The sequence below is a fragment of the Pangasianodon hypophthalmus genome, chromosome 7, assembly GCF_027358585.1.
Source record: "Pangasianodon hypophthalmus isolate fPanHyp1 chromosome 7, fPanHyp1.pri, whole genome shotgun sequence".
Classification (NCBI taxonomy): Eukaryota; Metazoa; Chordata; class Actinopteri; order Siluriformes; family Pangasiidae; genus Pangasianodon; species Pangasianodon hypophthalmus.
In genome coordinates, this window is record NC_069716.1 from 27604803 (window position 1) to 27672056 (window position 67254).

General features: G+C 37.8%; 1 protein-coding gene across 2 annotated transcripts; it reads right to left on the minus strand.

Annotated features, from left to right (window-relative positions):
• Window positions 1–27146: 27146 nt before the first annotated feature.
• kitlga (kit ligand a) lies at window positions 27147–51642 on the minus strand. 2 transcript variants are annotated; one of them, XM_026946608.3, is made up of 9 exons: window positions 51336–51642; window positions 38072–38179; window positions 36346–36402; window positions 35540–35695; window positions 33160–33379; window positions 29810–29910; window positions 29617–29726; window positions 28889–28943; window positions 27147–28803 (listed from the first exon to the last, which is right to left on the minus strand). In XM_026946608.3, the coding sequence occupies exons 1-8, from the start codon at window positions 51348–51350 to the stop codon at window positions 28913–28915; spliced, it is 798 nt and encodes a 265-aa protein (XP_026802409.1). In that variant the 5' UTR covers window positions 51351–51642; the 3' UTR covers window positions 27147–28803; window positions 28889–28912. The 2 variants fall into 2 exon arrangements, with proteins under 2 accessions (XP_026802409.1, XP_026802408.1); XM_026946607.3 differs by lacking the exon at window positions 51336–51642 and adding an exon at window positions 48820–49215.
• Window positions 51643–67254: the final 15612 nt, after the last annotated feature.

Here is a 67254-nt window from a genome sequence, read left to right on the forward strand (position 1 = left end):
CAGCATCACAGGGCAGTGTAACACACTCGGAGGAAAGCGCTATCCACCATCTTCCACATACATGAGCTCACAGACGCCCACGATGGGCTAGAGTTGCTGTGATTGGCATGAGAAAGCATATGTCCCTCCCACTCAGAGAGCAGTCCCTTGGACTCCTGGCCACGGATAGCTGTGGCATCATCGGGATTCGAATTCACGTATCTCTTGAATTCTCTACTTCTCTAAACACGAACCATCACGACTTCTGTAGCAGATTCAGAGCAAAGAAATGCCGCATTAAGAAACAGGTTGCTCACATGGCTGTGCATGACACATTTACAACATTCATTCATTCATCTTAAGTAACTGCTTCATCCTGGTCATGGTGGTTCAAATGACTGGTTTGTTTATACTTTGGGAAATAAAACCAACAAAATTTGCCGGGTTTTTTAAAACTTTGGAGCAGGTTTGAGTTGGATTCAAAAAACAGTCACATGCACATCTCTACTGCAGAGTCCATGACACCAGCGCAAAACAAAACACAACCATTTGAAATTGTCTTTTTTTTATTGCCATAAGCTAATTATTATTGGTAAAGCATTAACTGTTGTGGCCATTAAGTCATTATCCGGACCTTTGTAAGCAAGAAATTTTATGTTATGACCAAGTTCATCAATGTTAGTTGAACACCCCTGCCTTTTACCGTGATCCATTCTGTCTCGCCAGATGGGTGTCCTCGTATTACTAACTAGAGAACATTCCTTAATCTCATGAACCATCTGGAAGAGCTACATAAGCTGTATATCGTGCAATAAGATTGCAAACTTCAATTTTCCGGCCAGTCATGCACAGCACGGTGCCTTACACCTGCAAAAATAACACCTGCAACTGTCCATTCTGTATAGAAGCCTTTGCAGGACAGCCTGTGGATCCTTCCCATTATATAACACTGTTTTAGACAAGTCCATTATTTTGGGGTGGCTCAATGGTTAAAGCGTTGGGGTACAGATCAGAAGGATGTGAGTTTCGCCAAGCTGTCACTGTTGGGCCCTTGATCAAGACCCTTAACCCTCAACTGCTCAAATGTACCGTAACTCAACTGTAAGTCACTTTGGATAAAAGCGTCAGACAAATGTCCTTCTTGAACATCCTGCTTCAGATTTCACCATGACGTCTAAATGGAATTAGGCTCAAGACTTCAGCCCTGTTTGGACGGGATTAGATTTGCCTGGGGACCTGGAGGAATTCCATCATATTCAGGCTCTCCAGAACAGCTTGTACATCCATCCCATCATATAACTGTTGAGGCCAAAAAAAAAAAAAGGGTGAAAGAGCTGTACTGCTTTCACTTGATAAATCCTTCAGTTAGTCGGATGTTTGTGATTTCACGCTTTTTTCACATCTATATTTCTGTACAGGGGTCAAAAATTGTTGTTGATAGAAATGGGTCTAATTAAGGGAATGGCCTCATTGATAATGGGCATTACCTAGACCCCAAGTTCCCAATCCTGGTCCTGGAGATCCTGCTGTCCTGCACATTTTAGGGTTATTAATTAGCTGATTAGTTGAATTAGGTGAATCGGGAGCAGGCAAAACACCAAAATGTGAAGGACAGCTGGTGGAACCTATGTCTTAGACATGGTTCCTACAATGCTACATGTGAAAGTAAAGTGTGTGTAACTGCCACCGGATAGTCACTTGTTAGTCTAAAAAGAACCATGATCCTCATAAACCACAATTGCCTGAAATGACGATAATCTTCCCAAAAGTACACCTTGGTGCAATTCAGAGAGGGAAACATCTGTCCTGGTTCCAAGTACTATTTGTGTTGCTGTACCAAAACTTATAACTTGTCATACTAACTCCTCTCTAACAGCTTGATGGTATGGTTTTGTACTATCATGAGGATATGTCCTTGATGGACACTTCTGTAAGTCATTCCGAATAACAGCGTCTGCGTGGGTCACCACACAGCTGACCTGAAGACTTCAAGCACAGCTCCATGCATAGCCAGTGTCTGTGTTGTGAGTGTCACTTTGGCTTCGTTGCTGGTTTCACTCATGCTTGTGTCTCTTCAAAGTGAAAATCTCTAACAAACCAGCAAAAAGTGAGTGAAGTTCCAAGGTTTTGCTTCAGGCTGGATAAAGCTGAAACATCTCAGGAGTGTCCCTCCACAAATATACAGCAATGTTGGGTTGCTAGTTAATGGGAAAAAAACAAAACAAAAACTGTACTTGTTTCTTTGTCTCTGGGGTCGTTTCCAGTTTCGCTATCGTGACTCATTGTACAGTTGTGGGAAAATGTTTGTTTTTTAATTACATGGATTTTAATCACATGGATTTCTGTATGAATGACTCCTAAAATATTGCACTAACCTTTACATTTGGTAACTAAAAGTGAAATTATTAATTGGTAATTATTGGAAATGACCTCAAGATGAATGACATGATGTCTACTATATATTTTTTTTTTTAAAGTATATACTGTATAGTATACACTATATAGTATAGTAATTCATAAATGAGAATATAATAAAAAGTAGGTGATTAATAACTTCTGACACTATATACAGTACGGAAGATGTACTCTGGTCACATTTACAAGAGGTGAGTTTTTGTGCAAGTTAAGGAGGAAGAAAGTAGAGTCAATCCTGAAGGCTTATCAAAGAGGCTGTTATAATGTCAGCTAAAGCCACTTTATAATCATAATCATATAATATTTATAATAATTATTACACAATGCCATAACGCAACAATTTAATTTCCTTGAAGTAAATGAATGAACAGTACTTCTGTAACTTCCTTAATCATATAACATCTAACATTAGGTGCTGCCAAATAACAATCATATAACCCCGTCTGATGCAATTATCTGGGTCATAGACATTACAAGCTGCAAAACCTTAATTGCCGTCTGGATGCAAGAGTTTAATCATGGAGGAGACATGGAAAAAAACTATTCCAGACATAACAAAATGAAAGAAATCCCATCAGCAGTTTGTAAACACTATGGATGTTTTTTGATACTTTTTTCAGACTGATTAGGAGTATGTTTTTTGATGATATCGAAATGAGTAACCTACTTACTGTTAAACAATCAGGGACGTCAAGGGTGTAGACCCCGGTGAAAGGAAGCGCCGTGTCTCGGTGCTCAGTGCTCGCACAAGTGAAGTGCTCCCTCTCTCTCTCTCACACACACACACACACACACACACACACACAGAGTTGTCAGTTTCTCTGCATGCTCACGGCACCTTGGCACATTTTTAAAGGCCTTTCTCACCAGTACTGCTCTCTGCGCTCAGGTCAGCTGTCATCACGCTCTCTAATAAAGATACTGTTTAATCGCCATGGAGATGTTTTTATCAGGTTAACTGTATAATAAGATGCTGTGGTGTCTTCCTTTTTTTTTCACAGAGCACAATTTGCTTTAACTGCCATCATTAATCGTGTCATTTCCTGTCGTCTGTTCGTTAGCATAACAGCATACACTAGGGCTACATCATCGAGTATCAGATGTCTGCATCTGAGCATTTTGTTTTTACGAGTAAATAAGCATGATATCGGAGTGATAAATACACATTTATTTATTTATTTCGTTTGCCGAGATGCTCTGTTTCAGATTATTTGCAGCTGTGTTCTGGCTCATGGACATGCTGAATGAGCCAACCTCTTAAGTTTAGATCACAGGCAGTCTTCCAGATGTCCTGCAGAATTTCCTGATTCACTGTGGATTTCACAGGTCTCTCAGCGACTTGCGTACTGTGCAGAGCCTTGAGGGGAAAATCAGACCCGCTCTGTTGTACTCACTCAACCGTCGGGAGGAGTGACAAGGATGTGCTTTTATTTTTATGTTTTCTACCCTTTTAATAGTTTATGGCTCATCTAGCTACAGATCAGAGCAGGAGTGTTTTATATTTTATTTATTTACTTTTAAAAACCAGTGACGACTACTACTCCTGTAGCAATCGCTCATGAACACCCCTTCCTCGTTAGTGTTGTCTTAACGGTAAAGTCATGAACACTGCTGTTTTCTGTACTAGCTCTCCGGTTTTGGTTCTTTGTAACTTGCTTACAGATTCTGTGTTATGCTTTTGCACAGATGTTTGTAGGATGTCCACTCTTTGAGAGATTAACAACAGAACTGGGATTTTTTTATTTTCTTTTTTTGTCTGTTTTTACACTTTTGAAATTCTTTTATAAAATTTTGAGTGTACTTTTTTTTTTTTTAAAAAGGTTTTTGGCTTTAGCACAAGAATGTTTTACACAAACCTCATGCTTCCTTGTTTGTCATCATTTTAGATTCATTTCGGGGCTAAAATTAGTAATAAGAAGAATAAATTACAGATCATCATTAGCGCCTGATGTACTGCTAACATGGCTCACTGCGTGCTTTTTTTTATTAGCAAGAATGTGACAGTAAATGTGAAGGAGGTTTGCAGGTTTTCCAGGTTTCTGTGATTTAAGAATATTTTGATCACACACAATTTATTTCTGCACATACTGATCCAATTTTTATCTTATGTCTTATGAAAACAGAGTAAGAGAATAGCCAACTTGTGCTTCAAGGTTGTGAACTCTGTTCACGCTGAAATCTACTGCAGTTGTATTTTTTCGTATTTAGAATTCATGATTGTTTGATTTCTAGACTTTGTCTGGCGAGAACAGTAGAAAAAGTAAAAAAAAAAAAAAAAAAAGTCAGTGGTTTTTTTTTTTGTTTTTTTAAAATTTTCCCTTGTTTTTCGAAACAAACAAATGAACGCAACATCTACATGCCAAGTCTTATGAACTTTATCCTTGTGAGTTATATTCAGTTATATTAGTTCACTTTAAATTTGCTTAACCACAGCTGCGAGTTTCTGCCAGTGCACATCAGACCCTCATATAAACTGTCTTAATCTTTGTTAAGTAAAACGGTCTTTATTTCTTAATAGATGAGCTTCATGCTGATCTCCACATACTGTTCTTGTTTTTTTCACACGACCCCGCTATCTGGCAGTTCTCACACACTAATGCGTAGGAAACGGAGTTGGAGTTGGCGTCTCTTCCTCAGCTCCATACCCGCTGTTTAAAGACAGAGATGATGATGATGATCTCCAGAGTGCTGTTCACGCCCTCGCTGTTGTAAGACATCAGGGTTTTACAGACCTTATGCCTCAGAAAGCTCCTATTCTACAAAATGCCACAGACGGAGAACATAAGAAGGGTGAGCCAAAGGGAGAGAGTCCACAAGAGAGGCCCAAAAACCCTGGATCTGATGGAAGCCACTAGGTAGAAAAAAAACACATCATTTTTCCCCATTCATTTTGGCAGCAACATTATTTCACAATTTTGACCTCATCTTAAAATTCTAAATTATCCCAACATTTTGACTTGCTGTATCTCATAATTTTGACATTATCTCAATTATCCCAATTTTTTTTGACATAAATTCTGATTTTTGTCCAAATTCGGATGTACCGTAACCCAGATTTTTGAATTATCTCAGAATTTTTACTTAGTATCTCAAAATTCTGATGTATCTCAACATTTGGACTTATCGTATCTCACTTTTTTTTTTTTTTAAATATATTTACGTTTATCATCCCAAAATTCTGACTTATTTTAAAATTTAAGCAGACAGAAGCAGAATTCTAATATAATAAGTAACATGTTGAGATAAGTAAAATTTCGAGATAATTCATTTTGTGATAAGTCAAAATTCTGAGATTATTAAGTCAATAATAAGTCAAGACTTTGAGATAAGAAGTCAAAAATTTGAGATAATTCAGAATTTTGACCTAGTGCTTCTGTCCATTATGCTTTTTTTTCCTTTCTATTCTCTCTGGCAGAAATGGGCTTCCACAGGATTTGGAGGATGTGGAGAGACTCGGTAATGAGGTATGATCTCAGATCCCTTGCTCTGTTTTCTCCAGTCTCATCAAGCATTATAGACCCTTTCAAATGAATATCCATGAGCGCAGAAAGTGATGTCACTGTTCTAAGCAATATATCATGTTGATGGTAAATATCATTCAGAACACAAGCGAAGAACCGTATTTTGAATAATATTCTCCAAGCGCCTCTTTTTATGTGACTGGGAGTTTGATTTAATGACATGATATCCAAGTTAAAATGAGGACCATGTTGTTGTTCAGTTGTTGGACGTTCCCTCAGGCCAGGAACAAACTTGCTTTCAGAAATTAAAGTGTATCACTTTCCAGAACCCAAAACACAGCAAAACGATTGGATTGCTGGAGTGAAGAAAGACGGCTGGATACACACCAACTCCAGGAACTGTAGCACACATTTCATCTCAACTTCTGTGAAATGTTACACACTTAAAAGCAACATTGTTGCACCACAAACAAACCTTTAATACGAGCTGCATGCTGTGGATTAGCAGTGTGTAACGCAGTCATTTTTCCGAACAAGAAAGCTAACCAGTTGGCTAGCTAACTCACCAAGCCATACATGTGCTTGAACCATGGTTTAGACAGCGTTTAGACTTCCTCCATCTTGTTAACTTCACCATACACAATACAGATACACATCCACACTATAAGCCTAAACATCGCACACCTTTCCTCTAAGAAATTAATTGTAAGCATCCAGACTATGATCAGCATTCACCATAAACACACTCCGTTTTAACACAGGCAAAAGTTTTAAGTCTTTTTTTCGCATCCTTTTTCATAGCATCAGATAATGGCAATCATTTAGACTCAAGAAGTACGAGCTAGACATTGCTTTAAGATCAGACTTGCAAGGTAACTTTATCTTTTTTATACACTTTTTACCACAGACATATTTTCCAGAAGAAAAAAAACCCCATCTTTACTAAGGATGCCAATAATTCTGGTGCTGACCACATCAGCTAATTCTGTTTATTGACGTGATTTATTTCTCTAGTCGCAGCTCTTTGTGATAAAACGTCCTGTCTGTCTGAAACAGTAAGAAGTGTGAAAATGTACAGCATATTGGTTTGGACATAGTGGCTGCATCTTGCTTATGTTGTAATTGAAAACAACTGAAAAAATACATTAAGCGCTGAAAAACACATTTCATTTCTGGACCCAGGCCCTTGGCTTCACTGTCTTGTGCTTGCTCTTGCCTGATTTTGTGAGAAAATTTCTAAATGTCCTCTTGGGGATTAATAAAGTATGTGCATTACCCATCAAAAGTCTGCATACCCCTGCTCATAGATGGTTTTCAATTGTACTATTTAAAGGCACATTCAGGAAATTAAAGAGTGACCATCAGTGGGTAGTGACCAAAAGAAGAAGATCTTGGGTACATGCAGCAGAAATGAGGGTTGCTGGGATTACTCTCTGTGATAGGGTTGAGGAGCTTGGCAATCTGAGAGAGCCTTGGAGTAGAGCCACTGCTCCTATGAATAGAGGAACCAGCTGAAATGGTTTACAAGGACCTTACAAGGATGACCCCTGATCAGAGTTGTATTACATACTTCCCACTGGACTAGTTTGACCCCATCTGACCCCCAGGCAGATCCAGATCCCGCTGGAGAGATTATATCTTGCAGTTGGCTTGCGAATATCTGGAGATCCCCCAGGAAGAGCTGAAGTCTATGACTGAAGTAAGAGAAGTCTGGGATGATCTTCTCAGAATGTTGCCACTGAGACCCTCAACAGGAAAACTGGAAGGAAAATGAATGGAAAAACTCTCAGGATCTTCTCAACCATCTTCATGAGCAGAGTCACCCAGGAAGGAGACTTTTGCAGATAACATTGGACATCCCTGGCCTTTCCAACACTATATATATATATATATATATATATATATATATATATATATATATATATATATATATATATATATATATATATATATATATATATATATGTGTGTGTGTGTGTGCGCCTTTATTAAATGTCTTTGAGACAATGAAAAAACATATTCATTAAAATGTGTCCAAACATCTGCATCTTTTTGTGTTTCAGTGCTGGGACGAGTTAGTCAGTCAAGGGGTGCTTCTTTATGAAAAGCTAAGATTTAATTGAGCAGCTTTTCCACTACACAGGGTTGCCAGGTCTCAGCATAATTTCCATCCCAAACGAAATCTGAAAAATAACTGAAACTAACCAATTCCAAGGACAATTTTCCTTATTACTTCTTTGTAAGGTCACTGTGGTGCGCATGCATTTCTGATTCACCGTATCTTTTTGTTATTGCCTGATCTGGCTCTTACCCACTTCACCCTTTTCCCTCTCCTAATCTTTGCAAATAGTTTCTTCCATATTTAGACCATTTCTTTGGCATTCCATTCTCCACACTTTCCATTACAGTACTTGAGTATATAATTCACTGTAATGAATATAATTAAATCTCAGAATGTTTACCCAAGTGTTTTTAAAATAAACTTTGCTAACATTTATTTTGGATCATGGGTACATAGTAAAAAAAAAAAAAAATCATTTAACCCCAGAAGACATTAGTAAGCCTAGCTGAGTGAGCTAGACTAGCTCACCAGATCTTTTAATATTTTAAGGTATGAAATCTCTGGGTTCAGCTTAAGACGTCACTGCGAGGTTCAGTAGCGATTGCTTGTTGGCTATAATATACCTGCAGCCTATTGGTTAAAAACTGTGACCTTGGCAGTCCTGCTCCTAAATGATTTATGCCTTATTTAATACTTTAGAATTTGGCAGCTTCATGAGAAAATGCATTTTCTGGAATTCTCCCAAGCATGGAAAACATTTAAAGCACCCACTTTCGAGACTAGTATTTTCTTGCAGTGGGATGGAGACTTGTATTGTTTAGTGATATGGTGCTGTGTAATGGATGGCTAACAGAGACAAGGCATGTGGGTTTCTGTGACCTGATGGGTAGATGGTAATCTCCAGAATTAGGTGAGGTCAGCTGAGCTGTCAGCAAAATCCAAGGTTGAAGAGCCAAACATCGGCCCCGGTCTTCTTGAAGACAAGGCCTGATAGTCACTTGGGTGTTTTAAAAAAAGTTCCTCTGCCCCCCAGGTGGGGGAGGGGATCCACAGCTTTGAAGGGTTACTTTATCTTTGGAAGATTGATTGAGAGATTATGCAAAATGAGTGGGAGTAGATAGGGAGGCTAGGAGGACTGGAGAGTGTTTGAAGAAAGTGGAGGATTGTATGAACATAGGTTTTTACCTGGAATCGTTGTAAACGTATTTGGGACCCAAGTCTCATCTGACAGAACTTCCCTGGTGGTCCCATGATTCTTTCTATGAGGTGTTTTTACTCAGAATCCTTGTCCTTCCTTCAAGCACGGAGAGCAGCACTACTGTACAGATGCATCGAAGCCATTATTTCAAACCCTTGTCTTTGTTACTTGTCCATCCTGATACTGATACCCAAATGAGTAACCTACTTAGTAGTAATCAATCAGGGTCATCACAGAAAGTTGAGCAAGCAGCTGAAGTCATGTTGTCTCGCAGGAACAGTTCATTTTCGCTGAGTGGAGCTCCACACCCAAGCAGTTTATTTATAACATTCGGTCTGAAGATAGGAATGTCTGGACCGAGTAGACGGTGCTGGTTTTTGATAGGAAAATCAGCCCCATTTTTTTAGTTCACAATGCACATATTTGTTACACAGGCTTCTAAAAAAGAATATGTTCATTCATTCATCCTTAGTAACTGCCTGATCAGGGTCTAAATTACTTGAGACCGATTATGGTCTGGAGAGATGTAGCTGAGGTTGAGGAACTGTCAGAGCCAGAGCTCACACACCACGCTGACACTGATACTGATACCTAAATGAGTAACCTACTTAGTATTAATCAGTCGGGGTCATCACGGAACGTTGAAAAGTGCTTGCTACTCGGCTCGTTCTTTATAACATTAGCGAGTTATTATAAAATGAAGTGCAGTGAACTAGCATTGCCTAGAGAGTTTCTGGCCTAGCTAGCATTTTCTGGAGCATTGGTTGCTGCCTCATGCTGCCAGCAATGTGTTTTATTTTTAAGCTGTTTTCTCAGGTTGCTTGTATTGTAGGAAGATGCTGCTGCTTGATATTTGCATTGCTGTATTGCTCTGATTGTCATCGTTAATCATGAAATACAGTACATCCAGATCCCTGTCTGTTTATTAGCACTACAGTACAGCACAGTACACTAGGACTAATTCACATAGAATGCTGGTATCTGAGCATTTTTACAAGTACGAGGATAAACCATAACAGTATGGGTATCAACGCATCTCTGTGCGATGAATCAGACTCACATCAGTACAACATGACAAAGAAGACAAAATGGAGTCTGTTCAAAATGCTCATTCACCAAATGACAAAGTTCCTAACAGCATTTTGACGATCTGACAACTTCAGTTGGAAAGGAGATTAAAATTGACCTAATCATTCAAATTGACGTGCTTTGTGACCTATCTGTTGCACTACAAAAGAATGTTTTGAGAACAAATAAGAGATAGGTGCTTTCTCTAGGGAATCACAATGAACTGATAATTTCTGAAGAGGTGAGCAGAATGACGTCTAAACAGGGGGATGTGAAGAACGACGTGACATGAAGAACGACAGAGGAAAGAAGTAATAATCAGTTAGCTGTTTCAGCATGTCGTGGGGGACTTTCCATCGGTGGCCTTTACAAAGGAAATTCTTCTATTGTATTTGTCTTTACGTGATAACATTTTCCCCGGCTGGCTTGTGCATTCATCAGCCATGTTTTTCGATGCTTCGTTCAACCAGCACGTCTGACGCTGGTTCCTGATAATTGCTCGCCATCCGTGCTCTGGACATCTTCCTTCCTGCAAACTTTATCTGTTCCGCGATAAAATTACTCGCATTTGACCACTGGTTCAAAATAAATCCAGAAATGATGGACTCTTGATATGAACTTCATGTGATTTCTCTCTGTAGACATGCAGGCGCCATCAGTACTCCCGAGGACGCATTTGTTAATGTTCTACCTATTAACTTCCCAATTTCCTCTATGTGCTCTGCTCTGCATACTGGTACCTTTATAGTGCTGCATTATTGTGTAAGGAATAAAAAAACTCCATTTTATGCTGTTTTAGGAAAATAACCAACAAACGCGGTGGTGTGATGAAGCGAAGTGGATTATTTTCCTATAACAACACATCATGAAGTGTTTTACTCTTCTTACACCATAGCAATTGTCCAAATACTACTATTTATTTAATTAAAGAACATGGTGTACTTTTATCCATTTATAGTTACATTTAATTGGGTGGTATGTCTGCAAAACAAATTAGTTCCTGTAATTACTTTCATTACAGCAGCTATAAACAGTTGTTTCCTCACCAGTTTCTCTTTTTTTCTCTCTCTTAAAGTTAATATGACAAAAAAAAAACAATCTTGTCATGTTACCAAGAAAAAACACTTAGAAGCATAAACTCCTCTGTCCTGAAGATGGCAGAAAACATAGTTACAGCTTTACCTCTAAGTGTTACAAAGCACTGACACTGGAGGCTCCTTCTGTAAATATTAAATAAACATCTTCTTCCAGAAAACATCACTATATCATCGATTGCACACATTTTCTTTGTTAAATCGTAGCATTTGATTAGATTATGCATGTTTCTCTGTGAGTGAGCTGGTACTATAGAAATGATAAAATATTAGAATGAGCGCATTAATATAAACCTGTGCTTTGTAGCTGCACTACTGTCAGGGCTGCTGTTATAGAAAATGAATCAACACCTTCTGACCAATCAGATTCAAGAAACTCGAGAGTGTTGTATAATTTTAAAGTCATTGAGATGTTGAGATTCTGTTGTGAGATTGTGTCAGGAGGGAATGTGAGAGGCTTGAATAAATAAGCCAGCTCCTCTTCTCTAACTCCTTTGCTAGGCTTTTGTCTGTCTGCTGTCTGAGATCTCTTAAACTAAGTTTTGTTAGAAGTGCAGGGAGTGCAGCAGTCATGCCCGTGCTCAGTGCTGCTGTTTGCTTTTTAAAGCCGGCACGGCGACGGCCACCCGAGCGTCTTCATGCCGAGCTCATCCTGATGGGAGGTCGCTGTCCTTAAGTGTCTGTTGTTGTTTATTTATGCTGGGTGTTCAAGGCAGAAGAGTAAACACACTCAGCCAAGTGTCTGCATCTTAACAAGCTCCAGCTCTGCTCTGGAAAGCACTTGTTAGTTAGCACTGCTCGGAGGTGTGTGGCCTTTCTTTTCTTTCTGTCTTTTTTTTTTTTTTTTTCCCAGAAGTACACACAGACCATTGTTAGGCACATGCGCTGGACAGAGCTTGCTCACCATCCTTCATCCATTCAGAAAATTGGCAGCGTGCACCGTTATATTATATCACCAGATTCCTTTGCTGCAAATTAAGTTTGCATGTTGAACCATGATTCATTGTGATGAATTGGGAATGCTGCTGGCCGAAGAACAAGCAGCCGAAGTCATGTTGTCTCGCAGGAACAGTTCATTTTCACAGAGCAGAGCTCCACACCCGAGAAATTTATTTATAACAATTGGTCTGATGAGAGGAACGTCTGGACCGATTAGACATTTCATGTTGTTGATACGAAAATCAGCCCTATTTTGTAGCTCACAATGCACATATTTGTTACACAGGCTTCTACAAGTCTGCGTTAAATCTGCGTTGCCAGTTTATTAGGCACACTGACTGCCTACCGTGTACGTACTAGAGACGTAACCAAATACGAATACATTATCAGTAAATTTGTTTTTTCTTAAAAAGGTTCACAGGGCATCTGGTTAAGACTAGAGATGTGCATCGGGACTTGAGATCATGTGCCATGTATGTGAACAGTCACATCTGAAGCTTGCAGGACAGACAAACAAAAGAATATGTTCATTCATTCATCCTTAGTACCTGCCTGATCAGGGTCTAAATAAGTTTAGACCAGTTATGGACTGGAGTGATGTAGCTGAGGTTGAGGAACTGTTAGAGCCAGAACTCACACACCATGCTGACACTGCTGACATTTCATATTCATGGGTTCATATTTAATTAAAAAAAAAAACAAAACAAAACAACAACAACAAAAAAACCCTCTTCTGGTTGATGCCACACCCACTTCCATTGTTTATTTAAATCTGAATACAGATTTGAATATTTGGAGCATTATTCAGATACAGGTATGGACACAGATAGAAAGTGTGTGACAATGTCACAGGCCATTTTATCCAGGTGGTATATGTCTACTATATACAGTCAAATTCAGAATTATTGGCACCCTTCAAGAGTTTGGCTTAATAAATAATAGGAATCCCTAAATAATATTTTAAATAAATCCAAACCAAACCTATTGTGACCATTTCTTGTTTCCATGGGACATACAGCTTCAGACAAACCTAAAGGAAAAGCTGCCGAAACAGCTTCATTGCGCTTTGGCTCTTTGGATTCTACACATCTCTTGAACTGTACCAGAACAATGAACCCCATTATTCTGAAAGATTGTCCACTGTTTTATTCAGAATTTTAACAATTCAAGTTAGGGAATTAAAAGTGTGATTAGATAAAAAAAACATCCTGCACACCATATTTCATGTCTGCACTCCATGATTTCGTGTCCTCGATTTAGTATCTGTAGCTTTTGTGTGCTAAATTATTTGTCTGAGCACAATATTAAAAGCAAAATAAATAAATAAATAAATAAATCAAATGCAAAATAATGGGTTGTGCTGGATCAAGTGCTATTTTATAAGCTTTGGAATACTCCTATTAGATTTATTTATTTCAGTGGTCTCCATCTTCTCATTCATGTAATCATCATATTGTTTTTTTCAGCTTTCATTTTTAAACTCTCTTGATTTTATATTACATTTAAAATCAGCAAATTTTTTTTTTGATATTTTCATTTTCAGTCTGTATTTTCTATCTCTGATTTTTTTGTAGCTTGTGTTTAAAGGCAGTGGTCGAGGCGTATTGAAAACCCCCATAGTGTGTCATTTATGTTGGATTTCCCAGCACATGTGTGAAAGGCAGCATGTAATTTTTGCAAATTTTGCAATTATTTATGAATTATTTTATGGGCAAGTTTATAAGTTCTTCATATACATATTTGAGAGAAGACACTATCTCCAGTAGGTTGAATGGAAAATATCCGACAATTGTTTTTCCTGTTCTCTTGAAGGGTGAGCATCTGTTCCACGTGCAGCAATAAAGCGACAGTATGCAGTGAAACCGTCAGGCACTGAATCAAACCTGTAAACATTTTCAGTTTTATTGTGGCTTGTGAACTGTTTGCGCTGACATTTGATGCTTTTTATTGTGTTGCAAAAACGTTTCATCCTCTTGCATGTGAGAAGACGCTGAGGAAAAAAAAACAAACTAATTTACTAAAGTAAATTTAAAATTAAAGAAAGAAGAAACAAATTGTACATTAGAAAGTATAATAAAGGACTTTTCGTTATTTGCTTGTGCATATGTGGATATGATGTGGATGTTTATATATTTGTATTTTGTGTTAACGTTAACCTATACAGTATGTCTTTATCCGTATTGTAATGTTGTTATTGTTAAATATATTTATTCTGGAAGGTTTCCAGAAATGTTTAAGACTACATGGGAAGCACCTTCATTAAAATGCAGTGACGAAATGTTTCTATATTAAAATGGTGAAATTATATATTTTAGTGAATCAAATGATCAAATATCGCACTGTACATTCATTCAACTGTTTTTGGTGGACAGTGCAGCCTGCGTGAAAATCGAACTCCATGATGCTGGGCTTCTATAGGCTTCTGTGTGCTTTAATGGGTTTTTATGGGCTTCCATGGGCTTCTGTGGGCTTTTTTGGGCCTACATTGGCTTCCATGCTTAAAATGGCTTACATGGGTTTCTATAGGCTTCCAAGGGCTTCTATGGACTTCCAAGGGCTTCTATGGACTTCCAAGGGCTTTTATTGGCTTCCATGGGCTACTATGGGCTTCCATTGGATTTTATCACCGTGCATGAGCGTCTATGGACTTTTATGGGCTTCCATGGGCTTTTATGGCTGATTGAAGTACACTGTGTTTTAACGAGAAGAAAGATTATCACTCATTGGAAAACAAGCTTTTAATATGTCATTCAGGGTCCCACCCAGATGCATGGCTTCGCTGCGAGTCATAGAACGGAAGGGTGTGTTGGTTTTGCATAGAAGAAAAAATACCGCAGTGTTTACAGTACGGCCTTCGCTTGACATAGAAATGATTGGTCGATCTCACAAACCTTGTAACCAACTGCCAGTCACTGAAAAGGTAATGAACATGACTGACACCTCAAACTTTAACACATCAGAACCAGGCAGCTTCGCAGAGTGCTCAGAGCTGCAGCAGTCGATCAGTAACCGAATCCATTTCCGTCCATGCAGCAGTCGATCAGTAACCGAATCCATTACCGTTTACACAACTTTATAGCTTCTTATTAAAATCTTTGGAATTGGTAAATATTGTAACTAAAGTATACGTATAAAGTTTAATTATTTGCATTCATTTCTATTTTTTTTCCTTTATTTTTTAGGTCTAGCTATTACTACCATCTTTAGTGAAATGAGTAACAGCTAGCTAGTTAGCCGCTTAGATGCTTTTTAGCACGACATGGAAACACCATTAATTTTGTAGACCTGATTTTGGAAATGTCTCTTAATGCTCTTGCTTAGATACCTACATTGTGTTAGACGCATTAGTACTCCTCATGTAGACCAATCGTTTTTGGGGCCAACAAATTAAGCATCCAGGCTATAACAGTTTTATTGTTAATATTCTGCTGGAAAGGCTGCTGATCCCAAGTGATTTTCTTCCATCCATTGACTCTGTATAGCCCAGGATAAAACATAGCAGCAGCAAGACTAGCAATGTAACTACTAGCTGTGTTGTTTTCTTATCTCTCTTCTTTTCCCTCTGTTTTACAAAGCCATAGTTAGCTCAGGGAACTCTGAAAGAAATCTACTGCTACTGTAAATGAATATTATTGCTCCATTTTGGTAATGTATTTTACCTTTTGTGTTTTGTACTGAACTGCTTTTGTTGCAACTGATATTTTTATGATGGAAAAAATAACTAGCACTTTACACATACAGTAGATAAAATAAGGAATAAAACCCTCCGTGTCATGCTGTTATAGGAAAACAATCAAGCACAGCACAGCACAGCTGAAGCGGAGTCCACTAAAAGTATGTTTTATTCCTCTTATTCAACACATTACACTTTTTATCCGTTTATAGTTACATTAATGTTGAGGATTGTCTGTGAAACAAGTTAGTCCCTTGCATTATAGCAGCTGTAAACACTCGTTCCCTCACCAGCCTCTCTGTTATTATTTTCTTTCTTGAAGTTAATACCATGAAAAACATGCAGCTATAATAATATAAACACTTCCTGACCAATCAGAATTGAGAATTGAACAGCGCTGTTCTTAGCTGATTTTTGGATTTTTAGATGATCTATCTGTGTGGTGCCCCATAAATAGATGTACAGTGTACAGTAAATCAGTGTTCATTATGTTTTAATGCGATGGGCATTGAATATAAATAGTAAAATAATTACAGTAATACAGATTGATGGTTGATGTCAGAACCATTAAAAACAATAAGATGTTTTGTTTTTGTTCTCCGAGCCAGTTTGTAACACTATAGCCATGATTACAGTCTCAGAACCAAAAAAAAAAAAAAAAGTGAAACAGCCTGAGAACTTGGCTTAAGTGAAAGCAACAGTTCCCTTTGGTGATTGTTGCAAGTTTGAACAATGTTGTTTACAGCTTACGGTAGCTAACGTCCTCAGGGCAGAGAGAGAGAGAGAGAGAGAGAGAGAGAGAGATTGGGAAATTGGTGTAACTCTGCAGTATTTTAGCAACATCTCTGATACACGGTGTCATGCAGAGATCCAACTGTACTGTATTTTACCAAAACTGCTGTCATAACCGTACCTCATATGTCACTACGTGTCACTATTTCCTAAAAAAAAAAAAAAGAACCAGATTTCCTTGATTTCTCTCTGAAAGAGCTAGGCCAGATATCTTAATGTGAATATTTTATGTTTGTCTTAATGTGTTTATAGTGGCTGCTCCCACAGTCCACGAGCCAAGCCAACTTCTCAGCCACACCTTTTGAGATAACTACAGCATTTCTTTAATAACCTTGAGAGTTTTTTTTTCTGGACCTGTTGAATGTTTAACCATGATGAAACTCAAGCTAATGTGCTAACGTATGAGGCCGTGCGTAGATATTATTTTTTTGACGCTCTCGTTTTTTAGAGGAATGCAACTAGTGCGATGAAGCCATCTATTTACCATTGATCACATTTGTAAGAACATGATGATCATTTTTAACAATTTTTTCTCATTTTTTATTCTGATGATTTCCTCCTATGCTAGATAAACTCTCTTACTGGTTATTGTTCTTTCATGCAGCCTACTGTGTTTGGCTAAACTTTGTATTTTCGATAATCCTATTGGATTTGCTCCCTTTGATTAAACAGTTAAACTTTGACACTCTTGGCTATCCGTCATCATTTTGACGCTTGCACATTGGCGAGATGTGAACAATGCAGAGCTCGTCCTTCTGGTCTTCCTGTGTATCCGGGTGTGTTACTGACAATACTGAATGAATGCATAAATTATATTTAATGCAATTTGGAAGAGTAGTTTTGGAGGAATAAGATAATAGTGATATAGATGGAAGGCTAAAATGTAATATCTATCAATAACTAAACTATTATTGTTGAGCAATGCGTGATATAATGATGGTGTAATAAGAAAGATGTGGGGCAAACTATCACACACACACACACACACACACACATAAAGACAGATAGACAGCTGCATTCATGATTTCTACTTATTTTATGAGTTTCAGGACTGTAACGCAGTGAATCTACTGGCTTCATGCCGTGTTTCGTCCGAATACCAAACATGAGAAACAGAAAAGCTTTAAACCAAAAAAACCACTAAAAAAACCCACTAAAGTTTTGCCATCTGTCCTGTTGTGTAATTTGTACTCTGATTGCACAATGTGTGTTTAGTCTATCAACTTTGAGTTTCTATTCTCTTCCAAAGGCATTTAAAAAAAAAAAAGATGATAGAGTAAATAATCCACCTCGTCCACATTCAGCAGTTCACACGGGCCTTCTTTCTCAGTCACTGCTGACGGCAGGTTATGGACGTGGACGTATCAGGAGATCACATCTAAGGGGGCGTGTCACTCTGTGTGATCACCTGACTGTTACTTGAAAGGCTGAATGAATCTACAGTCTGAGCTAGAAAGAAATCAGCCCCTGCCTCGATTCTCGCTTCTTCATAAACTATTGTTTCCTTTTTTTTTTTTTTTGGAGCGGTGGTGGTGTTGTTGTGCTCTTTTTTTTTTTTTTGCTTTTTTTTTTGTTTTTGTTTTGTTTTGTTTTTTTTCCTCGTTACGGCCTGGTACATACTCTACGCAAGTATGCAAACATGACTGCAAGTGAGCAAGTTGAAGCAGGTCTTTTCCTTACGCATGTTTTGGTGCTCTGCTGGAGTTGTAAACAGCTAATCTGCAGAGATTTGAAATAATTTCTATTTGCAGAAATGCATTCTTCTTCAGTTTTGATGTACCTGGGGTGATGGCTGATGCTTGTATATAGCACTCCTCTACCTGCAGTGTGTAGAACAATGCGTCACGTTGCAAATTTTGGATGCATGCAAATTCTCTCTCTCTCTCTCTCTCTCTCTCTCTCTCTTTTTTTTTCTTAAATGTTTAAACTTTGGTCTTTATTATGTTTTCAACAGGGAAGAAAAAGGTTTCCATCCATTTATGAATCATGAGAATGACATCCATACTATGAGAGAGAAAAAAAATAAATAAAAAAGAGGAAGGGAGGGACAATGCTTGTGGGCTGGGCCAGTAAGACAAAGAAAAAAAAAATCCAATCACATAGACACAAATTATGCACAAAAATTAGCAAGCCATTGCACGTTTTGTTTAAATACATCACCCATTTCTCCCATTTTTCCAAAAACAAACTATCTTTCAGTCTTAAAGTATATGTTAATTTTTCCAATTTTTCCATTGGATGTGCACAAATTCTAGGCTTGCGTAGAGTATCTAGGATTAAGACATTTATTAACAGCAAATAATCAGGCCACTGCTGATAAAAGTAATTCAAACAGTTCCAAGGGCAAAGACGGAAATGTCATGCCCATAAAACATTATGTTTTAAAAACACTGCATAGTTCACATTTTTCTTAAGAAAAATTAAACAGCCTACAGCAGCGTAAAATACCTCAAATACCTTTGTAAGTGTGGTCCTAAAGTATTATTATTTTCTGATTTGGATATTTGATTAGATTACATTAAACTGAGGTCCTAATAATCAGACGTCATTTTCCAGCAGGTAGGTTTATGCAAAAAGTGAGCTGACGAATGAAACAGATGAGTTTTAATGACAGCTTAACTTAACTAAAGTGATCGTCTGAGTCACATCAAAGCTCAACCACAAGAAAACCGATCACGGTGCATAGTTTCTACCTGTCATGTGTGAAGTGTGTGTGTGAAGTGTGTGTGTGTGTGTGTGGCTGACATGACAAGACTTGAAGAAAAAAAAATCTAACGCAAACAAGCTACAAGCACGAGGTTGAGGAGCGAGAGAAGCGTTGACTGAGAATGCCGTCTTAGGAAGCCCTTTGTCAAAAAGAGAATGAGGAGTGTTTATTTCACGCGCTGTCCCCTCCCTGGGTCGAGGCTGGGAAGCTGGCGTGGTTCATAAAACCTGACTGAACTTGTTTCCAGGAATTATGCTACTCTTGCAAGTTCACATATGATGAGTGTCACTGTTAAAGATTTTATGCAACAAGACGTGGCATTTTATTTGCTCATTAGGAACCACGTTTTTGCGATTAGAATAAAATGTTACAATATACTGCTGTGGAGTTTTTCTTTTATGATCTTTTATTTATTAGTCATTTTCTATAACAGCAGCTCTGACAGTAGTGTCCTGCAAACCACAGGTTTATATTCATGTGCTGGTTTTAATATCGTTTCTATAGCAACAGCTCACTGCACATAAATGGATTTTTTTTTAAAAAAGTGTGTAATTGTTGATATGGTGAGGTTTTTTTTGTAAGGAGATGTTTAACATTTGTGGAAGTCTCAGCGCTTTGTAAGAGGTAAAGCTGTAACTAAGTTTTCTGACATCTTTAGTACAGAGGAGTTTACGCTTTGTGGTACATGACAGCAATGCAACATGACAAGCTGCATTTATAGCTGCTAGTAACTGTCCATTTATGACTCTCCTGGTGGATTTTTTTCATTTTGTTGGACTGTTTCGAAACACTGAGGTGTTAAATAAACCCCAAACACTCACACACACACACACACACCCCACCATGTCTGTGTCCCTGCTGCACTGAGAATGAACCAGTACATTGTGCAGAGCGACAGATGGGCTACAGTCAGTAATTATACACCTACAAAGTGACCTGATAATGGTCAGTGTTCTTTTGTTGTATTTCTGTAAACAAGACATTTCTGGCTATTGTGAGAAGAGAATTGAATGTCAAGTGAATTTTCGTCCTGCGAGGACACACCAAGTCAAGTCAGTGCGGCACCTCAAACTTAACTGTCAGATAGCGCACAACACCCTGGTGCAATCATGATGACCTTTTGAATCCTTTATCTCTGTCGGTCTCAAACATCGGCACTTTGATGATATCTGAGTTGACGGGCTGCGATGGCAAATATTCCTTGGGTTATCGTGACGGATGTGCTAGCCCGAGGCACCGTGCCATCTATTTGGTTTAGTCTTATTGAATAAAGGCGTGCTGACGAGAGCACCATTTAAATGTGAATGCCATTGAACTGGAGTGAACCAGGCCATCTTTATGTGGCATCTCTCCACTGAGGAAAGGCCGCGGTGCTCAGATGTCAGGCGTCCCAACCCCATCCCCCCCCACCTCTTCGTCCCTCTCCTCCTCTTGCACCCACACCCCACACCGGGGAGATGATCCTAAGCGCAGGGACCCCAGCAACAAGAGCAACAACCTTTTCTCCTCTCTCACCACTCACTCCCTCTTTAACAGCAACCCGCCTACACATGCAGAAGCACCATCTCTTTTCTCCCAGCCTCACTCGCCTATCTCTCGCATTTTCTCTCTCGCACTCTTTTTCTCTCTTTATCTCTTTTCCACCCACTCCTGAGATGTCCTTTTTCTGCGTCCTCTGCTGAGGGACCGCGGCATTCTCCATTTCAGCCTCCGCGTCCTGAGTGGTGGCTCATTGGGAGGCGCTGGAGGAGGCCTTTCACAGGAGTATTAGAGCACAGCGCCGGGCCCTCACAAGCCTCTGGTTACGGCCCCTAGGGAGCGGGCATGTCCGCCTACGCTCCCCACCTGGGGGCGAGGGCTTTCTCTGCCACTACGGGGAAGCGCTTTGTGGGGAAAAAAAATCACACAACACAAGGCAATTGGTTGGAGCTATTAGTAACCTTAAACCACATGACCTGTGACTAAGGTCCTGTGCCGATTCCCACTGACGCAGAAAAAAAAAACATGCACGCAGTTTAAATTTATAAAGACCTTTGTCGCACATTCAAAAGTGAGAGATAATGCCCTTTTTTTTGTTAATGTATGCACTGTCACAGGAGAGGCAAGGCATTCAGAGGACAGAGCTTTTAGGCTCATCTGCCTGGGCTCTCAACCAGCGAGCCTGCACCCACACACACACACACACACACACACACACACTCAACAGCACTCTGAGTAATGCTGCTACACACACAAAGTACAGTCAAGAGGTCTGAGACACAGACAGTTATGCAAGCCGCATTTCCATTTCATTTATCTGTGCGCGCATTTACGCACTGAAATTCACGAAGGTGATAGAAGTTAATGAAATCTGGGGGAGGAACAACGAAGGGCTTTATTATCATCTCTGTAATTTGAATAATTCACTATTTGAAGAGGTGCATTAAATGAAATTAAACTCATTAGGTCTGTGGGTGTGAGAGCACGAGAGAGCGAGAGAGAGAGAGAGCGAGAGAGAGATCCTTTTGTACAGAGCTCAGACTCTTGTTATATCACAGCCTTGCATAAACAAATCCCTACGTGAGACTTCTTTCCTGCTTTTCTGTGGGTTTTTTTTAAACTCCTACTGAAATCCTGTAAAAGTCATGTGTTTACAGTGAGCAGGGATAATTTTATAAACACTGTGTTTTTCACATGAAGTTTCCATTTCAGATGACAGATGTTTTCAAATGCGAACGTTTGGAGCGAGGCCCTGGGTATGCAGGTCAGATTAACGGTGATGTGATTACTGAGAGTGATTATTAAGATTGCTGATTATTGATTAAGATCCCTCAGGAGTGCAAGTGTGTGTGGTGTCATGTGATGTTCTGGTGTTCCATCCAGGGTGTCCATCGCGTCATACCAAGTGTTCCCGGGATAGACTCTGGAGCCACCGTGACCCTGACCAGGATAAAGCGCTTACTGTAGATCGATAGATAGATCGATAGATCGATAGATCGATAGATAGATGAATGAAAGAATGAAATCTTGTAGTTGCACCAATATTGGTTACAAAACATCAGTTGAACATGAACGGCGTCAGTCCATTCATCTGAATGGCTATGAGCCAAAGAAATAAATAGATCAGTGGTAAATATAAAAAGAGGGGAACACACTGTTCCTTTGTTTTTCCCATGTTGTAAAAAACAAATGCAAAGAAACAGAGAGGGGAAAATATTTTTTTTTTAATAATAAACGGAATGAAACACTTTTGCCTGATGTTTCTGGTTGTCTCGCTGGCAGGAGGCAGTTTTGTGTCACATGGACAAGAAGTCTGGATGAATGACTTCACGATAGCTCGGCTTTCACATCCGTATTTGAGGCGTCAAAGTCAATTTGCAGTAATCCCACCATAAATTTAAGAAATGTGCAAAAGTATCATGTCCGTCACAGGTTTCCTACAAACTGTGTTATCCAAAAACATTTCACTCATTTTTATTTATTTATTTTTTATTCTGGCAACATGCTTTTATATATTTGAAACAACTGGAATACCAAAGATCTGTCATTAAATAAGCATTTACAAGTGGTAGAAGCTACCAAAACATTAATCTTCTGTCTGATCAGAACTGCGTGGGTGTGTCAGATGTCATAATGATTGACAGTGGCGTGTCTCCTTACAAAACATGAAGCGCTAGTGCTAGAAAAGCGCGTAGGAATGACAGTGTTGCTTTTACAGCATGAACAAAGCGTGTTGGTTCAATTTTTAGAAGAAGAAGAAGAAGAAGAAGAAGAATGCCTTTATTGTCACATATTCTTTTTTTCTTTGCAAATCCCAGCTTGTTAGGAAGTTGGAGTCAGAGCGCAGGGTCAGCCATGGTTCCGAGACGGTTAAGGGCCTGACAGTGGCAGCTTGGAGGTGCTGGATTTGAACTTTTGTACATATTTCTAGCAGAAAGCAGTAAAGTAAGGTAAGATTGCAGTTTGTGTGCACTCCACTGCTACTTCGCCTCTCTTCAGCTAGTTTAAAACTCTACACTGATCAACAGCATGGCACTGCGGCACGCAGACGAAGTGCACATGTCGCATCTGGAATAATAAACGAGCTTTAATTTCCCTCTTATTTCACAGCAATGAGATTATTAACCATTTAGGATTGTGAGTTTGGATGGTGAAGCTCGGCAAGTTGATTGAATTAACTTTGGTGTATTTTTTCATTTATAAATTTATGAGATTTTATCATGCGAACAATAAGAACGTCGTCAGAAACTGTAGTCTCTTTCATTTCAGTGTGCTCATGTATAAATAATGAGTATGGTAAGTATTATGGGAAGTAATATATGTTACAGCTTGCATATCTTTTACCAGTACTAGGTGTAGATCACGAATATCGCGATCATAGCACAGCCACGCCGCTAATTATGGTTCCGCTAACCGTTAAGAAAACAAACAAGCAAAAAAACAGGAGATAAAACTAATCACCATTACCACATTTTAACTACTACACTAAAACAGCGTATATAAAATGGTACTAGACTGGTACCAAAATGTTCAGGTTTGTTTGCTAATAAACAATGGAAGAGGCTGAGAGCAGGAAAGAAGTCACTTTAATTTCAGTGGTTGGGGTAAAACAGGAGCGCAGGTAAGCAGATGATTCATTCCGATTGGTACTTTGGTAGCCTTGACATCATTCCGATTGGTACTTTGGTAGCCTTGACGTTCCCAAATATAATTTTTACTTGAATTGTCCAGAGGAAATTGAGAAATCTCTCAGCAGAAAAGCAGAACAACAATGTTCTTTCTTTTGCAGTGAGCGGTGCATTGACCACAGAACTCACTTTATCCTGGTCCTGGATCCGGAGCCTTTCCCGGGAACACTGAGCATGAGGCGGGAATACATGCCGGATGGGAATACAAGCCAGCACCATAATATTATTTAATAATTTATTAATTATTTGGCATACAGACTAGACATCTTGTCAAAGAGATCTGTGGATTAATGGAACACAAACAACAAAATTCACAATGGCAAATCCTCCTAATGTCTCAGATTAGCATTAAAAATATTTTCTTGTGCTTGGATTATAAATCATCTTTTATTAGATTTTATTCATTAGTTGGACTATAAACAGCAGATCCACAGCTTTCAAAACAAGACCTTTTGACTAAGCATTTTGTTATTCGCTCCCTGAACCAATCAGCAATGTGCTTGCGTGTATTAAGAGTTGTAAACCATACGGAATGCTAAAGCTAGGTTTTAAAAAATTGGCAATAGGCTTCTGAGGGTTAAGTAGTTGAACGATGAATATGCAACATGGCATCTGAGGAAATGATGTGCAGAGAAACCCTCCTGCCCTCGTGTAAAAGGAGGAGAAATATAAAAACTAATGAGGAACGCCATTTAGCGTAACATGAGCAACATTTTAAAACAGCTCTTTCTGAAGAACAAATCTAATGATCCTCACTCACAACAAATTGCCTTTTAAAATGAGCCAAATCCTTTAAGCGATTGAAATGCAACACAACTACAGCCATAGCAATGTTGGATAAATGTACTTTATTCACATCTCATACATATATTTTCATTATATGCATATATTCATATAAAAATACAGAATACAGTAGACTGTCACCCAGATATCACATCACCTGGGCCACAATTACTTATTTGCTTTTGGCACCCTGACTATCTTCCTTGACTAAGAGCCTTCTTGTGCATGACAGTCCAAACAGGCAGGAACAGGGATTTTATGGCAGGTGTCGCGTGCCGTGCGAGTTTCTCGTCTCATTCCTGCGACTCCACGAAGGACTTTTTTTTTTACCTCATGTCCAGACACGAGGATTTGTCCTGGATGAAGTGTACTTATACATACACGGCAGAAATCAGTCTCAGATTCATGACGGCCTTCAGTAAATCCATGGCATGTCACATGCTGTCCACAGGTTCGAGGTCAGAGGCTCTTAGGTGGGTCGATTTAACAAAAAAAAAAAAAAAAAAGTAGGATGCCGCCATATAAAGTTTCACAGCTTAGGCCTATCTCCACACCAACAAAATGAAAATAATATGCAACAACGTCCATAAAAATGACTATTATGATTAGTGTTCTGGTACAACTATTCTTCTTAACTTGTTACATGTGGTTGTGTTTTTTTTTCTCTCAGTTACAAAGAACAATGAAACCACATTGATGCATTGCTCCTGAATGTGACTCGTTAACATTTTTTTAGTCCGATGAGACATGTACATAGGCGTTAACATCAAAACTAAGCCAACTTAAACACAACATAACACTTGACCACATGCGCATACACACTTGTAACATCGGCAAGGTTTTTTTTTTTTCTACATCAATAAAAAGCAGTATTGCAGTATTTCTACACATATTTCATGTCCGATGGGTAAATAGTTCTCACGCAAGCTCGTCTTAATTCCGTTACTGATATAGAAGTCAATACATTGATTAGTTCTTCTGAAAGAGGATAGTTTTAAAAATGTATAAAAAAAGAAAACCCAGTTTTGAGTTGCTGCCGTAATGAATAGAAGGCTGTAAACGTTCAATAACAGGCAGATTTCAACTTCAGACTTCCTGGGATCGTTCCAGGCCGTCCTTGAGAGGAACGTTAGTGGTAATGCATGATCAGGGAACCAGATGTATACCAGAGTTTTACATTTATAAATTATTAAAAGTGGTAAAAATGCATTGAGGCAGCAGCAACAGGTCATTCGCACACAGATCATTACAACCTGTGAGAGAACGCAGGATCATTCTGGGTATGAAGAAAAACATAACGAATCTCAGAGCTTCATCTGAAATGTATTAAAGTGGATTACGTTGTGGAGAGCTGTTACAGAATCAATATGTACACATCAGTTTTGAGGAACAGAATAAGAACAGAAAAGAGCATGCACATTTCTACACTCATCAGCAGACAACAGCATGCTGGAGATGAGTCATATTTAGCCTGAAGCGATCCTCAAGCTTGAGAAGAGCAAACTAAAACACTGTTTGGTAACGCTTGACTTTAAGGGGTTATATAACTAACATTATTTACAGCCTTTAGAAGCCAGAAGCAATATTTATACCGCAGCGCTCTTCAATTCTCCAATCTGAAGGTGTTGATTCATTTTCTAGAATAATTCAAATTCTAATAATTGTCATTTCTATAGTAACAACTCAATCACAGACGGACTCTCTACTTAATCTAAGGCGAAGGAATTAAGAAAACGTCTCACTATTAAACAAAGAACAGTGTGTTCTCGTTGACATGATGAAGTTGTCTGTAAGGAGACATTAATGTAAGCTTTATGGAAGGAGTCTCCAGTGTCAGTGCTCATATTCAGGAAGGAGGAGTTTACGCTTTTTGCGGTGTCTCTGTAACATGAGCAGCTGGTTTTCTTTCTTTCTTTTTTTTTTTTTGTCCTTATTCATTTCAAAAGAGGAAAAAAAAAAAAGAGTCTGATGAGTTAATGACTGTAGACATTCCACAATGTTCAATGTAGCTATAATTGGTTACAAAGCATGAAAAAAATGTTGTTTTATTAATTCATACATTTTAAAATTGTAATCATTGGCAAAAAAAGAAATTAAACATTTTTGGAAGTGCTGTTATAGGAAAATGATTAACTTTCGTCGATTTTGTTGATTATTTTCCTGTAACTGCATTCCCCCAATGTTTTTTTTAATTCCTTACTCATTCCTCACTCCACCCATGAATAAAATTAACTCATTGTGCACTTAACGAGCATTAATTCATGTTGTACCTACTATTAGTCTTATAGAGAGATAGAATAAACACTGGTTAAAGCAGGTGGTATTTATTTACGTAACACTGAAATAAAACATTCTTTCTGTTAATTCAATCAAATGAACAATTTTGTTTCTTTGTCTGTCCAAACAGCGCACAAGAGTCCACCATGACCATGTTGATGATTCGATATATATCGCGCTGAAATTTGTGTCATCTGTGTTTGTCTGGTTTAGAACAAAATGGCTGACTGGAAGCCAAAAGAGTCGACTCTTGGTCACTGGTGAACCAAATGATTTGACTCACTGAGAATAGTGTTAGTTAAATGACCCTTGATGTTAAGTGTTACACACAGTGTTTTAATTAATGCTCTGCTATCACAATTGTTCCCCACACACACACACACACACACACACACACACACACACACTATGGCTGCTTATCCAGGATCAGTGTAATGGGGACCTGCGTTAACAAAAGGCACAGGATTAAAAAATGTTCAATCCTAATGTAAGATATCAGATTCATGGCCTTTTGTGAAATGTTCAAAGTGAAAAGTTGTTGCATGTAAACTACAATATAAAAATGTAAATTACTTTAGATTTAGTTTTTGCGGAGCAGAAATATACATGTGCCCTGTTTTTCAGAGAATTGTATCATCTATGTAATAACATCTATTAAAATTGAATAACTTTCATTACAAACTATTAGGAAACAGAGTGTTAAATCAGTTTTGGTGAACACGTTGATTGTCTTGTTCGACTGGAAGCCATTAAAGTTCATCTCCGATATTTAAAATGGTTCATATGTCAGTAGCGTGTGAACCTGAATTGAAAGTTGAATTGCATCGTGGGTTGAACTCATGGATCACAGCTAGGCGATTCTCGTAAAGCTAGCTGAAGCCTCTATTATGAATTCTGTAAATGGAGTGAACAGGTTTTAAAAGTAAGAAAGATTAGACCGTAATTAGACAGCCCGAGGGCTAGCATTAGTGTGACAGCTGCAGTTTAAGGAGCACGGGATTCAAGCCTAGCACTTCCACGATCATCTCGCTCACTACCCACGCCGGAGCAGCAACAAATCGTTTACTTTTATAACATATTCTGAGAAACAAAATAAATAAATTAAGTCCACACCACCAGTTAAGCGACATTAAAAACGATACACAATTCAGATGATACAACTGAAGAATAATTTTTTTTTTATGGATTAAAACAAGTAGGATGCCCGAAGCTCAGACACAAAGAGCGAGAGAACTCTACGAAACAGGAAGCAGGAGGGAAGAGGACGAGATGTAGTCGGTTCTGCCTTCCGTTCTTCTTTGTGCTCGTTCTGGCTTATTCAGGAACTCTCAGCTGCGTTCACGTCGAAACCGGAACTAACGCTCTTCAGGTGGATCCGACAGGATTTTTTGAACAACATTCCTCCTGTACGATCTCCATGCATGGATCACAGTCAAGCCATCGACAAGCCATCAGTCCTCCGAAGGAACAACGACCTCAAACAACCCTCCTCCTCCTCTTCCTCCTCCTCTTCCTCCTCCTCCTCCACCCTCCTACCACAGAAAAGGTCCGACCATTGTTCTTAGAAACATCATTGTAACTCAGTGGGCCGTTCTTCGTTGGAGGTCAGTACTTGTCCCTCATAGCTGAGAGAATAGGAAGTTACACGTGTGGATCTCAAGTTGCTGCCTTTTCGTCCGCTGTACAATCTGTAAAAAGGGATGGATACTGTAAGAACCTGAGAACTTACTGTAAATGTGTGTGAAGGGATTAATATCTAAAAACAAATCTCACCGGTTATGATGAAGACAGATCGGGTTACACTGCACAGATGTTGTTTAATCGTTTACTGCATGAACACACAAAAAAAGTAACATTTTTTTATTTATTACTTCACTCATACAGTGGTACACTATAACCTTGTGTTCACACTAGCGTTGTTTTTCTAAACACAGCATTTCCTCGACTCAGTGCTGCTCCACAAAGCGACATTTTCTCAAATCTATGTGAATTAGATGACACTGTAAAGCGACAAATCCAAAAAATTCCCACAAATTCCCACTCTCACCACTTTAGTTCCTACCTGCAATTAGTTCTCATTCCCTGTTTAAAAAACGTATAACTGTGGTTGTTTTTCTTATCCTGTCATTAAATGTATATACAGAGGCATTACGAAGAAAAATAAAGTTAGGAAGGAAGTAGCAGAGATCGTCAGTGCCTCCGAGGAGTGTATGCAGCTAGTACAGTTAGCTCGCTTTGCTAATCTAATTTGAGAGTTAGTATAGAAGCCGAACACATAATGCAAAATTAAACATTCAAATTTCACACTGTGTTTAATTTGTGTTTAACTAATTAGCTATTACTAATATATAGCAAACACTGTTATTCATCAGAACTAAAAATAAAAAACGCTGGACAGGCCACGCCCACAAGAGACAAACTACAAGCGAGTGCGAGCGAGCTTTCACCTGCGAGTGTGTGAGTAGGGTTTTACTGTAGAGTTAGTTCATAAAGTTAATTACTTTTCAGATATTTCATCATCTAGCGGTGGGGCGCTGGGCTCGGCTCCAATAAACAGCGGAGGGCCTTCTGTACTACTCTGCGCCAAAGAGGTGTTTCTTCTGGATTTCACCTGTGTGATGAAAACAGACAGGAAGTCAACCACGTTATCAACTGCAGGAAAAAAACTGAGATTTGGGATGAAAACTCACACACCTTCCAGACGAGCAGCAACACGGCAGCGATGGCAGGAATGAAAAGGAGTGAAAAGAGACTCCTCTTCACAACCACCGAAAAGGTCCTCTGATTCATGGAGCCTGCAGACAAAGTGGATACGGTTTGGTCAGAAGGCGTTGATTAATTTTCTATAACAGCAGCTCTGGCAGTAGTGCATCTGCAAATCACAGGCTTATATTAATGCGCTTGTTCTAATAAGTTATCATTTCTATTGTAACAACTTTTATGGCAGACGCCCGGATCCAATAAATGGATTAAAAATGTGTGTAATCGTTGATACGGTGAAGTTTTCTGTACGGAGATGTTTATTTAACATTTATGGAAGGAGTCTCCAGTGTCAGCGCTCTGTAACAGTCAGAGGTAAAGCAGGTCGTGGTTTCTCAGTAACGTGACAAGCTGCATTTTTCAACTTCAAGAAGAGAGAAAAAGAGAGTCTGGTGATGAAATCACTGTTTATAGCTGCTGCAACAGGAAGTAACTAGCTTTGTGGACGTTAATTGTAGCTATAAATGGATAAAAAGCATGATGTTCTTTGTAAGTCCTGTGGTATAAGAGGAATAAAACACTTTGGGACATGCTTTTAGAGGACAACCGTGAATCTGTTTCATCACACCACCCTGTTGTCGATTATTTTATATTATTAAGCACGGAGTGTTTTATTCCTTATTACGTTAACTCACAGCGTGATGACTTTTTAATCTGTGAGACGCTTCAGTTTAGTTTATCAGCAGAAACCGACAGCAAGACGTCGCCTTAGATTAACGTCAGTCCGAGCGGGCATCTTATAAAATAGTGCTCTGTAACCAGTAGCTGTTCTGAATCTAAGCAGAAATATGACGTGGGCTAAACATCGACATCACGCCTCAGAATGCCGAGAGAACTGACCTGTGCACACACTCGAAGCATGACAAGCAGTTAGAAAACTGCTGCAGCAGGAATGTTATCGCTCTAGGCTTTCAGAACAGCATGTCCTGCAGTGTTTTAATCCTCTTATACAACAACGATTTGCCAACAATTGCCATTTTTAATTTACTAATGAGTGCGTTTTATCCATTTATAGTTCTTACAGAGAAACTGCAAAGCGTAAACTCCTCAGTCCTGAAGATTTCGGAAAACTCAAAGTTACAGCTGACTGTTACGAAGTGCTGACGCTGGAGACTCCTTCCATGATTGTTAAATAAACATCTTACAGAAAATTTCACTATATCAATCATTAGGCGTTTTTAATCTGCTTTGGATCCCTGTGAATGAGCTGTTACCATAGAAACGATAACGTATTACCACAGAAATGTGACTCAGAATGGAGAATTCAACATGGTATAAAGTAACGTGTTAATTCATGTTTGTTTTACATGTTTAATGAAATACTCCAGCATTGATTAATGTGTATTCAATCCATCACTAAAAATCCAAATAAAATTAGTTCCTCAATGTTCCAAAAACTCTTAAATAATAAGCCTCAGTTCTGAATTTTGCTAGTTAACAACCGGAAAAATGTTCATTCATTTTTAATCAGTGACGGGATGAACATTGATTAATGCAAGTGTTGATTATTCAGCTTATTTGTTTATTATTTAAAAAAAATCTATTAAATGATTAGATACTTAGTGTTAATGTTAATGATGATGTATTAATTCTTTAATTAAAGTCATTTAACAGTAAAGCGTTATGAATTACACTCTAAAACAAACACCTTAAAGTTGACTTTAAGGGAAAAAAAAAAAAAAAAAAAAAAAAAAAAAAAAGAGACTGATGAAGTGGAAACATGACATATCTTTTAGGAAATCCCAAAGGATTGACCTAATCTTGCAAATGGCCAGGATGGCCAGGCAAACAAAATAAACCTGTAGCCAAGAGAACCTGACATCAACACACTGGCGCTCGGCTTTGCCTGAACTGTTTTACCCGAGTCACACATCTGGATAGCATATAGAGTTGAGTAAGTGTATAAAAAATATGTTGTGGTCACAAGTTTATTATCTAGTGGGTAGAAAAAACCAAAATGATGGTATGGGCATGTGTTCAAAATTCCTGAACCCCCTGAGATGCATATTTGTGGAAATGACTGCAATAACTTAGAATAACAATGGGAACAAAAATGAAAATGAATGAACTCTTTCAGTTTCTCAGCATACGAGCTACCTGTAGAAGGAGAGAGAGCGAGAGAAAAGAAAGGGTGGAGCGTTAATACACTTAGATGAAAAACACTTCACTGAAAGAAGAGTCCATCACGGCCCCCTTTTCTTTCCGTCCCAACAAAAGATCCCATGTGTCTGCTCTCGGAGAGAAAGAGTCTGTGCTTGGGAAGATCTGAAGATTGCTCGGTTATCACCGCACTGACAATTGTGTGTCGGCGCTTTTCTTCTTTTCATGCCGTCCGCTAGGGAACATCTTGTGGTTTTTGGCTTTGCGCTAAAATGGGGCTGACAAAAAAAACAAAAACAAAAACCCCACATGGAGCCCTTCATGCATTCTGCGGATTTCTTTGTAAAGGTGGTTATGCACAGGACAGTGTGCACACATCACCCCAGGGGGAGTGCTAATTTATGACAATTTAGTAACATTTACTCGTCCTATGGAGCTCTTATTGTTACATAAACCCTGCGTGTATCAGTATCAGTACCTGCATTCAGATTTAACCCCAAAGTGGGTGTGGCCTAAACAGAACAGGGGATATATTTCCTTCAGGTATTGCTTTTGAATCCATAGGAATCCTCCCACTGTGCCCCTGGAGACACTGGAAAATAACTCGGACAAATGCCAGCAAATTCTGGCTCTGACAGTTCCTCAGCCTCAGCTACATCACTCTAGTTTGTAATCTATCTCAGCTACAGATGTTTTTTTTTTTTTTTTTTTTTTTTTTTTTCCATGTGTGATGTTTTCTAGCACATTTATTTGGTTGTATTTCCTGGACATTTAAACAAACTAGCAGCCTAAGCTTAACCACGTGACCCTGACCAGGCAGTTACTAAAGATGAATGAATGAAGTCTGTAACTGCAACATGTTAGTGTATATGAACGTGGTCTTTGTTTGTCCTGTGAGCTTCATAGCTGATATTTTTTCCAGTCTCATGGGATCCAATCCCGATTCATACTGCTAGTCTCAATCAGATGCTTTTTGAACCTTTTCAGCAAAAAAAAACCCCAAAAAAAAACCCCAGAAAAAACCCCAGAAAAAACCCCAGAACACTTCAAACAAACACTTCCTGTTTGTTTGTGTATTCGTGTATGGTTAGAAGACTGTTCATTCTGAATAATATATTCGTATTTGGTTACAACAATCTCTAATCACAATCTCTAATGGCATTCCGAAATCAAAATCTCCTCACCGCCTTGAGGAGGTGAAGGATGCTGCGTCGGCGCCGCTGTTGCCGCCGCCGTCGTCGTTTCTTTCGTTTTTATCGTCGTTGGGCATGGCGGAGGTTCGCAGTCTTCTACTTCTCTTGAAGAATTGGCTGTGTTGAAAAAGTCTTCCACAAATTCAAAATAGCGTGGCGTGAGCCATTTCTCCTCTCTGTAGTGGCACTGAAACTCCAGCATGGAATCCTCCTGGAAAACAAACCAAAACGAAACAAAAAAACCCACAATGAAAAATAATAAGCCACAATTCACGCTAGGGAAAAAAAACGAGTGAGTAATGTGAAAGACACACAAATCCTCCACAGCGTTTGCCACAGTGCGATCACGTGGCATTTTTAATGTTTTACAGTTGGAATCACGGGGAGTAGACTCCAGCTTGCAGCCTCTTCACTGCTTGGTGGTGAATTCTTTCGTGATGTGCTTTGAATAGGCAACAATGTTCCTACAACCTGAGCCAAGTTGGAAGGTAAACCAGTTTTGCTGCTGATTTTAAAATATGAAGAATAATGCACTGAACTTTGGGGCTTGTCTAGCTTTACGCTCTGCCTCACACATTTCTTATTATTATTTGCATACAACGTCTTGTTCTGCAGGGCAATTTATCAAACAAAAAAAATCTTGCTCAGGCTTCTCAGGAAATCCTTTATAACATGCTGCACAGAAATGGGCTGTCACTTAAGAACATCGTCGGTCTATTATTACTAACTTTAAACTTTGAGGAAAATATGGCCATTGCTAAATCTGTTTCCGAGATGTAGCTGGGGTTTCAGGTTTGAACCCAACTGAAATATTTTATAACAAGTGCTCCACAATGCTTATTCATGAGAGGTTACATGCTTGGTTAAATTATATACAGTATATATGTATGTTTTGCGAAGTAATTGCAGTATAACATTGTTCGTTAAAAAGTCCATGCACCATGCACGCATACACACATTCACACACTCACTGATACTGACGTTTAGCATAGCCAATCGACCTACTGCCATGTTTTTAAGATTCGGAGGAAACCAGAGAACCCAGAGGAAACTCTGCACAGATAGTTACACAAGCTCCAGGGACTTTATGCTAGTCGCTACACCATCACTCCGCCCTTTACTGTTTTTGCATTTTTCTTAATATTTATATTTCATTTCTATCACAGAGTTATAAACATGTCACTGCAAACCCCTGGTTGGGAAAGCCTGCTCTTTCCAGTAGAAATTTCATAAACGTATTTTATTTCCTACTCCTAACATTATTAATATGGCAAATTAATACGGCTGCCTGTAAAACATCCGAGAGGTGATCATTAAATGACATTTCAAACAGCATCTCTGCTTCTACTTCTGTCTGGCATCCAATCAAACCATATAAGTTGTAACACTCTTATGAAATTAATTGAACAGATCACACCTTGGTATTATTCAGCATATTTCCCCCCTGGAAATTACTTCCTGGCTGCACCACTGCTATGTTTCTCAGTCTATGTTTTATATAAACAATATTATAATAACCATACATCTGTTATTTAAAGACACGCTAAAATTGTAAAGGCATGACTGTGTGCTGTGCGCTGAATAAACAATGCAAAGGCTCTTCTAATTATCGTCATCTACGAAGCAGAAAAACCTGTCCTTCTTAAGTAACTCCAACAGACAGCTGCGACCTCTCGCACCAAACTCAAGAATGTGCTTGTGGCAAATGTGCACGATGTTCTCTGCGAACCTGCAGCATTCCTATAATCATCTGTTCTCATAAGACCCAAATTAAAACTGCTACCTGAAATAATGAAAAACAAACAGCTAGCTTGCATTTCTGCATTTCTTTAATACATGTCGAAAATAATAATAATAATAATAAAAAAAAAAGTATGTTCAAGCAGTAAAACATGCACGACACACCCACTTTGGGGATTCTCAAGAATCTGAAAACCTTTTTTCAGGATTTTCAAGAAGCAAAGGTTAAAACTGGATGATCTGGTGTAAACTTCTGGCCACTGATTTCTCAGAAGGTGTTGATTAATCTTCTGTAACAGCATCTCTGACAGCAATGCAGGTTCATATCACTGCGCTCTTTCTATCACGTTATCGTTTCCATAGTAACGGCTCATTCACAGGGATTTCGATGTGGGACGCCATTTTAAAAACGTGTGTAATCGTGGATATGATGAAGTTTTCTGTATATGCGCTTTGCAACAGTCAGAGGTAAAGCTGTAACTTTAAGTAACTCTCCCTTCCCTCATTGTGTTTTATTCCTTACTTATCTCATCTTAGACATACAGTATATAATATATAAGATAAAAAATTCCCCTTCAGTGAAATGCTACTCATGTTAAATAATTTATATAGTCGTGAAATAATAACTCACCAAGCTATGTCCAATGATATATCGCATCTCTCGTAACATTTGGACAAATGTTTCTATGTAAGCTTTATTGGAGGAAATATTCCCAAACTTCTGGGCCAGTTCTTTTAAGCTCTCCTCCAAGTGAAATACGTTGAGCTTCACCCAGCACATACCACTCTGGAGAAAAAACAACAACAACAACAACAAAAAAAACATTTTCCCACATGAGTACACAGCTTGTATTAGGAAGTTGGCTTAGGAAGTTCTTGGAGAATGTGCCGCAGTTCTTCTGCACAATGAGTTCATTTTATCAAGGAAAAAAAAATGATAGATATAATACAGTGATACTGTAATAACATGCTAGGGGTGGGCGATATGACCAAAAGATCACATCACGATTCTAACATTTCTATGAAACACGATATGTATCATGATATACATAGGTTTGCTCGCAAACTGCCAGTAATGTAGTAAACTATTGGCAGTAGTAAGTAAGTAAGTAAATAAATAAATAAATAAATAAGTAGATAGATAAACAAACTAATAAAATTTATATATTTTTTTTAATTCTGAAAAAGAGAAACAATAAAAATCTGTAAAAATTATATTATTTAAAAAAGAAAACCACAGTATCTCAGTATCACAATATCCACATCGTCATATCGCCCAGCCCTATAATATGCTACTTTCTTTAACAGCATCCAAATTTTTTTTTTTTTTTGTAACATTTAATTTTTTGTTTAGAAATTTTACATTTCAGTTGAATCCTTTCACAAGTGCATTCGTATTAGCACTAAAAAAAAAGAAAAAGTCTGTAAATGACTTACCACTTCTTTAGGCAAATATTGTACGGTGATCTTGTAGTCTTTTGGAATATTCTGTTTCTGGTGGAAACAAGAAAACACGCTATAAACCTGGCAGTGTGTTTTATAATAAGCAGCTTCCTTCTGGAAAGGAAGGAAGTTCTGGAGGATGAGGGCAGAACACACACCCAAACACTCCAGCAGGAATGACGCTCCCAAACAAAACAAAAGGCATCTATTAAAACAGCCACAAGTATGTTTACAGTTTCCGTGAAAAGGGTCTGAGAGACAAATGTTAGTGACATTAACAATAAACTATTCTTTATACTTAGTATAACTGGAAGAACAACCATTAAGGAGCAGACTGCTAAACGCTAATAGAGCGTTTAATGGAGACATAATGGAGAATGTATAAACGGCAGTAGTGATAATCATTATTCCTTCTTCACAGTCTTCTCAGCTAATTCTAAATTAGTACAACTTTCTGACTGACGTTTAAGCTAACACGGGCCTAACATGATTTAGCTAGCTAGGTTAGCTCTCCAGTGCACCTTTCAGTCATCTGCTGTCTGATTTGATTATCACAGGCTAAGCATTAATATCATGTATCGCTGAACTGTATCGAAGAAAGTAATAATAATAATAATAATAATATTTTATTCACAATCGCAAATTTCAGCTATTTACAGATATTAGTGAGCTTAGCTAAACTTGTATCATGATTGCTAGCTTACTAGCGTATTTGGTGGCTTTATGCATTTCATTATTTTGACTCTAACCGTGTTTATATTCAACATTTAAAGCATTAACACAAAATTAACATGATCAGGACTTCTTGTGATTGAAATCTGAAAGAAAAGGCTGTTTTCTTTAAAAAGTATTTTCTGAATAACTTCTATCTAGCCTCTATCTAACTTCTATCTTATCTGTGATTTCAGTGTTAATCTGCTTAATAATAATTTGCTCATCGTTTTAGTTCTTATCCTGAAGACCAAGCTGATTTTGCTGTTTTCAGATCAATAACTTATAGATTAATGCTACCATCAGCAGTACGTATAATCATTCATTAATATTTAGCTAATAGTTTGCTAATAGGCCATTTCTCGTTCAGTCAGTTGAGAAAGAATAGAACACTAAAAGCAAAACAATTGAGAAACAAGACAGGACAAGAAGAGTGAGAATGTGAAAAGAGACTGTCTGTACTTTTTGTTTGAAAAGCAGAATCAACTTCTGGTTTCTAGAAATACTGGTTTTAGATCAAGTAAAAATCCAACGCTTATCTTGAGTCAGTCTAATCAAATATGTTTGCTAAATCTATTCAAAATTGATATTAGATTTCTCGATTGTAAAATGTTCAAAATAAATGACATTCCGAATATGCGTGTAAAGACGCCATTACGTTGCCCTGGGCGTAAAGCTGTGAAAAAAACCATCATATTTCACAGTGAGGAGCTGACTTTTAAACTTTTGAACTTGAACTTTTCAATAAAGTCCTTTAATCCTTTAAAAGTTCCACAGAAGTTTCTCTGATTCATTGCTCCTTTTGTGCTGCCTTCAGCTCCCTGTCTGTCATATTCATCTGGTTTGATGCGAAAACAAAAAACAAACAAAAAAAAAATCATGAACAAAACAAAAGGTTTGAGCTGTCACGAGTACACAATACGACGGCGCTCACTAATCTCTTTCAAGCTCGAAAACAGAACGCACATCCCACGTGATGAGCGGACACATTCTGACGTTTAACTCTTACCAGCAATGAAATTTTCTTGATGTCATCTGTTATGGGATTTCCGATTTCACTGGAATAGGCAGCAACTGTGATGTAAAGCAACAAATGGACACAGGTACGTATCCAAATCTGAAAATGACAAAAAAAGAGGATATTTTTAGACAAAAATGCTAATACACTGAAATTTCTGTGATTATGAGCAAAACTGGTGTTTAACATCAGAATCGATGCTCTGAAGGCTTTTTTTTTTTTTTTTTTTTTTTGAAAGCTCAAGATCAGGTTTTGACCTTAACGCTCTTCCTGTGTTTCAACACACACACACACACACGATTGCAGCTTGTTACTCATCATTGCACAGATTAACTCTTAACCTTGAGATAAAAATCCTTTTCAAACTTCTTGAGAGCTTGGTTATGGAGGAAGCTGAAGGGAGGGAGAAGTTTACAGAGGTAAGAAGCTTTTAGCTGGAGACAAAGTGCCACATCAACACAAGAGTTGATTTTTATCCATGAACCAGACAACAGAATATTCATTTTGTTTGGTAAGTTTATTTTGTCCGTCTAAAAACAAGTCCTGGTGCAACCACAGCCCTATTTCTGTAAGATCTCATTTCATTCCTGTTATAATCACTGTGTTTATACTCTCATACTCTACATTTTTGTACCTTCAATATTTGATTTATTAATCAATTTTATTTAACCAGCGTAGTCACACTAAGATAAAAAAAAAAAAAAAAAAAATCTCTGTTACAGAGATTCCTGTGAAACAAATGAAGACATGAGCATTTGTACTGAATTACGTTACAAATAGCCTAAAATTGGATAATGAGATTAATTTCACTCGTTTTAGATGCTGCTGCAAGCCGTTCCATAATGATGGGGCGCGGAAACTTAAAGCATATGGAAATTCGGATCAATTAAATAAAAAACATAGCCTTTTCCCTTCAACCTTTCACCTCGAGACATGGATATAGTGTAAATTAAGGTACATCAATGGACCATAAATTTTTTAAAGCTGTAAAAAGGTACATTATACAGACGTTTCAAGGTAAATTGCGTGTAAAACTACAATTTTTAAGGTGGAATTTCTATCAAACTTCAATACTGTGGCTGGAAATTTGGAGATATATCATATTCATGGACACCTTCAGTAGGACTGTAGCTGGAAATACATCCTTTGCTATTCTAGCTAATAGTCTTTTGAACCCTTATCCAATTATTGACATAAATCAGGCAGTAAACAGATCTGTGGTTCTGATTTTGTGTATTTATTTTTGAACATCTTTCTCAAATCTGCTCTCAGAAATAAAGGCTCAGGAGCTACCAACATCTCCTGGTATTTTTCCCAGTCTTCAGCCGTCCAGTTTGGGTGATCCAGTGCCCACTGGAGCCTCAGATTCCTGTCCTTGGCTGGCAGGAGTGGAACCCGATGTGGTCTTCTGCTGTCGTAGATCCATCCGCCTCAAGGTTTGACATGCTGTGCGTTCTGAGATGCTTTTCTGCTCATCACGGTTGTACAGAGTGGTTATTTAAGTTACCATAGCCTTCCCATCAGCTCTGGACATTCTCCTCGGAACGATCTCATCAACAAGGCGTTCCTGCACGCAGAACTGCTGAATGTTTGTTTTGTTTTTTGCACCATTCTGTCTAAACTCTAGAGATTTTTATGAGTGAAAATGCCAGATCAGCATTTTCAGAAATACTCATGGTCAGTCAAAGTCACTGAGATCACATTTTTCTCCATTCTGATGTTCTTGACTTGCACTGTTTCATGCATTGCTCTGCCACATGATTGGCTGATTGGTAAGTATGTATCTGTTGTCTGAAAATATTCATGTTATTTAGCTTTAATTAGCTTTAAATATATATCAGTGCATCTTAAATTATTTTTAAAGGTATAAAGATGTATACTAAAGACACAATGTTCCCTTAATGGTACCACAGCAGTGACAGGGATAAGTACGGTTTGGTGCATTTATTTCTGAGAGCGTAACAGCGAGCGCTACATGAACACGTTACCAATAACTCCACTCTCAAGACCACATGCTGTGCTTCTGAAATGCTTTAGAGGAGCTTCCCAACTTGGACCAAATTCATACGTGATAGCTGAGAATCTTCTGATACCTGACGAGCCTGGAGTCATGAAATGAAATACGTCACAAGACCCCTTTTGGTGCATGGGGAATGGAGAAAGATTTGACTCGCCTCTCTGCTAATACGTAACGTCAAATACGCTGTGAGTTTTACCGATTTAATGTCAAATGAAACGGCGACAGCTGCGAAACATACGCCTTTACATAGTAGTAGATCCTGAATGGTTAAGAAAACAAAGTCATGAGCATGTTGTTATTTCAGACAGCTGGTTTAGCCTGATAATCTGTGCTAGATTGCTCATCTGATTAAACAAAAAGAGACCCATGACTGACGATCTATAGGCTAGATCTAAAATAAACAAAGTGTAAAATAGACATTAAGGTGAATGAGGACATGGCAGGGTTAATCTTCTACACATCTTATGAAAAATGTTCTCACAAGTGTTTCCTTTCACACTCATGGTTTCGTTTTTCCTCTGTAAAACAAAATCACCAGGAAAAACGAAAGGAATAAGGAATAATTCTTTTCTAATTTAATACAACATGGACTCCACAAGTTTGTGTAAAAACCTGATGATCCAGATTTAGATCAAATCCATCGGAGCGTCGCCTGAACATGTGCTTCAATGCACGTGATAAGACTCGAGGAAAATCTGACCTTCTGTACAGTTAACATGGTCGATATCACAAATCTGCAAACATTTTCCTGCATATTGAACATTTCCTTTAGTTGTTTTCAGTGTTACAAAAAATAAAAAAAAGTTTATTAACTTTGTTAACTTAAAATTAAAATAAATTAAAAATAAAAAACCTTAAACTTTAATAAATTAGTTTATTAACTATTTACAGTTTTTAATAATAATAAAAAAAAAGATTTTCAGTGTGGTCTCTGACATTTTTGATCCCACTGTATTCACTGAATTTATTAAAATAGCAGTCAAGCACACTAAATAGTCATAATTTAGTTATCTAATATTGCTTCACTTTTAGGTTAAATTGTAATCTGCAATCATTAAGTTTTGCAGTTTGATCACTTCTTGTTCCAAATTTTTTTTAAAATGTATTTATTTTTTTTTTTAATTCTGTAATTACAAACCATAAACCAACCAGACCTTGAAAATGAAACAGTATATTTCTGAATAACCTGGCCTAGAATTTCTGATGTTAATTTCTTTAATTAGGCCCCATAAACCCAAACTAGAGTATATACCAGAATTTTCCTCCTGGTTAATAATAATAATAATTAAAAAAAAAATCAGTAATTCTCAGTGAATGAAGCATGAGGAAATGGTCAGTGGTCACAGCCAGTGAAAACACAGCGAAAACAATGCTGTAAACTGCGTCACGCTGCTTTAGCTACCAATTAACCAATTTAACTTAAGAAAATATTTAATGAAATGCATCTGAATGTTTTTAAATATGTTTTAAACAGTTTAAATGTTTTAAACTATTAAAAGACAGTTTACAGCGTGGGTTTTTTATGGCATGTGTTATACAGAGCACTCCAACCTCCTGGCATCATCATCATCATCATCATCATCATCATCATCATCATTAAGTGTGCTCGCACTGCGGTAGACATTACAAGCCTCTGCTACTTTATTGGACTCTTTGGCCAATTCAAGCATATCTCCCCACTTCACAATAAACTATAAATCTGTCAAATGTTAATAGAAAAAAACTGAGGAAAGAGAGAGTAGCGAGAGAGAGAGAGAGAGAGAGAGAGAGAGAGCGACTAAGACCAAAAAAAAGCTTGCACAAACAGATTTATGGCAATGGAGTAAACATTCATATTTTGAGAGCAGAATTTTATCTGATACTCCCTGAGGGATCACAAATCCAGCTCTGCATGCTCATTTCTTGGATTTTTTTTTTTTGTCGTTCTTTAAAACTCAGCACACAGCTCAGGTCTTTTACCTAAGCTTTAAAAAAAAAAAAAAAAAAAAAAAAAAAAAAAAAAAAAAAAAAAAAAAAAAAAACACCAAAAAGAGGCACAGTGGACCACTTTTACTGAGCTGATATGTGGAGACAGACAGGAGCGAGAGAAGCAGACGGTTTGGATGTGGACGCAAGTGTCTGCGTTATGTCTTCTGTTTGAAAACAACAGCCAGTCCGTCGCACAACAGCGATAAATCAGCTAGGGGGCCAAGCACTTTACGCTTTCTGACAGTCGCATGGACGACGCACCAGGAGAAGAAGCGGAGAAGTGAATCATAGCTAATCGACAGTTTTCCAGACTGTAAATTGCTCCAGGAAACGAGATAGCTGATGCTTAATCTTTCGTCTGGCCAATGGCTGACAAACGTAAATAAGTAAATAAAGTTGACATGAGGAATCGTGTGTGGTCCTTGGACAGTTTTCCAGACTCCGGGGAATAAAATGGTCGACTAAAAACAGTTTGTCTCTTTTAAACATGTTCCAAATTGAAGCATAACTTTTTTTCTTTTAATTGTTCTCTAAGCGTAAACTAGCTCGACTCTGAAAGTGAAACAAGGTGTTTCTAAATGCCACAGCCTAGAACATCGGCAGTTACTTTCTGTAATTAGATTGTGTAAACTCAAATCACAATACATTTTTTTTCTAATGGACAAGACAGAAAGAGAGTTTCTGATACTGAAATCTTACTTTTTGGCTACAATAATGCTTCAAAATGAGCCATTTTTAATTCAACCACATTCAACTACACTGCAGGAAGAAATACATAACACTTTTTTAAATAAAGAAATAAATATTTATTTATTTTTATTCAAATAATCTCTTAAAAACGTAATGAAATAATGAAAAAAGAGAACACTTTAACAGTAGAAAATAGGGGTGGGGCAATATGACCAAATTATCATATCATGTTACTAGAAGACATTTGTGAAATACATGATGTGTGTCAATGAAATACCCTAAGTTCTCAAATAAACTGCAAGCAAAACAGTCATGTTGCATTTGATTAAAAAAAACTGAGTTTAATTATATTTTATATGAATGAAAAAAGATCATTGTGCTTTTTTTTTTTCGTATCATGAAATCACAACTAATGGACAATTTTCCAGACAAAAAGCTGCTCCGGTGAATAAGATTTCCCATCCCTGGTCTCTGCTTGGATAATCTAATTTAGTTTTTGTACCTTTAAAGTTGCCCATTTGCTGAGACATAGATCTGATTGTAATTCTGTCAGCCCTGAAAAATATCTTTTTGCTCGTATCATTTTAATGAAGTCATTATGTAGCTTTGTGATTCACTGTACAAGTAGCTTTTTGTTTTTTCAACCAAGGAAACAAGGAAAGTTTAGCTAGCGCCTTTGAGGAATGTTAGCAACAAGCTAATGACCCACAATTCTACATACTATATGGTACTTTAAGTGCCAGAATCAGGCATCTATATATAACGTAGCGCAATGTAATGCTACATAACATAATGATGTAACATAATGTAAAACATTTCAGGGAAGTTTTCTACAAAACATGAACAGGTCAGCAGAGTTAGCAAAACTAGCATATCAGTTAGCCAGGGTGAGAATGGAAGTCTGGATTTAGCTACAGTTTGGTGATATCTGCTTGCCACTACAATGTTTTTTTTTCCCCACAATCACCAAAGCCTTTTAAATTTCTTAATGTCCTGGTGGCACAATGTTCAAACACATCGAACGTAAAAGCTAATATGTAAGTTAGCATATTATAATGTGGCTAGTGCCTGATGGAGGGAAATAAACAGCGGCACAAGACTAATATTTGCGTTAGCCTTTTCCCAGAACGTTTTCTGATTTCATTTCATGCACTTACATGTGAATGATTTTATAACCTGCAAGAATAACGGTGTGCTAGTTCAGACCTGCTCGAGTCCCTGTGACACGACACGTTAAATTAGAGTATAGTACACATGAAGATTATGGAACTGCCTTGAGGAAACGCTCACACTTTTCTTTTGTCGTCTTGACTCACACACTAGACGGCGCTTTAAACATAAAAATGTGCAGGTTGAATAAAGAACATGAGACAAAAAACTCCCATAACGGCTGAATTAAGATGGTAATGAGGAACGTGAGATGTTTGAGAGCAGGTGTGTAGTTAAAATGCACAGAACAGCTACAAACACAGATGCCAATTTCTTTTCTTTTTTGAAGGTTTATTTGAAATTGAACTTGACAAAGACCTTATCCCAGCCCTAAGTAACTCTGAACAGGAGCTCAGAGCGATGTGGACGGAGATAACATGGGAAGAAAGAGTTTAGCTTTCCATCCTTTTGTCCATCTCCGAGATAACGTTGAGATAATGTCGCGAGCACCTGGACTAGATAACTGTCACAAATTCACGCGCAGCTGACGCTTTGATCGTTACGCTTCAGTAATTTAGCAAGCCGTCCAGACACAGGCTCTGAATTCACGACGAACAAAGCGCCATTCAGTCCATAATCTCATTGACATAATCAGGCTGGAGAACAACAGCAGTGCCAGAGAGCGGTGCATGTTCCATTAGTCATACAGCCATGAGCTGCTTTTTCGCTTTGGACAGGTTAATACCTTGGTGTGGGAAAAAAATATCATGCTATAAATCAGTCCAACCGCTAACAAAGACTAGAAGAAGGTGTGAGATAGCAGGGTGGGACGATATGACAAACATATCATATCACGATTCTGTGAGACGCAATATGCATTAGTAATACAGTATCACATTAAAAACAAACTTTTTACACTTGGTATATTATTACTATTTTTATATAAAGAATATTTTATTCATAAAAGTAAAAAAATCTGTAGATTTAAAAAAATAAAATGTGCATAAAAATCTGTACACTTGTTTATATAATTTTTATTAATAAAATTAAAAATTTGACACTGAAAAGGAGAAAAATCTGTAAAAAAAAATTAGTAAAATGACGTCATCATAGTCACAAAGTCTCAAAAAAGTTACATAATTTATCACTGAGACAATTTATCACGATGCTGATATTATATCGTCTTATCACCCAGCTCTAGCATGGATATCGCTGGCTATCGTGATCTTTTTATTAATTTTTTTTTTTTTTTTTTTAACAATTACATACTGACTGGAAGCAGCTGATGAGATGTTAAAATTTTTGTACTTAATTTTTAAAATTGCAAATTTTTCAGATTTTTATTTTATTTTTCTTCTTTTCAGAAAAACATTTTTTTAAAATTTTATAAGTAGTGTTATTTTTAGATCTAAAAAAGTAACAAATAATCAAATTTTTTTAGACTTTAAATAAAGTAGCATTAAACAGGCATTGTGACAAAATTGATCACGAGTATTAATATTAATTACAAACTACAAAATTGTACAATACTAAAATTTGTATTTTATTTTTCTCCTTTTCAGTGTTAAATATTGCTTATTTAAACAAAAAAAATTTAAATAAATAAATAAATAAATAGACATTTTTGTAGACTTTAAATAAAGTATCTTGGAACATCTTGGAAGTATCTTGTTTTTATTTTTATTTTTTAAATGCACCACTTTTGGCAGTTTTTGAGCATAACTACATATCGTGTTACACACTGTGTATCGTAGAAATACTTTCAGAAATATTTGTCATATCGCCCCACACCTTGTGTGGACACCAGATAGCGTCTAGCTACTTCTGATATCTGTTATCACAGAGCGATCCACAAGTCAAATATTTTAGTTGACTTCCCACATGGTTAAAAAAATATATATTGTGGTGGAAAAGAACGTTCATGAAGCCTTTTAAGAAGTCATGAGGCCAGGAGAGCAGAGCGTACCATCACCAGTAACCGGAAAAGTCATCAAATCATAATCATTTCAGCCTCCATACAGACAGAGATCCACTCAGAAGTTCCCAAATTCAATTTGGTTCCACAAATTGCACTCAGTCTGTCTGTTTCCTTTCAGAAGCACTTAAAGGCCTTCACGCTAACTGAATAAAACACGGCAAAGACGGCGGTATCGCATGTCCTGAGAACACACACGCTTTCTTACTGTGTCTTCGGAAGAAAGCGCCACAAACACCAAGCTTCCTCCAGGACACCAGATGAATTCGTCTGGATTTCATTTTGAAACAGTAGCTGAGATTTTAAATATAAAAACTTAAATATGGGATCAATCTACTTTACACCACAGCGCTGTTGAATTCTGGAGTCTGATTGGTCAGAAGGTGTGGATTAGTTTTCTAAAACAGCAGCTCTGACAGCAGTGAAGCTGCAAATCACAGGTTTATATTCATGCGCTTGTTCTAATACGCTATCGTTTCCATAGTAACAGCTCATTCACAGGGAATTTTATGGCAGAGGGATATAGAAAAATTGTCTTTAATAAAGAAAGATGTATAATCGTTGAAGATTTCTGTAAGGAGATTAACATTTATGAACGAAGACTTCATTCCGTGTCAGCGGAGGGAAATGAGCCGTGTTTTTTTTTTTTTTTTAAATCAGCTTCAAGTAAAAAAAAAAAAGAGGCTGGTCAGGAAACGACTGTTTACAGCTGTTATAAAAAAAGTGATCACTTGCTTCGTGGACTTTCCACAGCATTAAACATAGCTATAAATGGATAAAAATGTACTTCTATAAAATGTGTTGCATTTTAATAAACAAAAAGAAACGACGTTTTAAAGAGACGCACAGTAAAATGCAATTAATCCAGATGAGCGGTTTCCACGAGCTTAATGCGTGTAAAGCGTTAAAGAAAGAAGAAAAGGCTTTTCAGTCGCCACATTACAGCGCAGTACGTAAACTCAAGGAATTCATTTAACAAGTTTCTGAACTTTACAATGTGTTAACTGGAAAACTTATAGCGTTACTGAGCTCCGAGCGAGTCGAGCCATCTGGGTAATAAACATCTGTCAAGATGTATATCTGAAAAACAAGGCTCGTGTCATAAAAAAAGCAATAAACAACCTAATACTATATGAATGTTGGCCTTTAGAAGCTTTTTAGCAGCTAGTAGGCTAAGTATTGTGTGTTAACGCTAAGGTGGGGCAGCCTTTCCATCTGTCCTGCAGTCGCACACAGATATCGCATTCATCATCCGACTGACTCATATAACAGAAAAGCAACAATAACGGTCCCTGTAGCTTTTTGTTCTCATTCACACGGGGCGACAAAAAAGCCTGGTGAAAAAGGCGAGATGAACAATGGAAGAGAGCGACGTGTGAAATTAGTGGAAATTAGTTCCAGATACAATCCGCTGAAATGAAAAACAAATCAAATCCTAGCATCGACTAGAGCTGGGTGATGAGACGATGTAATATCGAGATCGTGATAAAATATGTCCGGATATTTCCGAGATATCGTAGATATCGTGATATTTTTTTTTAATAATTACAAACTGCCTTGCTGTTAACATATTGTACTTCGTTTTTTGTGTTTTTTTATTTGCGAGTTTGTTTTGTTTTAAATCATTTGCATTTTTAAAAATAATTTAATTTTAATTAATTTCATTAAAAATAAATTAAATAACAATTAAATATAAACATATCAATAATACAAATATTGATCTGGATAAGTGCCTCTGCCAAATGCTGTAAATGTAAATAAATTAAATAAATAATTTTTTTAAATGCAGCACTGTTATTTTTTTGGGGAATTTGTGAGCAAATGTATAAATGGTGATACATATCACAAAGCGATCGTGAAACATCCGTTAGACTCGTGATGTGATGTTTTAGTCGTATCGCTCCGCCCCGAACACAGATGAAGCTTCCTAGTCCTCCTTTTTACTTTGCTCACAGAGCTGGGATCAGGTGCAATTTCCCAAACGTTCGTTTAACAGAACAGCGTTGCCCGAGGCTACAGATTAGCCAACGGGTAGAGAATGCATAGGGAACATAACTCACTGCGTATTTCCTTATCAATGTGTAAAAAGAATGTGAACGTGACGAGTGATTTGTTGGTTAAACATCTTGAAAGCCTATGTCCAAGGTTAAACCTGGAATGGAAAGGAATTTCAGCGCTCAATCCGTGTCAGAGATCAGGCCCAGTCCGTGCGTGAGGAAACACAAAGCCAAATAAAATAAAACTAGCTGTGAAAGCTGTGAAGAAAGAAATAAATAAATGAATTCCAGCATTTACAAGCTGCCTGGTGGAAGCAGCTCTGGCCAGAGGCGCTGCATGGAAAGACAAACTTGGACATCGATTAAGGCAAACGTTTAAACTTTATGCATCATCACCCTTTTTTTTGCCTGATTGCTCTATGTTCTCACGTTTCTGAGAGACTGTGACCAGCTCGGACTCCGGCCAGTTTAGCATGATTGCTGGATCACGTGGACTTTGGAAGAAAAACAGTTACTAATTACAGGAACTACACGGACACACCATAACACAGACTTACAGTTCTACTAAAATAGAACATGTGTGCAGTGAAGTTAGCTGTCCTGTATGGGTTGTGAATAGAAATCATATAAATAAACCCTTTTTTCCTGAAGAGATTTCAATGTCTTGAGCTGTGTAAGTGCAGAATCTGCCATTCATAATGTAAAAATGACAACACCTCCATTTCATATTCTTCCAGCAAATAAATAAAAACAATTACAAGGAATAAAGAAGAAAAATACTAATCGTGGTTGTTATAACAACCTTAAAGTAATCCTGCTCTTAACATCCATGTTTGTTGCTTTTCTTTTCCCACGGCTGCTCTATCAGATATAAAGAAAACTGTAAGTCTAAGCTTAGTGACTCATGAAGAGGAAATAATGTGTTAAAAAAAACACTCACGCACTGCCTCTCGAACGCTTCCGCGTGTTTGCGTTCACATTTGAAACATGAAGCAATTTCTACAGTATATCTGAATTCCATATCTCAAACACTTGAGACGACTAGTGCGTCGGGGTGTGTGTGTGTGTGTGTGTGTGTGTGTGTGTGTGTGTGTGTGTGTGTGTGTGACACCCACTGTCGAATGCCCGTCATGCTTGTCAGGTAAAACCAGACACAGGTTTCCTCGTCTTAACCTACTTTCACCTCCTGTAGCATGTTATCTCTTTGTATAAAAAGCAATTCAAGCACAGAGTAAACACTCCTGAGCAAATTTTGTAGTGTGCAAAACGACTACACAGCTTTTCCCCCCGATACTTTTTATTTACGGATTAATCTGTAACTGCCTGCCCGTGGCTGAGACTCTCTTTTTTTTTTTTTTTTTTTTTTTTTTACGATCGTGGTCAAAGATTAATCTGTGGTTCAGAATGTCCAGAACGTGTTAAGGAAATTCAGGAATGGGATGCTGCGTGCAAGACAGGATCCTAATCTCTACACAATATAATGACAGGCGTAATCAGGATGGGTGGTCTCCATAGTCTAAACAATCCTCTCTAGCCAACATAGATGACAGAGAGTCAGATGAAAACTTTTTTTTATTTGGATTTTTTTTATTGTTTATTGCAAACAGGCGTCATAAATGTGCATCAGATCATCAAGTGTGCATGTAATAGAAACGGCTATTACAAACAATATGTAATGTACTTGTTATGTTTTAAGTCCAAAATCTATATATCCATAAGTCCAAAATCATAATTTGTTGCATTTTCAGTCCATTCAGTTCCTCTCTCTCTCTCTCTCTCTCTCTCTCTCTCTCTCTCTCTGTGTGTGTGTGTGTGTAAGTACATCAGGAGCCAAACAGCAGCTGTGTAGACTAAGGGTTTTGGGTTTTTTTTTTTTTGTCTTTTTCATGAGTAGCTCAGATCTCTCCGACTTTCACATTACCGCTCAGGAAATATCGCATTATTTCTATGATGTTTTCCAGATTCCAGCTGATCCAGCCTTGAGCTGGGGCTCCACCGAGATGTAAATCTTAAACCTCCTCAAAGCCTCCTAATTGCTTGTGTAATGCTGCCGCCAATGAAAAGACATTAAGTGCTTAAAAAATTTGCTGCGTTTGAAAATGATAGTCTGTAATAACGAGCAGACTTTGTGCATCACTCTGCCAGCCTCCGCGTGCCTGCTTCAGGCCCCGGGGGCCACGGCGCAGCGGGACGACCGCACCGCTCTCCACAAGCTGTCGTGTAAAGCCTGCACTACAGCCACTGATCACACTGAAGCATAAACACGCATCAGAGTCAAGAGATGCACATTTCAGTGGTTACGTCTGAATCCCGAGGCAGGATCCTTATCTCACACGATATCCTGACAAGCCCATGAGCAGGATGAGCGATAAACAGATTCCTCTATCTTCTAACCAATCCTTAATGAGTCCCTTGGAAAATTCCTGAAAAAACTCCTGAACTTGAAAAACTGATTGTGTGCCATGGCCTGGCAGTAGATCAATATTTAGCGTGCTAAAACTCGTCCCATGATGCCTGGTGAGATCTTTTTAACCTCTGCAACTTTAATAATTACATTCATTACAAATATATGTTCGAAGAGTTCCATCTTTTCTCAGAACGAATATTCAACGAATCAATGAAACACAGTATGACTGATTAGAAAAAAATAACGTCCGCAATGCTCGGAATACATTCGAGATCCGTTTTTATCCTCTGCCTGAGAGCTCTTTTTATGTCGCTTTGTTTTCAGGTCCAAAAAGCAACGTGTTTCTGGTTTCTCAGAGTCAAGCAAAAAAAAAAAAAAAAAAAAAATCATTTCTGAATTAATGACCTGAAGGAAATTTAGCAGAGTGATGATGTGCTACTGGATGGATGAAAGGTATTGTGCAGTAGCTATGAATCACCTGATACGTGTCTGAAATCACAGATTAATATCCAAATGCTTACTGAGGTGCATGCAGAGATATAGATTGTGAATTTTTCATCAAATGAATCAATAAATGAATACATCTGGTGCTATAATCATGGGTTAAACAAGTCTATTAATCTAGTGATTAGGGGTTCATTTGCATGCTGAATACTGCATACTGTAAATGCATACTGCACGTGCAATATCGCAGGCCAATGATATCGAATTAAACGATATATTGAGTTGCTCTATTTCTTGATGTTTCCCTGGACACCTTTTTAACACCTTAAATGCTGGAGAACTCATTCAGAAGTGACACACACTGCGCCAATACATTCATAAACAGATTAAACAAACAAACAAACAAATAAGTGTGTAAGTCCAAAGCCACACCTCTTTCTGTGAAACAAATGATTTAATTACATGCAATTAAGTTGAAGTGCAGCCACGCACCAGGATCCAGAAGTTTATACACCCGTGCGCAATGCAAAAGATGTTGCGCTGCACAAAACCCAACAGAAACACACACACTGCCAAATCACAGCAAGACACAATGCACCACTTACTTTTGACTTCTTCATAGGGAACGAGAGGATTAAGTCCACTGTAAATGAAACCCTATTTTATCTTACTTCTGCAGGGCTTCTCTTCATCCCGTTTGCGCATATCCAAAATCATTATAAGTAGAATCCAATTCAAGAAATGACACTTTCACCAAAAGCAAAAAAAAAAAAAAAAAAAAAAACCCACACCGGTTGTTATCCAGGCGCGCGCTTCATTACGCACGTTGACCGAGAACCGGAACACTAAAGCAGCGCGTGTGTGCGTCTGCGTGCGTGTGCATGTGTGTATAACAGCGTATATCCGCGTGTCTGTGTGCGGGTCTGTTTGCAAGCACGACCTCTTTTTATGGCGTGACTGCACCCCTGTGAACCCGCCCACTATGCACAAACCACGCCCCCTGCCATTGGCAACCCCGCCCACTTAGGCCGGCCCCGTTTTAGACCGGATTTCACAGTTTCTGAGAGGTTTAGTCCAGCTGTGATTGATGCAGCAGATCTGCTGTAATTCCATCAGTGTTTTTCTTGCCCCATAATCCTGGAGGTGTATGAGAGTAAACCCAAGTTCATCTTTTTTAACCGTATCCAAGCTTCTGAGATCCTAATGAGTGTCGGGATCTGGGAATAAGAACGTCAGCTCTGATGTCCCTGATAGAAAAATCAAGACACATTCATCATAAATTATAAGTCATAAATCATATGCATCACATCATTGAACTGCAGTTGATACCACCAAGAGTACGTCTCAATTTATCCTGGTCAGCACCACGGTGGATCCGGAGTCCATCCCAGGAAGGCTTGGTGTGAGTCGTGAGTCGGGAATACACCCCGGATGAGACGCCGGTCCATCGTGCACACACCTTTATACACTCATGCATGTTATTGAGAGGTAGGAGGAAACTGGAGAACCCAGAGGAACCCACGCAGACATGGAGAGAACATGCAAAATTCCAAACACACAGTATCTAAAGCTCAGGATCGAACCAGGAATCCTGGAGCTGCGTTTCAGCCAAGGACGCGTCTTGATATAAAGCGGTCTAAGCCGTTGCTTAGGGCTCCCAGACCACCAGGGGGCGACATGATTTTTAAAATAATTATACAACTATTTAATGTCCATCGCAACCTTGCGACAGCTTCCCGATCCGACCATGAGAATGATTTCAATACAGTCTTTTTTTTTTATCAAAGGCGTTCTTATAGACTGTCTGAAAAAAATGTAAACTAAGTATGAAACATTTGGCTAAAAAGTGTTCATTTCCCCTGTGTACAGAGACTTTTGGGACACCCTGTAGAATAAGAAGTGTTGGCCTAACACACATCAAGTTACTAGCTCTAGCTACTAGCTATGACAACAGTAGCTTGTTGAGTCATCCCTGAATGTTCAGAAACGGTGCCGGTTTCGACAAAGCTACTCGCTGCTCCACCACTCCACCCCCATTCAATTCAATTCTATTTTATTCAATTTTATTAGTATAGCACTTTTAACAACAGATATTATCACAAAGCAGCTTTACAGACATCTAGATGTAGAGTTAGATCCCTAATGAACATATCATTAGCGATCCTTAGATACTTTTTGGTCAGTTTCAACTTTGAAAATGACCTTTCTGGGCTTGCCGTAGCTAAAGGTATTGTTTAAAAAAGAGAAAAAAGCTTAGCCACTGTTGATAGGGTCAGTTAGAGAGGTTGCTATGCTAGCGATAGCTAGCTGTGTCCTGCTAGTTTCTGTGTTAACGTTGTCTACTGTGTCTGTCTCTGTGCTAACAGTAGCAGCAGGTCTATTGGAGGGAAATTCAGAAATCTTTAGTAGTTTTGCATTAAAGTATTCTTTGTTTTACAGCACTGATGAATTTTTCGCCTCGTTTTCAAAGTTAGCTAGCTTCAGCTAACCGTTACTGTTGTGATATTGCGTCACAGTCCACAAATCGAGCACAGGACAGTCTTAGAAAGTGCTAATCTACAGCCTACAGGTGAGATGACACACCTGAAGCAAGGCTGAGACTTAAACTGATTTGGGGAAGTGTAAATGTTTATGGTGTCCATGTGGAGCTAGCCGCAACAGCAGAAAGTGAGACACGAGGCTCCGTCAGATAGGTCCGGAGAGCGAGACGAGCCATGGAACGTCATTTATAACTTTAATATGTGAGAATGTAGATAACGTACCTTCTAAAGTAAAGCGATAAAACTACACTTTATGCTTTCTAGTTAAAAGATACTAACTAAAGGTACCAAAGGTGTACAGTTGATGGTACCGAACCAGTGACAAGGAAGTGAGTGTTTTTTTTAATAAATCTGAAATCTAAGTTACAGTACAAAAGCCGAAAAGGCCACACAGTAGTTAAGCTCTTATGAGGCAATTTCACAATGATAAAGGGTTCTCTCCAATATGCTGTCTCATAAATGTGGGCTGTTGTTTCCAGGCAGATCCGTCGAACATGCTGATACCATAAATTTTAAACCCATTTAATAGCTTCAGTACTTATACTACATACTTCTCCCTGCCAAAGGGATTGAAAGATTTAGGATGTCTGTGAATAACAGAGGAAGGTCTGGAAGCCTGAGAAACAGCCTGTTACCAGAAAGAAAAAAAACAACAACAAAAACAAACAAACAAAAAAAAACCCAGCACCACAATGCCAGTGTGAGGAAACCATGCCCTTGGATTTGGTACAATATTTTGCGCCTGATTAATTGGTTTAATCAAAAGGCCCTTTGTAGTTTACGGTTTATCCAGTTTGGAAGGTTTCATATGCTTGAGTGTGCAGAAAATAATGAATGAAACCGCCAGACTCAATTTAGTGCCTGGTCTCTGACTGCTAAGTTCATTTCCCTTACATCGTTTTTCGCCTACACATTAATCAGAGAGGAATGTTGATTCTGCCTCCAGAACTGCATATTTTATATTTATAACACAGCAATTCTGGATTCTGATTGTGTATAATTGTCTGACATGTAATTGTTAATATGGTGATGTTTTCTGTAAGGAGAAGTTTATTTAAAGGTGCAATAGGTAAGATTTGTCAAAATTTTTCGGTTAAATAATAAGTAGCGTTGAATAAGATTTGAATATTTTTTTTTCCCTCGTTGAGCCTGCTCCACCCTCTACACAAAGCTCCACCCCGGAAGCCATGGCGGTAGAGTTAGCATTAGCAAGGACTGTCGTGACATGACTTTCGAGCATGCTCAGACATTCAACTGCTCAGGTTCAGTTATAACTCTATAAACATGAAAAATCCATCTCATTATGATTTAGGAGAATGTTAACGAGTGCAGTCCTTTTTTTCTCTGTAATGAAAAAGAAACATATCTGTTTGATTTGGTATGTAAAGCTGGCCAGTCAAACATTTGAAAGCTTTATAGAAATTGTGTTTAAACACCTGTCCAGGAGCAACGTCGCATCTTCATCCCATTCGCTAGAAATAAATGACTCATTCCCTAGAAGAGAAAGAGATGCCAGTGTTTATTTTGTTTTTTCTGCATTTCTTTCTGGGAAGTTTTTTCAAAGTGTAGGGTTTTGTTGTTTTTTTTCGCTACAGGAGAATTATCTGGCTGCTCTGGGCGCTTACTGATTTCAGACTGAGATGGTAGTGAAGTGAATCAGCACTGAGGAGTGTCTATAAATTGATTGACAACAGGGACATCCGAAAACACACAAGCATTCTGGACCATAACGAAGTTTTCAAAACAGGTTTCTCAGCTACCTAACACACTTGCACTGAGGCCATGGCTTAAACCATTATTTATTTATCATGTTCTGCATATTTTCCACATTAGTTGTACTAGTAAGAAATAAAAAAAAAAAAAAACGACGATTGCACCTTTAACAATAACGAGAGCACTCTCTGGTGTCAACGCTTTGTAAACTGTCTTCATGACAGACAAGTTTACACTTTGAGGTTTCTCGGTAACAAGACAAGCTGCTTTTTTCTAATTAACTACAAAACAGAGAAAAAAGAGAGGCTGGTAAGGGAACTACCTTGTTGTGCAGACATTCCACAACATAAAACACACCTATAAATGCATAAAAAAACTCAAATGTGTTGTTCTTTATTAGAAAAACTAAAAATTGTAGGCAAAATGCTGTGATATAAAAGGCATAAACACTTCAGGATAGGACGTGCTGTTATTAGAAACTAATCCACTTCATGGTGAAAACAGTGACTGCGATTCATCACACCACCCTGTCACTGATTATTTTCTCATATGACATGGAGTGTTTAATTCCTTACATACTAATAGTAGTACTTTCATTCACCTTCAGACACGAGGCCTGATAATACATCAGTGCAGTGATATATGGAATTATATAATAGTTACTGTATACAGCAGAAGAGGAAATGATGACTCAAAATATAAAAATGTACAGGCGTGGCATGATGCTCGTTTTTGAAACACAAACACAGCAGATCACACAAATCAGATATGTATTGCTACAGACGTAAATTAATGATGAACTGATTAAGGGCTGTTTCTTTCTTTCTTTTTTATTTTTTTTTAAATAAGCATAAGCCTTTTTGCATAAGCCAAAGAAATTAAAAGTTGTACTGCATTTAATTGTGTAAGATTAATTTTGTAGACAGATGCTTGGGCAGTATGGTTATCTGGTGAATGATAAAGACTTGATGATAAAGCTGTGGAGGTTGAAACTCCTTGGCCAGGGGAAGCATTTCTTTCCGATGTAGACGTCTCCTCCCTGTGAATTTGATAAATTTCCTGAGATAAGGAAGTGCCCCAATAATTAACCCAATCCAAACATGATCTCGTAACTCAGGAAAAGTACTTAAATGTTTTAGAGAGGTGAAATTTTATCACAATGGGAACGGACACCGAATCAGTTTCTGTTAAATGAAGATAAATGGAAAGCTGAAAGATTTACGAAGATTGTGTAAATTATTTTTTTTACGTCATTCCTTGGTAGCTTCCAATCACAGATTAAGTGTAGTCTAAGTCAAAACAGATTTTTTTGGTCCAATAAAGTTTCTTCCTGGTACATTTCTCTTTGCTAACTCTATCAAATGTTCTTGTGAGAATGTACCATTTGTCATGAAATGCACAGCTAGATAGATCTTTGATCTGAAGCTAGGATGGAGAAATATTGAATCTCTTACATCTAAAGTGCTTACTGGACATGAGACTAAAACTAAAAAAATCAAATGGTAAGTCTTTAAACATATTTTTAACAAAATGTTTCGTCTTCAAAAACCAGAAATTAACGAGCAATAAGAAGAGCACCATCCAAATACCAATGTAGCAGTGACAACTTTAGGATTCTTTTCATGACAAAATTTTAAAACATTACACAGAAAATTCAGAGTATTAACTTAAAATCAGACAATTTGATATCTAGCTATGTCGAGCTATAAAACCTCATCATTAATGCGATTAGAATCAGACTGAATTAATTTCAGATTTCCTTTTTAAAATCATCAACTTGTGTGCTAGATCTGGTACCTACACCTTTCCTACGTGACGATGTGCCTTCTAGGGCGTTCTTACTGTAGATGAAATGTGACAGGGTGCCACTACATGCAAGAAAACATGACAATGTGCCCTAATAGTTGACATTTCAATGGAGAATATATGATGAAATGCCCTCTAATGTGACCCTAAGTGTGAGAAAATGGGATGAAGGGCGCTATATGCTTTTTCTACATGCAAGGAAACATGATGAAGTGCCATCTAAGGTGACCTTCCAGTGGAGAATGTGTGATGAAAAGCCCTTTCAGGTGCCCTTGAAGTATATAAAACATGAGAAAAGTGCCCTCTAGGGTACCCTATGTGCAAAAAAAATTAGATAAAGGGCCCTTTATGGTACCCTATGTGCAAAAAAAATGAGATAAAGTGCCCTCTTGGGGCCCATGACATGTGAGAATATGTGATGAAGTGCCCTCTTGGGGCCCATGACATGTGAGAATATGTGATGAAGTGCCCTCTTGGGTGCCATGACATGTGAGAATATGTGATGAAGTGCCCTCTTGGGTGCCATGACACATTAGAATATGTGAAGAAGTGCCCTCTTGGGTGCCACGACATGTGAGAATATGTGATGAAGTGCCCTCTTGGGTGCCATGACACGTGAGAATATGTGATGAAGTGCCCTCTTGGGGCCCATGACATGTGAGAATATGTGATGAAGTGCCCTCTTGGGGCCCATGACATGTGAGAATATGTGATGAAGTGCCCTCTTGGGTGCCATGACACGTGAGAATATGTGAAGAAGTGCCCTCTTGGGTGCCATGACACATTAGAATATGTGAAGAAGTGCCCTCTTGGGTGCCATGACACATTAGAATATGAGATAAAGTGCCCTCTTGGGTGCCATGACACGTGAGAATATGTGATAAAGTGCCCTCTTGGGTGCCATGACACGTGAGAATATGTGATAAAGTGCCCTCTAGAGTGCCATCACATGCAGGGTTTGACCTCACACCCTTCCGATCAGTAACCCTGCCCCTATTCATTCATCACCCTTTTTTCAGGTTACTTTTTCAGAACTCTCACTCTCAAATTTATACAAAAAGGAGTTTATGAGTCTGAGAGGACCTGCGATGGGCAGGTCCCATGAAACATGGCGAGCACATCACACACGACACTGTTGCCAAACTTATTAACAAATTCAAAAAGACTGGAAATGCTGCGGACCAACCGAGAAGTGGACGTCCACGAACATCCACTGAAGAAGACACAACTGACGTGGTGCTGGCAAAGACAGTCCCTATGTATTGCACAATTATTTATTATTATTTTCTACAACAGCATTCATTGAGAACACACACCTCTTCTGTGTGAAGTATAGTCAATTATACAGCAAATGTACACACTGGTGTGTGTATGTATATATGTACTGTATATACATATATTTTCTCTCAGGTTAAGGTGCAGATCTAGAGGTTCATGAGCATAGAGAGTTTTGGTAAAACAGGATATTATGATGCTTTCTCATGCGTTCACTCAGGTTTCTTGATGGTGGAGTGATGGGACGGTTGATGACGGTTTCTTCCTCCTGTCGTCTCAGACACTTTTTCCTGTCACTTCTGGTTTGTTCATTAGGGATCTACATCTACATCTGGATTTCTGTCAAGCTTTTACATCCTGAGTAAATATATGTACAGCTCACTTTTCAAGCGCAGATCACATGCAGGTTTCAACTGGAAAGGTTTTTACATTTCTCTTTGCTTTGACGGGCTTTTTTTTTTTTGTTGCCATATTTGCTATGCACAAAGAAAGATTTCCTTTAAAAGGAAAATAAAATCCTTCTGTAGGCTGCAGGAAAATAAAATCACAACAATATGTGTAGCACAGTCAGTTAAAACACCAATGTGTACAATGATAAAGTGGACTAAATTGAAAAGATAGAAACATACACCATTTAAAACATAGCATAATCTAGAACAAACCCTTGTGTTTATAGCAAAAATATCCCAGGGCCTGTTTTCTTCACAAAGTACCCAAGAAAAACAATATCACTAGGATTTTAAGATCTGAACACAGTACACTATACTTTTGAGAAGCAGAGCCAAGGTCAGGGAATGGAATGGTTATGTATTGGGAATATTGCATAACTGAAGAAAAAAAGTAGCTACTAAGTTTTCCACATCCATATGTGCCTTTATGTTTAAGTTTTAGCTTGTCAATTACAAGCAGCTGATATTTTTGATTTTTGTATTTTTGTATTTTTTATAACAGAACAGTGTTAGCTATTCTTTTCTGACTTCCCTCCTGCATCCTTTAAGCATATTTGTCCAAGTGTCCTTCAAAAGAAAGTCCGCCTTATGAACGATTACTAAGTCACATCTCTCTGATCACGGTTTCCTTTTTATTATTCCAACTTCCTCCTCTTTCATCCCTTCACACCATGCTACCAGATGGGGTGCACAAGGTTGAAAGAGTGACTGACAGACCAGGCGTTCCTCAGAGGACCACCCTTCTTTCAAGTGCATCTGAGGCCTATGAAAATCGGGTCTATGGTTTGGGCTACCATTTAGTAAGTGTATTGGAGAGTTTGTGGAAAATAATAAAAAAAAACAGCGTTGCATAATAGGAGCGGAAGATTTATTTGTGGTGTGTACTGTACGCATCCAAAATTTTCCAGCCTTTGGACAGAAATAATAAGACTTACGATAATAAATCAGAACTATTGCATTCCATAACCAAAAAACAAAGCAAAACAAAAACCTCACATCATTACGCACAAGTGGTCCGTACATACCGTACGTATCAGAGAACATGCGTGAGTCAGTGTATGTCAACACAGTTCTGTTAATATCACTATTCATTTGTTTACTGTTCTCCAGAAGCCAAGACCTCCTTACTAACCCCATCTGACCTTGAATAAGACAGAAAAAATAAAATAAACACTTTCTAGTTTATTTAAAATGATATAACGTACAAAGATGTCATGATGGAGTAACATGTAGATTTATAGAAAAATGTAGTGATACTCATGGATAACCAGAGAAATATCTGCCTCGTGTGACTGGCTCATTTCAGAGCTCCTCGTTCCCTGTGTTTTATTTGCACGGATGTACATCTGGGTGTTAGTTTTCTTGATAAAAAAAATGAAGCATGCAGTTGTATTGATAGCACGTGTGGGACGTGTCCAGTGTGAATTCAAGGAAAGACTGGGAGAGAGAGAGAGAGAGAGAGAGAGAGAGAGAGAGATCGATGCAGCTGAAGTAGAAGTCTGTGATCAGCACAGAGATCTAAGATCTTTAGTTACCCTGATGATGTAATGCTTTGGGGTGTTAACTGGGCATTGTTGGTTGTACCTGTGTTCTGCTTCCAAGACCGAGATGAGGTCAAAATCTTTATTGCAAAGAGTCTTTCCAGTCGTAATTTGCTGCTATGAAAATCCTGGCAAGAGTAGGTAATGGATAGTCTCACTGTGTCTTCATAAATAATGCGTCGACAGGACGTAGCATTCCCATGAGCTGCTTGTGTGTGTTCTTAATAATGCAGCCTGATTTATTACATTAAGCAATACCACATGGCAGGTGGAAGGACGAGTGAGAGCTTTAGTGAGAAAATGGGGAAGATCGTGTCTAGGGAATGTCTGATCATACACAGAGGAGACCACCTCAAATAAAACAAAACAGCAATTCAGGGTGACTGCAAACCTTGCACTAAGGTATTTTGTTTTGTTCCATATAAGTATCAGATATGTATTTGTATTTAGGTTTAGATTTACAGCAGACGCCATTGTCCAGAAGTGCTTTATAGTCAACAACACAAATGTTCCCTCATGCTCGTTAAATACACGGCAAAAACTGACATCGTAGTGCGTGAAAATATCTAGAATATAGTCCGATTCATCTAGTATTTCCAATTATAAGATTACAATTAACCAAATATAAGATTATTAAATCTATTTCTAGAGATTTTTTATTCATTTCAAGCTTTACATTTTTTTTGTTCTAGGTTCAAGGTTCTTTATTTGTCACATACATACAAATACATACATTTATGACATACATGATTTAATGTAGTGAAATGTTTTTCCTTAGTGCCTCATCCCACAGTGCAACAACGATACATAATAAAAACAGAATATAATAAAATCTAGTAGATTATACTGTGTGTTAAGAAAGTTTTGCAGCCTTTAGAGGAAAGAAATATAGAATATGAATACGCATAAACAGAATATTGTTTTCTCATAGTGACAGACATGCTATTGACAGATAATTTTGCTTCTTTCTAGAAATATATGTTTTAAATTATCTGCCAATAGAACTAGGATGAACTTTTTCATTCGTTTTCCAATCCAAAAAATTAATTGACTGGTTTTCTTTTTGATAGTTAAAGCAAAACTGTTTCAGGACTGAGTGGGATTGGATAGTGATGCGCAACCTGCGGCTCTGGAAGTGTTCTTTCACAGTCTTGGTCATTCATGTCACAAAGCAGTTTTACGGAAATCCAGATATAGATTTAGATTGAGATTCCTATTCCATCATTATGGAATTCACTCTGCTGCAATGCAATTTTATTTAGCTTTAAAGGACAACAAAAATAACTGTGGGGGGGATTTCTTTTGGAGCGAGTGTGAGGTGGGATTCCCGTGAATACCTCTACACTTCATGCAAAGTGATATTAAAATGTTAACAATCCATGAATCCATTAATTTCTTGTGCAGTTGACTGAAGAATTGGCTTCATTCTTTCATTCTTTTTTTTTGGATTTAATGCTTGGTTAAGTGCTTAGTGAAGATGTGGATGTTCAGTTTTTGTTTGAACACAAGGTCTCAGCTGTTCTTAGCGATGGGATGTTCATTTCACCACGTGGGTGTCAGTACAGAGAAGAGTCTTGATGTATGTCTTCCTTGTACCTTGAGGGATCGTGGGTCAAATTGAGCCATGCTTGTGACTTGTAGAGAGAGAGGTTTGATAAGGTAGGTGGGCCCAAGTCTTGGTTTTGTAGGCAAGCATCATCTACAGGAAGCTAGTGGAGGGAACACAGCAACCAGGAACTTGGAGAAAGTCTTGCAGCTGTATTATAGGTCAGTTGCAAGGGTTCAGAGGAAGAGTTGCACCAGTTCATTCTCACGATGGCAAGAGACTGAACAAGCACTCGAGTGGCCTCTGTGGAGAGCAAAGGCCAGATTCTCTTGATGCTGCATAACCGAGTCAAGCTGGCTGTCCAGAACTACATCAAGATTATCTGGTGGTGGGATCTGAGGGTCGTCCAGAGACCTGACAAGATCTTGAGGTGGAGATCATCTTTAGGGATATACTGTACACCAGCTCGGTCTCGCTGGGAGTTAGTTTCAGCTGATGGTTTTTAACTGATTGATCCTTGGCATTGTCAGTGGAACGCTGTTTTGCCCAGTGTCCAGGGTCCAAGCTTGTAGAAACCAGACTCCACATTTTTTTTTCTGTAATGAAATTAAATAAACTTTAACCAATGGTCCATTATCACCTAAGTCAAATTAGGCAACTAACAAATTTGGAGTTGTGATAAGAGGGAAGGGGATGGCATGCTGGTACAGCCAGTAGTCTTGCTGCCTCACAGCTCCAGGATCTCTGATTTGATCCTGATCTTGGTTTACTCTCTGTGTGGAGTCTATGTTCTCCCTGTGTCCAAATAGGTTTCCTCCAGGTTCTCCGGTTTCCTCCTACTATTCAAAAAACATGCCAGAAGGTCCAAAAATGTTGCCCCTAGGTAACATTTGCAACAAGGTGGACAGTTTCGAATACAGGACATACTCTGGATCCACTGCGTCCCTGACCAGGATAAAGAGCTTACTGAAAATGAATAAATGTATAAGATGGAAGACAGTCAAGATAACATCTTTTCAAATAGCAAAGCCGAGAATCTCAGCAAATTAGGCATTGGGAGGACGAGAATACAGGATGCTGAGATCTAGATTATCTCATTTAAAAGTTTTGTTAAAAATATTATCCTTATTTGCTCTCTGCAGGTGAGAGAACAAGAGAGCCTTGTTTTGAACACTTTGTCCTGTAATGATAGTCATTATGGTTTATAACATTTTGAAAACCCTAAGGTATGGGTGTGTTCTTCTTAAACAAAACCATTCAGTAAAATGTGTAGACACATTTTTCTGGTTCCTAAACTTCAAAACAAGACCTAATTAAAAAAAGACATGCTGCCAAACTGATGGAGAGAAGGTGTTTGTTCCAGTGTCAGAATTTTGTGCAGAGATGATGAGAGATCCTTAAAAAAATTTGACCTGACAGTTAACCTGTGGCTATTTCGGAGAAAGCACATCAGGTGTTCATTTATGCATCAGCCAGAACTTGGGTCTCAAATGAACATGATGACCTATGCAGAGATGATGCGTCAACAGTTTCCTCTGAGTGGATCACTTAATGACAATACCATCATTACATGTGCTTATCCATGTGGGATCGCAAAACACCAGCTGGCAAGCCTCAGGCCCATGGAGATAATGCAATACGATGTTCTCTGGGCTAAAGCTGGATAAAGACTCTTTTTATGCCTGAGACAGGAGCACTTGTGGCAGCAAGCCAACTCAAGGCTTTCTGCTTTGAAGGGACTAAGATGGTTGAGACAATGTCCTGTGGTACTGCATACACCACTGTTTGGTTATCACTCTGAGCTCCTGCAGAGAAAAAGAGAGAGTCGATACCGCAAGCCAATGAGGCTGAAATAAACTCAAGGCATCTTGGGAGGACTGAGATCAGCTTGTCTATCCATCAACATAATGCACATAAAGTCTGCACGTCTGTAATATCTGTTACTTTAGTTAAGCAGCTTGGCATAAGAAATAACATTGCATCATTTACTCCAGGTTAAAAAGTGTTGCATTTCCAGTCAAAATTGGGACACATTAGATTGAATAATTATTTTGCATTGTGTTAAAGACACTTTGATAAAGACTTATGCTTGAAATTTGTCCAGGTATAAATTTGAATCAAAAAGTTTTTTTTTTTTAAATAATAAGTAGTTTTTACATAAAATTATATTATCAGTTCATTTGTAAAAATTAGACAAGTAGTTTTCATTTTCATTTAACTAGATTTTGTTTATTTGCTCTTTTTTAAAAAAAAAAAATAAGAAACTCAATCTTGTTACTCAGGAAAACCTTGTAAAGAGAGAGAGAGAGAGAGAGAGAGTTTGTCACTTGAGATAACATGATGAGTTAACATATTTTGCATAAAATGCAAATAAAATGCATAAAATCATGTTTTCCAAGACTCAAGACAAAATGGAGTTTAATATTTTATACAGGTTAAATTGCACCACCATCATGGTATACATACACCATGTATACATTTATTTCTTAATAAAAATATATATAAATGTTTCCCCCAAACAGGTAGTCTTTGTTTAGAGCTTAGGACATGAAAAGCCTCATGAAGCTCGTTTTATTTAACATTTATGGAAGGAGTCTCCAGTGTCACTGCTTTGTAACGGTCAGAGGTAAAGCTGTAACTTTAAAGTTTCAGATTTCTTCAGTCTTCAGGATGGCAGAGTTTGCGGTTTCTCGGTAACATGACAAGCTATGTTTTTTTTTGCTCTTATTAACTTCAAGAAAAAGTCAAAAGAGAGGTGGTGAGGAAATGATATTGTTTATAGCTGCTATAACATAAGCAAGAACAGGAACTAACTTGTTTTATGGACGTTCCACAAAATGTAATGTAACTATAAAGGGATAAAAAGTACGACATCATTCTTTAAATAATAAAAAAGTTCTAATTGATGGCAAATTGCGGTGATATGAGAGGAATAAAACACTTTGGAATGTGCTGTTTTAGGAAAATCATCAACTAAGAGTAACTCCTTTACTCCGTCATCTTCATCACATCACCTTGTTGTTAATTATTTTCCTATAATAGCATGTCCCATGTGACGTATTTCTTACCTATGAATGTCTTTATTATTTTGCTAAATTAGTAGACAATAATTTGTATGTAGAAGCAGCACACAGAGGCAGGTTTCAGGATAATCTAAAGTTCCCTAATCCCCAGCATTGCATAAACAAAACTCCTGAGCTTAGATTGAAGTGAAATGGCGTTACATTTACACCGTTTCTTCACTTGAGGAATCAATACATCTGGTTAATTATTGAATTGATTAGTATTATAAGTTGTTTTTGTTGGTGTAGACCAGAGCCACCTCATCATTTTGCCTTTATTCTATCTGATTTATATATTTATACAGTGGACTTTATACAGTGGATATAAAAAGTCTACACATCCCTGTTAAAATGGCAGGTTTTTGTAATGAAAAAATTAAAAAACAAGATAAATTATGTATAAAAATGAAGTGAAAAACAATCAGAAACTTTTTAGGGAAAAAAAGAAAAAGAAAAGACTTAGAATTTAACCTAGCTGCATAGGTGTGCACACCCTTTTATAATTGTGTAGATTTTTATATCCATCGTAAGAGCCTCGAATTAAAAACTCATCTGGCCCAGAGATAACATGATAAAGTTGAGCTCTTCCCTTATGTATTTTCCCTTAAAATATGTCAGAGAATGCATTCCTGTGCTAATATTTCTTTTTTCCCTTCAGCAGCATTCCTGAGAGAAAACCCTTATCTTAACAACAACAACAAAAAAAAAATCAGGATTTCTTAGTAATCTTCCTGCCTCAATCAGCTGAAATATCAGGAGGCCAATGCGTAGAAAAACGTCTGTTTTTGCAACAGAAATCATAAACATAATGCTTATCTTGAGACTGCACATAAAAATGTACTCTCAGATGCATGCAATGGAATGAGAATTCTCCCGTTACTGATACACTACTTAAATTGCCACCATGTGTGAATGTGTGTGAGTCTGATGTCATGCGTTAAGGGTGTATTCCCACCTCACATTCCCACCAGAATTCCTGGACCAGACTGCGGATCCATCACCACCCTGACCAGGAAAAAGTGCCTACTAAAGATGAAGGAATGAATGACACTGAAGTCAGGAACACCAAGAAAGAGCACATATAGAATTATTAAGTGATAAAGATCAAGTGTTAAATCACAACTATTTTATATTTTAAAATCTGAGCAGTATTTCTGATGAAGCTCTGCGCACTCTTGGCATCTTCTCAACCAGCTTCATGAGGCTTTTCTTAAACTTCCCGAACTTCTCTCCTAAATTAACTTGTAAATGAAAACAGCTTGTTTGGGGCATGAAAGTTTTTAAGTAAGAATGACTTTTTGATTAAGAAATATATCTGTAACATACTATAATATATCAGCAACTCCACAACTGTGCTGTCGTTTAACGTTTTTAAAATAATTTTTCAACTTCGAATCTAAAAAACATTCATTTTTATCCATTCCAAAAAAGAGTGGCAAAAAATGTGTTAATCCCATTTTTTTTGTAGGTTTCGTTTGAAGAGCATTTTGCCCTTAAATGTAGGATTAAATAAGGATTTCTACTGAGTTATTGAAAATGTATTTTTTTTATATTAATAATGTATTTTATATTAATAATGTATTTTTAGTCTATAATTTAGTTAACAGGTTTGTGCTTTCACACCTTCTCAGTCAATATCACTGAAAATAAATAAAGAATGAGAGAACTTACTCTTCTTCTTCTTTCCATAATCTTCAGGAAATGTAGATGAGGCAACTTCCTGTTGAACTTGTAGAATATTTCATAGGGGTGAGTGAAAGAATGCACATTTTTGATTAAAATACACATTTTTTTTTCATAACCGATAATTGACGATTTGTGGAAAAGGATGTTTCAGAATGAATTCACACATTAATGCACAAGTAATACAATTTCTGAAGTTGTTTAATGATTATAATTTAAGGTAAGGTTTAGTTCTAATTGGCTGTTTTTTCTAAATACTGTCGGTTTTGTAGGTTTTATTAACATTTGAAGTTATACATTTATTAACATTTGAAGTTTATCTAAAATGTGCAAAATGAAGTGTAAATGTCTATTAGCTTTACATTACACACATATCTGTAAATGCAGTGTGTGTGTGAGATGCAAATGATTATTCACATTTGTCGTAGAAACAAATTTGAAGCTGTAACCATTGATATTTTTGAGTGGTAGAGTATTTAGAAAAAGGAAAGCGTCTTCATTCTTCCAGCACTTAATGACATGATCAATAAATCAGCCTGGATTTTTTTTCTGCTTCTTTATAACCTTTTAATAAAGAAACACTCTTCCACACCCTTAACCGCTAACTTGAATAAACTCTGATTTTGTGCCTGTCATGTCACAGCTACACTCATAAATATCTTTTAGACTGAACAATAAAAAGATCTTGATGGAGTAAAGAGTTAGTTAGATGGGTAAAAGCCTCCCATCAGTAAATCCACTTTACAAACAATAAATCAGACCATTAAAGATGATAATCAAGCCGTCAAACCAAATAAATAAAAGAAGAATTATTTTTGTGATACAGAATTTTCAGATGATGCAGCAAGCTCGAGATGCAGAAGTCTTAGTGTCTCTAAATCCTCTAAAACGGCCTGTTTCTTTAAAAAA

Bases quoted from the DNA above. Each gene is read 5' to 3' on its own strand.
- kitlga (XM_026946607.3), bottom strand. From the start codon at position 48,900: ATGGAATTCAGATATACTGTAGAAATTGCTTCATGTTTCAAATGTGAA. The intron at 36,403-38,071 runs GTAAGAGTTAAA...TGTTTCCACCAG, and splicing joins TCAAGAAAATTTCATTGCTG to AAACAGAATATTCCAAAAGA. The intron at 29,911-33,159 runs GTGAGGAGATTT...CTTTGTCTGCAG, and splicing joins TCCTTCACCTCCTCAAGGCG to GCTCCATGAATCAGAGGACC.